The sequence below is a fragment of the Wolffia australiana genome, chromosome 10 (genome assembly GCF_029677425.1).
Source record: "Wolffia australiana isolate 7733 chromosome 10, ASM2967742v1".
NCBI classification, from domain to species: Eukaryota; Viridiplantae; Streptophyta; class Magnoliopsida; order Alismatales; family Araceae; genus Wolffia; species Wolffia australiana.
In genome coordinates this window covers 9,313,218-9,385,306 of record NC_135844.1, presented here as the reverse complement: position 1 = coordinate 9,385,306, position 72,089 = coordinate 9,313,218, and the positions used below count along the sequence as shown (strand labels likewise).

Genomic DNA, 72,089 nt, shown 5'->3' with positions numbered 1-72,089 from the left:
AGCCAGGAGGGTCACCCCGTTGAGTTCTTCAGCGAAAAGCTGAACGACGCGAGACTACCCTACTTGACGTATGACAAGGAGTTCTATGCCGTCGTTCAGGCACTACGTAACTGGCGACACTACCTCCTCTCGAAGGAGTTCGTGTTATTTTTGGATCACGAGGCGCTCAAATACCTACAGTCCCAGCAGAAGTTGAGCAAACGACACGCGCGATGGATCGAGTACCTGCAGGACTACTCCTTCGTCATCAAGGACAAGAAGGGCAAGGATAACATTGTCGCCGATGCACTTAGCCGACGAGCACACGTGCTCAACATCATGAGGGTGAAAGTCCTTGGCTTCGAGACCATCAGGGAGGGATACGACCGCTGCCCGACTTCGGGCCGATCATCGCATGAGTTCGACAAGGACCGGCCCACGATTACCAGGACTATGTCATCACGGACGACTACCTGTTCTTTCAAAATAGACTCTGCGTGCCCCGCACGTCACTGCGCGACTTTCTCACGTGGGAATGTCATGCCGGTGGTCTTAGCGGACACTTCGGACGCGACAAGACCATCTCCGTCGTAGAGTACCAATTCTACTGGCCGTCGCTGAAGCGCGACGTCGGCAACATCGTTGCCCAGTGCCGCGTATGCGCCTTGGCCAAACAGGTCAAGAAGAGCGCCGGTTTATACACCCCGCTACTGACGCCCCAGCGTCCGTGGGATGATGTTAGCATGGATTTTGTTCTAGGACTTCCCCAGACCGCACGACGACACGACTCTGTCATGGTCGTCGTTGACAGGTTTTCGAAGATGGCACACTTCATGCCCTGCGCGAAGACGTCCGACGCCACAAAGGTCGCACAATTATTCTTCCAAGAAATTGTGCGCCTCCATGGACTACCATCCTCGATCGTGTCCGATCGAGACATCCGCTTCACGAGCTATTTCGGGAAGACCTTGTGGAGTCTCCTCGGCACACGGCTCAAGTTCTCGACTGCCTACCATCCGCAGACCGACGGTCAGACGGAGGTCGTCAATCGTAGCTTGGGCAACCTACTACGTTCTTTAGTGGGCGAACACCTCGCGACATGGGATTTGATCATCCCTCGCGCCGAGTTCGCCTACAACTCCTCGGTGAATCGCACCACTGGGTTGAGCCCGTTCAAGATTGTCTATGGCCAGGCCCCTCGTCACCCTTTAGACTTAGCACCTATTGACCCGCATGTTAGGGTATCCGAAGACGGCATTGCATTCGCCCAGCATATTTCTGCATTGCATCAGCATATTCATGATAGGATCACGAGCCAAAATGCATTGTACAAGCAGTCTGCCGACTTGCACCGCCGACCCCGAGTCTTCGATGTGGGAGACCTAGTGATGGTTAGGCTTAGACCGGAGAGATACTCTCCCAGGACGGCTACGAAGCCACATGCCCGTAGTGCCGGCCCGTTCTCGATCCTCCGAAGGGTGGGCGAAAATGCCTACGTCGTCGAGATTCCTCCTACGTGGGGAATAAGCTCCATGTTCAACGTGGCGGATCTGGCTCCGTACCGAACCCCTTCTCACCCCGACACCCCGGCCTCTCTAGACCCATTAAGTGTGAGTGAGCTTGCCGCGACCACTCCCCCACTTGTTTCACCCGATTGGGACGAGGCAATCGACTATGTACTGCAGGAGATAATTGACTATGCAGGGAACGACGTCGCGAGGAGGTTCTTGGTACAATGGCTTGGACGCACTAGTGCAGACAACACGTGGATTTCAGAGGAGGAGCTCCACCGCCTTTGACCGGATCTACTCCAGCCGCTGGCCTTCGACGCGCCTAACTCATCGGAGTCGAGTTCTTCCGACCCCGGGAGGATTGATGGCGCAGCCCCGGACACGCCGTTAGAGTCGTCACCGTCATCCCTGACAGCACCTGCTCTAGCCCCGGATACGTCTTTGGAGACGTCACCACCGCCCTCGACAGCGCCGACTGTCCGCGTTCAGCCCGCTCAGCAAGCCAAGGCGATTGTACGCACGCTCGGATTCAAGTATTTCGAGTAACGTACACCTTATTGTCTCGTGTTTCATCTCGTTCGTCGTCTTTTTGTTTTGATCTTCGTCTTTCGTGTTTTCTTACGCATCGTCACCACATGTACGGAGGAGGATTAGACCCTATAAGAATCCCCCTCCCCTCCCTCATTTCATCTCAGTTTCTTTGTTTTACACTCATCACCATGCCCTTAGGTCCGAGGGTTATTTTGAGTTAAAAACTGGTCATTTTGGTCAAAGGGCCCTCACAACCCTTCTATATAAAGGGAGGTGGGGTGCCCTAAACACGGACGCCTTTGATGAATATGAAAATTTGAAGTGTTGTTTAAAAACCCCTGGCTCCCGCACGCGGAAGAAGTTAGGTCACCGCTGAAGAAGAAAAGCAGAGAAGGTACCAAGAAGAAGGAGAGCAAAAGGAGCTGAAGGAGTCGAGGAAGAAGGCCGCCCGCTCGGCTCTGCGCCCACGCAGCCGCTTCGCGCGCTCCTGCGCGGCACGCGGCACGCGGCAACCAACATGCGCGCCCGCGCGCGCGAGGATCTCCCTGCTGCGGCCGTTACCGCTGCCGCTGACGTTCGCCCGTTCCTTCCGTCGCCACCTGAATCGTGGTCGAGCGTCCCGCACAAGGATTCGGAGGCCGTGCACCTCGACCACCCGGCTGCCCGGTGGTCTGCCGGTATCCCGGGACATCCCTTGGCGTCTCTACTTGTCTACCCGAGCCATGGCCATCGCCTGATCATCCCATTCTCGTCGCAGCCGGTCCTCACGGTGGACTTCGTCCAACTCGGCGGCCACTGATCGTTACTCTCCGGGCGTTGTCTGCAAGTCCCTGCACGATACACCGATAGCCGGCGCAAGCTCGTGCCTGCTCGCGCCGCCCGTACCGGTGGCACCGTGCCCGTGGCAAGTTGCACGTCGTGGACACCCAACCGTCGTGGGGTTGCTCCTACGAGTCGCAGTCTTGAGTTCCTGGGCGAGCCGCTACTCGGCGCGCCTGCTCCGTGTCACGCACGTTCTGTTGCGCCACGCCCGGTATCTGCGCTGCCCCTTGCGCGCTCTCCGCGCGTGGCCCTGCACGCTGCACCCGCCACCCGCACATTGAGGCCGGCCGTCTCCACCGCGCCACCCGTCGCGCTGCCCAGCCATTAATCATTGACCCGCTGTGCCCTTCGAGTGTGTTGCTCCGTTGCAGCGGCCCTCCATCAGGATTATACTCGATTCAGCCGGTCGTCGCCAACTGCCCACACCAGACGACCGAGAGCATGCCGGATCCCCCTCAGATCGATTATTCGGTACGCCGGTCCCACTTTCGTCCTGTCTTTTATTTCTTGCAGTATGCTTTCATTGCCTCCTCCGCGCTCGGGTTAGACATAGGTGAGCGGGACAGGGGAGTGGAAACGTACGTCTTATTGAGAGTCTTTCCCGGTTCTGGTACGAGTCAGTTTGCCCGTCACGCGCGGGCAACCTCCGGCTTATTAAATTAGCTTCATGTAAATTAGAATCAAATCAAGTAGAAAATAATGTTTTATATTTTAATGAAAACCTCTTCCAGTAGTCCACGGGGTTGTCTAATAGATCCATTTTCTAACTGTAGGTGCTACATCTCCATTCATATAATATCATGCAAAGCTTTTGGAAAATATTCACACTTGTTCCTTAGATTAGGACAAAATTATTCATCTTATTTAATAAGCTACTAGAGGAACTCTTGAATCTCTACATTTTTCTTGAAGATTTCTTCATATAGATATAATATTTTAAGGTAATTTAATTTCTTCTGTTTTTTGACGAGGAGTGTGCACAATTTTTAAAATATTAGAATAAGAATGAATATGTTGTGTTGCAGTCAGTGAAAAGAATCTTAAAAAGTGACCTGCTTAAAAATATCAATATATGTTCATCATGGGATCCAATTTCATTTGAGAAGTTTTCTAGACCATTTAAAAAACAGCAGAAGGAATGTAATTATGTGGATATGAATCAGATATTGTTTCTCCTAAATTTAGTCATGGTTCCTTTGATATATATTTTCACGATCTGGTTCATAAACATCAGGTAAAATTTTACATTTTTTATATTGCAAACTGCATGCATTGTTTCATGATTATTTTCAGATTAGACACGAGTATCCCTACAATGCAAGTATCTAGGATTTACTTTGGGGTAGATTTGGGACTGGACCTGATTCATGGATGTGAAATTGATTTTCAACCAGTTTACCATCTTGGTTGAATCCCATCCTTGCATACTAGTTCTTTCTCCTTTTCTTCATCTCCTTCTCTAATTCTTTCAATATTCCTAGTGTTTTAGCTTTCTTGTTCCATATTATCCCATTTTCCGGCATTTTATTGTGAAAGTTATCATTAGAAAGGATGCCATTCTACTGAATTATTTTTGGGTGCAAGTAGAAGTTCCGCTGTTACTGATGTTGATGCAGGACGCGAACACAGCAGCGCGGCGGCGGCACCGCTTCAAGGGTGAAAGTGAAGCTTTCTCTATTCAAATTTCACCAACGTTCACGTAGTGGGAGGGGGCTTTTATAGCCTTCACCCTTGTGATGTTTGGAATTACAACAAAGACGCAAAATATTAAAAAATACAAATTTCAAAGAGAGTCTCATTAAGTTCTGTTAGTGAAAAATACACCGTTAGGGTTATTCCAATAAAATTATATCCGCATATTTTTATTGTTAGATCTATTCATACATTGGTTCATTCTCAGAACTAGAACAACAATGACAAACTTAAATCAAAGTAATACCCATATTGAAGTTGTAAAAAAGAATAAACCCAGGGACGTGGCCAGAAATGCCTACAAGATAGCTAGAAAGCCTATTCCCTTGCTTGTACAACGGTTTCACTTTCCTTTCTCGTACTTGTCCCGTTCTCGTCATCCATTATCTTAACAAATACACTAAAACACCACCGAATCACCTCACATATGGTGTAAACAAGAAGGTGTAAACAACAACAGACAAACATACACACAGACTCTTTCATTCAAGAATCCTTCCTCTATTCTGTCTTCTGCGCAATCTTCTTCGCGTTGAGATCATCAACGACGAACTCGGGGCTGCTTTCTTTGCTTGAATGGCCCATTAGTTTGCGAAGGATACGAGAGGGCAAGGAGCCTGGCGGCACCAACGGTCTTGGGCGGCTTTGGAGGAGGACAACGGCAACAGGAAGAGAAAGGAGGAGAGCGAGAGCGGCGAGACCCCAACCGTCCATGGCTACAGGAAGATGTTCTTCTCTCCAAGCTCAGACGGTATCCGGGTGCGAAATTATCTGAAGGGAAGAGCAACTTCTAGTAGCTTTATGTACACCAGTCAATACGGTGGGTGGTCCTTAACTAGGCATAGTTTTCTTTCTCTCTATCCCTCCATCTCTTAACTACGTCAAGAGGGTAGGTAGTGGTCGAATTAGGATTAGATCTCTTTCTTTCTTTATTTGTTTTTTTTTTTCTTCCTTCCTTCATTCCTTCTTTATTTCTTCTTCTCTCTCTCTCTTTCCGTTTTTGCCTCTCTTTCTTTCTTTTCGTCCTTCATTCCAACTTCCTTCTTTGCTTCTTTCTCACGCTCTATTTCTATTTTTGCCTCTCTTTATCTCTATCGAGAAGGCTAGCCGATTGATTTCGCTGTCATCTTTAAATATCATCCACCTGGATTTGATGTTATTCTTGCGTCAACAGGATGGGTGGGCAGTTGTTTATCTCTCTCTCTCTCTCTCTCTCTCTCTCTCTCTCTCTGTCTGTTTGTCCGTCTGTCTGTCTCACTCTCTCTCTATCCCTCTACATTTATATTTTTATCCATCTCTCTCTCTCTATCTATCTATCTATTTATCTACCTACCTATCTATCTATATGTATGTATATCTATCTATCTAATCTATGTTTCTAGCTTTCTTTCTATATCTCTTATTGCATCCCTGTTATCAGCTCCCTAAGTCGCCATCACCTTCGTTTGACTCTCCGTCGGTTGTCATTGTTGTCATGATCAGAGAGCTGAAAGGGATAGATGATGGTCGTTGTCATTTTACCTGCCTAGAACAGCTCAAGGTTATAGTCCGGTCAAAGTTGAATTAGATAATTTATCGGATAAACGGGGTTAGGTGTATGTTTAATACATCATTCAAATACACATAACCAAGCTTATTGTTCACTTTTTATATACATTGTTGAGAAATTGGTTGACCCAAGTTTAACAATTCAGGCATCCACAGTATTTTTTGATATTCCCGTTTTAGATGAGGCTTTATCATTTTTTTCGAGATCTATTCAGAATTTTAGAATATATACATGATTTAATTTGAGTTCTAAATAGATGCACAGAGGGGAGGATCCTCCTCAATTGAGAGTAAAACAATCGTATGGTCCAGGAAGGAGGAGTCTTGGGGCACATTCATGTTAAAGGGAATTACTCCAGTCAAAAGGGAATATAATTGATAATCTTCTCCCAGACAACTGCCATTTTTTGGACATGCCAGATGCCGTGATTGATTATATATGTATTTTTAATAAAGCTTCAAGACTTATTCTAATTGCATGATTTAGTTTACATGAATAACGGTGGCTTAAAAGTATTATCAATCATAAATAATGCCCTTAATATCAACCGACGTCAATAGTCTCTCGATTTGATATAAATCTTTGATTCAATTTGTGATGCTTTAAATGTGCAACAGAACTAGTCTTAGGATAAAGGACAGACAAGACACGTGATTATGTATTGTTTGAGAAAGATACTCTCAGAGCTCTAATGTAACTAAACCACAATAGATTAGGAGTTTCTTCTGATTATATAAGAATTATGAAACTTGGATATTAAATAATTTTAAAAAAAATTATGGAAATGGGAAATTATGAAACACTCAAAATTTTAATGGACATGCACGAAATGAAAGATATCAAAAGTTGACACATTTGATTTTTCTAATATTGCCAAAATTTGATATGAAGATCAAAGAAAAAAAGGAAAGTATCAAGGGAAATGTATATCAGAAGAAAAGTATCAAAGTCTCTTGAATTTTATCTGTGCCTTATCATGTAAAGGGAATTTTATTGGGAAAAAAAGAAGTCACCAGATTTGATGATGAATATTCTGTTGGAAAAATATTTTCAAGAATTCACACTTTTTGTTGCAAACATGGTTAGAGTCTCAATCCACGATGAAAAGGAAAAATAAAGATAACACCTGAGAATTTGATACTGGTGGTAGAGATTTTACTTGTATGGTAAATTGGAATGCGGTACATGTAAAAAATTTAGAATGAATACTCAGTCAAATGATCACATTCGATATACATATATTTTATAGGTTTCAATGCTTACTAGAAATCATAATAGATGCGACACTCGATCAGTGATAGGATATATGAATACTTACTGTGTAAGAATGGATTATACATAAAGTATCCACTCCATAGAATGAAGAGACCTTTATCTAGGAAGATTTCATAAATGGATAAAAAAGGTATATTTTGAAATATTTACAATTCATATCACATTAATTATTACAAATCTCTCAGGAAATTTGCATCCTTAAAATGATCCTATACACGTATTGTCAATGTTAAATCGGTCAATGGTATTTTATAACAATATTTAGAATTTTCATTTTTTCATTTTTATGGAATTTCCCAATAGGAATATAATTTATGAAAATATTCATATAATTTTTCTTAGGCATATTTCTATTTCCATGCATGTCACAGTCCCGTTAATTGCTATGATGCCAATCATTTGGAGAAGCCAATCTATTAGTGCAACCAATGATTGGCCATTTTAGTTGATGCTGAAAGTGTGTTATGGCATCCCATTGAGACTCCATAATTGGTTGATTATTTAAGAGTCAAGTATATATTTTTTTAATCTGGGTCACACATAAAAACTGTTTATGAAAAATAGGTTCATTGTTATTTGCAAAAAATGTAACAGCAAAGTTAGACATGTGTCAGCACTACAAAATCCATAGATTCAAATCACAAGAAATGCAATTAAAAATGAGGATATGTTTCAGCACAAAACATACAGAAGTTAAATTACAATAAATGCAAGTTCAAGATCCAGAAATGTGCTGCCAAGTGGCATGCGAGAATGGTGAATCGAGGAGAATTTGAAGAACATGACCATCAATGGCGGTGATTTTGGAGAATCCCAGAAAGTATCAAATGGATTTTTAAACTTGGATAAATGTGGCTGAATGTTTGGGAGACAGGATTCAATAGAAGGCTAATAATCTGACACATGGATCTATGATACAACTTTAGAACACAATATCAGATGATTTATGAGGAGTTTTTGGTTTAGGTTTTAAAAGACGCTTTAACTCTCTCTTCTACACACTTTGGACGTATAAAATTATTTATTGGCCGAAATCATTTATTTAACTTGGAGGACAAAAGAGAAGCTGAGGGCCTCTCCTATGTCCTTGATTATACCAGAATATGAAAATCTTCAGTGAGTTATTTCCATTTACATGTTTTTCCTTCTCAACATCCATCTATTAACATCTGTCCAACCATATCCATACATTTATATCAATACATCCAGATCCATTAATCCATTCTTATCCATAAAATCGTATCCATTCATCAAAATCCAATTTATCCATTATATTTCTACTATAAATATCCTTATCTTTTCAGATATCTCTAGAACCAAAATATATTTATCACCTTCTATATTTTTTATCACACAAAAATTATTTTATGAGTTATTAATCAACATGAAAAAGTCATTATTAGTTCCCTAACCACAGTTTTTTGTGGAAATAAAATTTTATCATCACTACCTAATCATTATTTTTAAACCATTGTATTAACTAAATTTTATTTATTTAACTCAATATCATAAGAAAATTTGAACACCATATGAAGGCAAATTGAACATGTATTTTATTGTTGCTTTTATTTAATTTTCCCAAACCAAATAAAATTTATAATTGTAGAAAAATCACTGAGGTTTGTATAATGTATTAGATGTAAGTTTAATGCTTAAGTTATATCACTGAGGGGACTGAGGTTTTCCCCTCAGGGAGTGGAATTTAAAGTTAAATTTCATACTTAAGTTAGGTCAATGGAGAATTTAGGATACTAATAAGAGCAATTAAATATATAAGTTGTAGGTTTAGTAAAGAGAAGTGCTGATAACACTAAAGATAATGAAAAGGTGAGGATTTGTAAGTAGAAGGTTGTAGATAGGGAAGTGGAGAAATTAGAACTATATGTAACAATAACTACTAATAAGTAATTAAAAAGAGAGTTGAGATCGTGATGGGATAAGATACCTATATCACCTCTTATGATTCGTATTTTTATTGATATTCAAAATAGTAAACAAGTAGAATGATGAATTTTATTACTAGTATTATAATGAAGGGATGAATCAACATAGGTACTGGACGAGTTCCATAAGATTAATAAATTAGAGAGAGTAATAATATATTAGTAGAAGATACAAAGATCATGTAGTTTAATTAAGATGTAGGTTATATATAACATTGGAGATAGATAAAGTAATGATGGGTATTAAAATTTAGTTAGATATTGAATTGGATTATTTTATTTTAGTAAGATGTAAGAAGAAGGAAGAATAAAGGAATAAGAATTATGATAAATAGGTGGAAGAAGGGATTATTTCTTGAGATATAGAATAATGGAGGCGATTAAGATATAGATATATATATATATATATACATTGCTATGAGTTTAAAAGTAACGGAGATAGTGAGAAAATATAATTAAATGGAGGTATAAAGGTTAAGACAAGATATATGGATGAAGAAGATTAATTAAGAATTAATTATACACATTAATATATACCTAGGCAATATCATTTAGTAGCATATTGCAGTCTATCTAGTTTATATACATTTAACAGGTATATTTTGTGTATTATTTAATAAGGTAACACTGATAAAATGCATGTGCAATAGCCAATGATCATAAGGTGTTTGTGAAAATGCCTCACACAGGGAACTTGGAAATGAGATAAAAACCGACTCAGATTTTGATTTGAACCAAATACAAGCTTGCACATGATGGTTCAACAAAACTTACCTGAATCATGCTGATTCAACAGGTCGGAGAATGCGGATGCTTGTCGCCCCTATCATCAGTGTTCGTGTCCTCCTGCCTTCTTCCATGCTGTCACCAATACAGGGATCTCTAGCACTCCTAAGGCACTATCCTTGGATTTCCCAGAAATGGGAGAGGAGTCACTCCTCTCCCTTGGCTGGTATCACTGTTAGAAGGGTCTCTCGCTCTTGTTTGAGTCTCAATTGAAAGATAGAGAATTAAGGGTTGTTGACCCCTTTTTAAATCTCTGAGATGAGGTCCAATGGCCCGAGGGTCCTCCCCATCCTCCCGACCGGTGGATCACTTATGGTGGTCCCCCTCGGTTGGAAACTACCTTCCAGTTGAAAGAGGATGATGGCCACGGACAGAGATAGATTCATATGCCCCTGGCCATTAGATCTGGCTTCAGGAGGGGTCAACTATGGTTATATTGCAGCTTATGTTTCACCCTTCCCTGCCATGTCGGCAACTGCATCAGCAGCCTGTTAGCTGCCATGTCAGCAACCGCCCTCCCCATTCACCACTTGTGTGGCCCAATGAAGCCTGTTCATTGGTTCTTTTCTCTTTTCTCAAGATCACGGCTCGTTAGTTTGCGATTCATCTCGCCACTTTTCAGCATGGCCCGGTGCGAATATGAAGGATGTGTTACTTTGGTAAACCCATATCAAAAAAATCTAAATAGCTTTTGCTTTATAAATGTTATTTAACATTTCCATTTGAATTAAAATAACATATTCCTCATGTTTGTGTCCACCACACTCTAGACTTTGTCCCCCTAATGATGGGTCGACCGTATGAGCCTATCATTCAACTTGTGCGCGCAACTTGTGGGCTCCTTGCAGCATTGGTGGGGCATGCGTTGCAAGCCGGTGCTTGCTGCCTGCAGGTAGGCTTGGGTGCCCTGTACTCACCCGCCTGCACCTGACTGGAGCGTTGCTGCACTTTGGCTCAACCCTAGCTATCTCACTTAAAAACAAGTTTTTTCATTCATACTTTCTTCCTCTATCTCTCTGTTTTTATTTCTTTCTCCAACATTGACTTGATCCCTAGAAAAATATAAACTATCATTCTATATGGACCATTAAACTCATTAAAATTAATAATGATTTAAAAACATTTTACTAAGAAATATTTTATTAAAAACTATTGTTTTCACCATGGTCTCTGTTTAATGGATGAAATAGAAATCCACATAAAAATGAATATAATACACAGAATATGATCCAAAAATGGACTTAAAATATGTATACTTGTTTCTCGCATTTAGGATCATCAACACCCAAAATTGAGGTCATCATAAGTCTGTCGACTAAGATCATCAAAACTTCTGGCATGGGAAACTATAGTAGAGGTATCATACAGCGTAGAAATGGAGTTCAGATATCAATAGAGCATCCCTGTAAGACTCCTAAATATAAGGTGATGACGGGAAATTTTTAAGAGTCATGGAAATGAAATCTATCATGTCAGAAATTCTATCAAGAAGACTCAGTGAGGAATTTTCTCTAAGTTTTAAGAGAGGAACATTCGAGAGCCATGAGATGGATCCATAAGCACGTTATAAGTACTAAGAATTTTTATATGATATATGGAATAGAAAAGGTAAAGCATTGTGGTTTCAGTTACTCAAGTTTTCAGTCAAACCTCATGAACAGTTGTACATTTGGATTCATTTTCTCAATAAAAGGATACATACTTTCTTGTAAGTTTTCCAGCCAGAGTATAACTTCAGACATAATGTTTCTTGAATTTCAGAACATATTACCTTATTGTGTGACAACAAAGATGCCATAGCACAAGCAAAAGAGCCAAGTTCTCATTAGGAGTTGATTCACATTGTAAGCCCTAAATTATGTAGATTGTTGTTATAGGAGATGGGAGTGTAAAGTTTTCCATGATTGCACACATTTTATTACGTTAATATGCCCATATTTACATGTTTACTTGCATTGAGTTGATTATTTGTGTGTGTTATCAAGCCAAGAATGCATAAATTTACTTTTAGACTGATAATTTGAGGTTTAGGAACTTATAAGTATTTAAAATAATTTTTCTGATCTCAAATTCTGAAAAAACATAACTTATTGAATCGAAATAAACTTTTTCCTAATTGTTTGGCGTTATATTCAAAGAGATATCATTTTTTAATTCAAAATGTATATTATTAACATTTTTATACATTGATATTTATTTTTTGGAATTATTTCATGGTTCTTTGACTTTTCATGAAATTGAATAAGAGATAAAATCAGAGGCGAGAACATCAGAGGTTTGAGAGTGGTCCAAATTCAAATCGCGATATCTCACAATCCAAAAAGGAGTGTTGGGCTGAAATTTGAGCAGAGCTGTATTTCTCTTGCCTTTCCATCCATATGGTTGGATTTATAAATAGAGCCTCAGATTTTTAAAAACATTATTGTTAAACTCACTTCCTCCTAGAAAATCTGATCGCAAGAAAGTGAGAATTTTGAAGGTAACACCATGTCGTTCTTGGTGTTTTGAGAGATTAGGGAAGACCACCAGAGAAGTGGAGAGGTAGATCTGCATTAGAAAAGCACCCTAATCCTGACACAACATAGGGATCTATCGTTAGTCTTTTGCCTTACATAGGTTTCTCTCCTTCACATCCCTTTACTTCGATCTACATCCTTATTTTCATCATCATCCCATTCTCACCACAATCTTCCATCATCTCACCTAACCACAGCCATATCCGATCTCAGTCTTCACCTTATTACTTTCATTTCATACAAAATTACTAAATCATCTAGTTCATCATCATATTCTCCATCTAACAACTACACATTCATTCTTCCATCACATTCATTAGTTAGATATTTATCATTTCTTCTTACACCTTTCTATATCACCATCATCCATTCACATCCACTACAACTATTCACCCATTTCATCATCATACTTTCTTATTCATCTTTTACATCCACCATCACTTCACATCTTCATCTATCTCACACTCTCATTTACATTTGATCTTTCCAGATCCTCTTACCCATTCCTCATATTATTATTCATATCATCCTTGTTAAATAGTTATTACCACCCTCTCCATACCTCATATTCATCATAACACAACCTCCTATTTTATACGTATCCCCTCTCATCCCTCTTGAATCATCATTTAAAGAGTATTTAAACCCTAATGTATGTTCCTGTGGAGACGATGCTTCCTCATCATGAACTAGTAAAATTATTTTATGAGTAAAGGTTTATAAATATTATTGATTCAACTCAATATCACAATGACGCAACTTTAACCTAATTTTGAGTTAATCATTCCACCGATTAACAACATACAAGGTCCAATAACAAAACCCCTATCACATGAATGTTTGGAGCTAGGATCCTAGTGTAGTCATACTAGTATTTAAACGTGTTCTAAATTTCCTATCCAGTTAATAATCGAGGTGGAGATTGAAATGTCCATATGGAATAACATTGTCTAATCCTAATCATTTGATAAGTATGACTAATATTGTAGTCATGGGTATAAAGGCACCAAGCATAGAATATATTTTCCTGATTCTTCCTCTTGCATTATAATGGAGGAAAATGTTGTGATGATTGAGTAATGCAACCTCATGAATCATGAGGGCATAATAACACCTTCTCACAAATCATCATTACTACGAATCATTGACCATAGACAATGATTTCTCAAATAAAAAAGAAAACAACTTTGATAATTAGTGTGGCAGAATAAATTATAACAAACATCGTTTAAACGCATAAAGTATTAACATAAATCCACAAAAAATATAATGGCTTATATGTTTTATTTCTTCACTCCTTGAAAGAGTGGGACTCCCTCTCGTGCAGTTAGGATCATTTTCTCACAGTTGGCAGCCTCTTATTTTTAAATGCCACCCTAACTTTATTTTTATCTGATCAGAGTAATTGGTATTGGTTATTGCATATGTAAAATACATTGCAAATAAGTGGTTGCAACATAGATTGACATTTGTTGACCTATAGAGTACATGCTAAAGATAATGATGAACAGATCGTTAGAGAAAAAAATAATGATAATGAGTATTTAACACCTGCTATAAAGCCAAGAAATCCGTTGATAGTGTGTTTCTTTTTTATGTGATGAACAGAAAATGGAAGATTCTTATTATAAAACGAGAAATTTTAGATCAAACATAATCATGTTGATACAACTCCTATGCTTGTAAAAAAAGAGCTAAAATATATAGAGAAATTCTAGACAAAAAAACACTAAGAGTGGCATAATATTAACATGCATTTCTACTGCCTTATATGATTATATTTACATAGTTTTTGCATTAAATTACACATATTTGCATGTTATCAAGCTTAAAGTGATTAAATCTATTTTTAGAACAAATTTCTGAATTTTCTACATTTTTTTGGGATTTTCTTAACAATATATTCTAAAAGAATATATTTTTTAAGACAGAATATGATTTTTCTGGAGTTGTTGGACATTAAATTTGGAAAGATATCATTTTTCTCAGTCGAAATATATAATTATATGTAATTTTTGGGCTTTAATTTTAATTAATATGAATTATTAAATATGTATATTTATTTTAAGCAATTTTATTCTGCACCGTCACGTGTCGTCGTTCGATTCGTCGTACGGCAACGAATTAGAATCGATTCTAATGATTGGCGACAACCAATAATTAACTGAGTTAATGATTGGCGTCAGCCAATCATTTAATCACGCAATCATTGCTTCGTGATTCGTGAAGCCATGATTGCCATTATGACTAACGAAAAGCATCATTTGTTTTTTCTCTACGCAGGATGACATGGCCTAATAGAAAAAAAAATTAACTTTTTTTTGTAATAAATGCTGCAGATACTGAGGCAAATAGGACAAAATATACTTTTCTCTCTCTCTTTTGATTCAGACGGCGTTGATGTGGCACACGCAGGTCCACCAAAATACAAGAGAAAAATTTGTCATGCCCTCTGATCCGCCGCCACGTTAGCGCGAATCCTCTTTTTTATTTATTTATTTATTTATTTCCCTTTTCTTCCATTTTTGTCTTTTTGTCTTCTTTCTAGGTGCACGTGGTGCAGAAAACGATACATGCACGTGGAAGACAATGCAACACAGAATCTGAAGCGATTCAAATCTTTAACGGAAATGGAAAATGATGAAGATGATGAGAGATAAAATATCAATGGGTAGGATTGCTCCAACTTCAAACGGCCATAACTTTTGATCTACAACTCCGATTGAGCTGAAATTTCAGTGTTGCTTCATCTTCCCCTCCTCTTTCTATCCATACCCTCTCATCTATAAATAGAGGCCTAGATCATTGTGAAATTCATCTTGAACTTGCTTCCTACTTGTGTGGGCTGATTGAAAGATAGTGAGTTTTGAGATCCATCAAGTGTGGTCTTGGTGTCTTGGATGTGTGGGAAGAAGCATAAGAGAACAAGACGAGCTTACCGTCACTCGCAAATTGCTGTGATCCTGGCGGAATGTAAGGATCTAAGGTAAGTGTCTTCTTCGCCTTATGTTGTTTGTCTCTCAACACCATCATTATCATCATTATAGTTTTTTATCAACTTTTCATTTATCATTTCACTTACTTACGTCCCCATCATCTCATCTCTCGATCCTCCCCATTGTACCACTCTAAATCCAACCACTACCCTCTTGCATACCATTGACCATCCACGTGTCCGTCACATTCGCTTACTCTTTTCTTTAAGTAAAATTAACTTATAAGTTACGTATTTTTTATCGATATCACTAGCTCACGTCCTCGATTCCTGTTTTCATCAATCTTCTCGTCGATCATCACTAGTATAAGAAAGTAATTCCTTAATCGTCATTATCTGTGGAGACGATTTGTACTCATCACTAACTAAGTATTTTTAAGTACGGTTAAATATATTTTTATTGAATAATCTCAATGACCAACGATGAATTTTAACCCAAAAATTGAGATTATTAGATAATAAATAAAATATATCGTGAAATGCTAGCATCACAAAGGGTAAAACTTTAAAAAACTGGGAAATATAGCATACAATTATTTAGGGATAATATGGTTTACTAGTGGAATAAGAAACATGGTGCTGAAATTGTGAAAGGTAGTCAAGGTAACAGGGGTGGATAGGATATATATATAGGGTTCAAAGATAATTTTTTGGTGGGTTGGATAAGGGTGATTGTGTGTGTTAGGATTTAAAGATAGGCTTACCCATACCTTAGAATAATATTCACCTCATGGGAGCCAGAACCCATATAAATAGGGTCAAATCATAAAAGGTGGTCATAATATGGGGATTCACACAAGTCACTCATCTCTCCATCTGATTATAGTTCTTCATCCATTTAGTTTTCATGTCCATTCCATCGCTCTTCCAGATATCCCAACCATTTCAGAATCAACCACACATTTTCTCAAATCATAGTTTTTACCATCTAGAGCATGTTCTTGATCTGCTCTACGAATCTAACTATTGTACACATGCTGCTCTGCTCAACAGTACATAGACACAGATGTTATAATATTACTTAGGAATAATGTGGGAAATTTAAATTATTTAGGTTAATGATTTTTTTTACCCCAAAACTTATTTTAATGCATGAACTTTCAAAAATGTAATAAGTACACAACTATTTTATTCGTGCACGTAAATGCATAAGAAATAGTTGAATTGAAAATGAAATAATTTCCAACCAAAGAAGTAGTAATTATTTTCCATGCATTATTATCTCATTGTGACTATTGCATCATCTTCCCAGTGATCAACCCATACAGGAACGGCTAAGAAAAAAGGAATGAAACAATAAATAATGCTTATAGGAACAAATAGTCAACCCTCTCATGCTATCATTAGAACATTCCTCCTGTTTACTTCAGATGGGTTGATGGTGGGATAGGCTTACATATATGGGTTTATGGTAAATTGGGAACTAGGGATCAAGATTATTGATATTGAGTATCACTAACCAACGTCCAGTGAGGAGCTCCCTTGATTAATCAATGCATTTATACTCCTCACTTATAGGGCAGTGAGGATTGAACCATTCAGAGGAATTAAAACAAATCTGAGAGGATTCAACCTAAAGAAAGGTGAGTATTAATTTTAGAAATCATATTCAGTTTTATTTTGATTAAATGGATTGTAAATGACAATAAATTAAGAATTTCACCATTTAAATGATTTTTAACTTGTGTGAAAAAATTTAGTAAGTTCAGGACAAATTTAGTGATTTTTAGGTATTTTCTAGATCTTTTGTCCTATTTAATTTGTCGCAATTGAATTTGGAAAATATTCAAAATAAAATTACATAGAATTCCCAATTTGATCATGATCGATTGTGGCTGTTGGGCCCGATCATGATAGAATTCTGCAGTCCATCACTGGGCCAACATGGTGCCCCGTGCTTGGATGGAGGGAGAGAGAGAGAATCAGAATCCGGTAACTGCCGAGTCGACTCGGCCTCGATTCTGATTCCGGGACTTAGAGTTTGAATTTGATCAGATCGCAATTGAAAACTGATTGTGACAGATTTATTCTATTTTATTTCTGATCTATTCCCAATTGACCCGACTGAGATATGAGCAAATACTCTTAACTAAACAAATCTTGGTTGAAATGTAATTTCGACCAAGATTTGCAAGATGGGCTGTTTCACCTCACACTTGTGGAATCTGCCATGTATTGTGAGTGGATGGGGTGTGTTCTTGGACCAATAACACCAAATTCCCACAGGGCAGGTGGTCTAGAGAGAGAATGGAACCCTAATCTCGATTTATATCAGAAGAAATCAAGATTAGTCAAGGAGGAGAAGGGTAGAGAAATAAATAGTTGGCTTACCCTTTTTGGTAGGCCTTTCCTTCCACTTCGACAAACCCTGGATGCTTCCCACTTCTTGGAACCTCTGGAAGCTATAATGTAGAGAGAGAGAGAGAGGAGGAAACCCTTAGGACAGGGAGTAGAGAGAGAAGGACTTCTCTCTCCCACCTAGGCCTTGTCAGCTCACCTTCCACTTGGCCCTCTATAACTCTCAGAACTCTAGAGAAAGATAGAGAGAGAGAGAGAGCAAGAAAAGAATCCTCTCACCCTCTGACTAAATTCACAAATGAAAATTCAGGATGAGTTCTACAAAGGAGTCCAATGCATTTATAGATTCAGCCCACTTGGCCGATTGGGCCAAGTGTGTCATATTAAGTACAAAAACTATACTTTTATAATATTAAAAAGCTGAATATATGTGAATAATTCTAACATGCGATTTCACTAAATGCACAAGCTCCAGGTTAGGATTTAATATGAAATGTGAATCAAATGTGCCTCAGTGAACTCTTTTTTAATACCTTTATATTTGAGTTATCGAATACCACCCCCCCCCCCAGCTTAAAATGTTTCTAGTTCCTTAGCAATTTGGAAGAGTGAAAGGTCTTGCTTTGAATGATTAACCCGTTGGGCTGCTCAAACAGAAATCACTTTTAGAATATGTGTTCCCCATCAGCACTCCAACTAGAGTTGGGGTGAATGGATTGATGTACCCTTCATTAGGAGACTACTTGGTTGTCCTCATTGCCATGATCAGAAGAAAACAGATATTTGGAAACAATTTCCCCACCTCAGATCCATGGTGAGTCTATTAAATATTTTAAAATATTTTAAATTATCTTTAGGAAAATGAGAAACACCGTTACTAATGATTACCCTAGGACAACCTACTATGGTAAAATTTTATTTCTCAATAATATTTATATCTGATTTACCATTATTGCTTGTAGTGTCAAGAAACTTAACTACAAAATCAGAAAAATAGCTTTTTTCACATTTTTAAAGTGTTGACTGAGAATTATATAGTTTGAGGGGCCTTTATCTAAATCCATATATTTCTATTAGACACGTAACATTAGTTTTATCATGATCATTAATAAAGCAAACATCAGTATGCGTACAAAGTTCTTATAACCTGAATAATCATTCAGAAAACACATGATTATGCGTGTTTTTTTTCTGAACATGTAGCGAATAATTATATCCACATATTAAAGATATTACTATATTGAGATTCTTATAATCTCCACATATTTCCCAACTATAGTCAATCTATTTTGAACTTGCTTTTTTCATGTTTCCTTTTTGGTTACTATATGAACTAGATATGAACTATCTGAAATGATAGTGATCACCTGAAGATTTAAAAATTATCACTTATTATGATTCAACCTCTTTTGACTCTTTCTCAATGGATTATATCCATATTCAACAAAACTAGTGTGTTCACACATGTGAGAGGGTACTCCTCTAATATCATCAAACGTCCATCCTACATCTAACTTGTGCATTTTCAAAACATGATCATGATCTTTTCCAGGATATAAATCTGGGCAAATAATTATATAAAACTTGTTTAGAGCCAAGCAATAAATATTATAAATACAAATTATTTTTGCTCATTATTGTCCTTATTAATAAAAAAATATATATTCACATCCATCATTCTATCAAACTAGATTGCATATGTGAACCTTGTCATGATTCACATGGGGATAGTTCATGAGTTTGGGTATGCTGACCTCTGTTTTTTATCTGATATTGTTAATATCATAATTTATTTATCGTGACATGTAGTTACTTCATCTTTGGCAAGAAAAATTTGACGCAGCCTTAGTGCATAAACAATAAAGGAACATGACTTGAATCCATAAGCCTTGCTCTACTTGAAGCAGCAAAGTCCTCAATCCACAGAACTAGCTTCTCCAACCCTTGAGTCCACAAGGGTTTGTGCTTCGATCCACAAAAACTAAAGCACTTTCTAGCAAAGAAGACACTTGGAGGGGAGAGACAAGAGTTTCAACACAACAAAACACTTCAATAATCATCTTCAAGGGTACATGGGGGGAGAATATATAGGCCACGACAAGTGCAGGGTTGTCCATAATGATAGTATACATAAAAGGACAACTCAAAACATTAAGAATAAGAACTCTGACAAGTTAAAACAGAGGATAAGAAGCCTGACAGGCCTGAGCATAGATATTCTGCAGATTCTTGGAGTTGTGGAAGCTGTCAGGAGATATTTGCATGGTTTGAGAAGATTCTATCAAAAAATCTTGTCAGAGAAAATCCTCCAAGCGAAAATATGTCAAAGGATTTTGTGGGGCTCTAGGTACTTTTCTACAGATCCTATCAACTCTTGAAGAATCTCCTTCTTAAGCCACCAGTTGCTAATGGGCCTTAAAAAATCGGCTTTTGGGCTACATCAAAGTTCCACCCAATATTTATGAAAGGATAGCTCAAATTTTGGCTCAAATATCTGCCACAATAAAGTCCACAAGAAATCTACGATTTTCAGCTTTAAGAATAATAAGAGGTATTTTTTTAGCACATAGTCCAAATAGGTCCATCAGATAATATCAGGTCTAAAAATATATGTTTTCAAACTCCGTGTTTAATATTATCATAAAGACATTTGGAGCTCATATCTACACTATGCCTTGATCCAATAAGGATCAATAGAACTATCATGCCCCACTTTCACATTTAATAGAAGGAACTCCCGGATCTTTACTCTTTTAACAGATCTGATCCTGGATCTTGACTATGATGAAATTTATAAGGGAAATGTCCAATGAGAGTTAATGACTATGATTCAGTGAAGACTGATACCTATTAAGTCATAATTTATTCAATTATGTGGCTCAAAAATATATAAGAATGAATTATAATAATAAGTCCAATAACTCAATGACATATGCTCCCTAAAAATTGTGGCCATTAATATAAATGGGGTAAAATATGAGTTCTCAAGTTTCTCATTCATGCATAAAAAAAAATCCCTAATTTCTTACTTGTAAAACCAGATAAAGCTTTCAAACGCTGAAATTTCATTTTACTTTTAATATTTTTATCCTACATAAAAATATTTCAAAATCTCAATAATTATAAAGAAAATTTTTCCTCTTCAAACCTATATTAAATTAGCTTTTAATTATTTCTTAGGGCTTTATAGGAATTTTAATATAAAATATAATTTAACTACCTTATCTGGCAAGAGGCAGACAAAAAGATTGCAAATACAAGCCAATGCAACCGAAAGGCAATAAGTTTTACATCCTTATTTACTCTAAATTTATAAAATCTACAAGTTACAAACCTTTAAAATTATTATCTCTATTTCAGAAATTAGATTTTAATTTTCAAGCATTTTATGGAGTAATCAGATATCATATTTGCAAGGAACATGATTGATAAAATTGGAATATTTAATTTTTTTAGAATTTTCAAAGTTTATGTGTATATTTAATTTGTAAATAGAATTACTCTGTAAGACAAATAAATTTATTGAAATCAATTTCAAATAAAATAGATGTTATGGAAATATTTTAGGTCTCTAAAAATGGCATACTATGCTAGCAAGGTGACAGATGGATAAAACAGGAGATAGAAATTTTGAGGTGTAATAATAATTAACATCCAATTATGATATCTAACAATAGAAAAGCAACTTTAAGCTGAAATTCTAAATTAGATTTCCTCTCGCTACCCTTTACCCATCCATATACTCTGTTACAGTAATTGAGCCCTCCATCATTGTAAAAGCATCTTGCACTTTCCTACTTTAGAAGGTCAACTTCAAGAAACTGATATTGAGATATATCAAGTTCTCTTTGTGCCCAATGAGTATTGAAGTTGTAAGGAGAATTAGAACTGGAGGGGCTCTCCCACTGTCTAAAATTTCATTGATCATTCAAGATTATAAGGATTTAATTATAACTCTTCTTGGACTTAGTTCTCTTTTATCACCATCATGAATCTGTTTTTATTCATTGATTCAAATGAACTATTCATCGTCCATTTATCCACATCCATCTCATCCATAAAATCAATACAAGCCTACCTATCTGTATCAATATCATACATAACATCCATCCATAACTACCCATCCCTATCCATACACATCATCCATCCATAACTAATTTATGTCCCAACCTCATTGATAGCAATAACTTCTTCATAGTCAAAATATATATGGCCAGCAAACCAATAACACATTACATATCTCATGAAACACCCACTAATAGAATATATTAATTATAATACAAATGTGACGAAAATCATGAAAACATGATACAACTTAGTGAATTATGATGAGATCATAATACAAAGATCACTAGTCATTAAACATATTCCAAATAATCATATTCAGATAATTCTAGAGAAGGATAAATATCTGGATAGAATAGCACTATTAATTCTCACTCATATATAGAGTATCACATTTCCCATAGCAATTAGAATGTAGACAACAATGACATATAGTAGGTGTTCTTTAGTAAAAAGAGCTCACTGAATCGATTTGTATGAATCCTTGAATGGTATTGTAATCAATTGCCAATCAGGTGGATTCATGACATGGTTCTATAAGTGAAACTTAAACCTGAGACACCAATGAAGTCTACCAGATAGATAAATGTACTTTCATTATGACCCACAAGATCCGACCTTTGAAATTCAAAATCTTCTTAGCTCACGTGCAGCACGAACTTCACGAAGATGACTGGATGATCAAGATAGGATCTTCAAATCGTATAAGACAATACAGATCAAAGAAGTTGATATAATGAAGTCCTTGAGAATGTAGTGGAATATTGAAGATGAGTTATGTGATGATTTTTGAGTTCAAGAGTACTAACTCTAATGACCAATCAAGGTTTGATAGTTTACCATACCCTAAGTCATCATAGGCCCATCAAGCAGGAGGAAAGAAAAAGGCTATATGAGTCAATCAACATAGTGTGGTGTATCTTCTAGAACACAAGGTGTAGTTTGCACCCCATGGGAAGGAAAATCAACCTATCCATTGGGTAAAATAAATACATCATTAAATTTGATCTACACTAAAAACCAGATAATTAATTTCAAATGCCAATAAAGATTATTGGCCTAGAAGGCCACACGCAAAAGATATTTTAGATGTCAGGAGATATAATTAAATGTTCACATTTTTTCTGAAAAATTCCATGTTACATAATGGGGAAGACTCTATAAAAAACATTCACCCAGCTTAGAATTTTTCAAGGACTACACTTCTTCTCCCTTCTGGCCTCTGCCTCTTTTTCTGCGCCTTGACTTTGAAGGGATCTCATGTCCTCTCAGGACATTTAGCTTGGCTCTCCATTTCAGATATAATCATGATGCGATAACAATGATGGTGGATTGGTTAAAGAATATATCAAAATGAAGAAGGAGACTAGATATGTTGGGGATTGCATAAATAATATATTAGGCTTGTAACATGAAAATATTCAATCATCTCACTAGAGGAGCTGAGAAATCCTAGATACGATCAGTCCATTGATTTGATCATTATCTTGAAAGTGCCGCTATGATTCCAATTCATAGGTTTCCACTGCATGAATTGATTCAGATTCAGCTCTATTAAATTCTTATAAACCAACAATTCCATCCATTTATGTACTTTAATTATTCCATATATCTCTATTTTATAATCTTTCTCATCTCATGGTATTCAAATTAATAAAAACATATTTTATCATCTCTTAACCACCACATGAAATGGTAATAAGACTACAATATATATTCCATGTGGAGAGGATGTGCGCTCTGAATAAGCTAGATGACTTCTTTAATGGGTCAATGTTTGAAATTTGTATTCAGTTACTCAAAAAAGAATCATAATTTTTATCCGAAATTAAAATTCATCACCTACTAAACCCGAGGAATTTGGTTATCTTTCAAAAAGAAAACCTAGAAAAAATAAAAATGAAATCAGACTAAAAATAAAGAATATCAAACAATATCTATGTCATGTCTTCTCAAATCGTAATGTCATGGATTGATAGCATGTTACAGAACAAAAAAACTGCATAAACATTTTTATTTTTTCATATATATACATCTGTATATAGATTTTCGTACAAAGCATAGATTTGGTAAGGGTTAAATTTATACAGATAAATTATAACACAAATTATTTTTAAGTCAAAACTATTGGCAAGCTTTTATATGCATTATCCCTAATATGACAAAGTAGAAATTTTAGCTTTAACCAGAGTCAAAATAGTGTTAAATAAAACTTTCAAAACAGCTTCCAATCCATCTATCTTACTTTTTGTTTTTTTCCACCAAATGATGTGGTCTGGGTTCAATTGTAAAAATAATTTTAGATCCTATAAATTTCAATACTTGCATAAACTTCATCCTCGTGGACCCAAATTTTTATGATCGCCTAATTTATGGCATGCATTCAGGCGTGGTTTTCTTCATTACTATTGATGGAGATCTCTACATTCTGATCATCAATTTCTTCAACATTTTCTTGAACTGTGTCTTTGATTTTTGATACTGAAATTTAAATTTAAACATCTGAATTCTTTTACCTGGTGGGAACCATAAATTTTGTGCAAAATTAGTAAAATACAATACTGAAGATTCATTTTTAGATAAAGGGTCTTTTAAAAGTTGTCCAGCTTTTGAATTTTACTCCAAGAAGAATTTTTTTGGTGTTGTTTGTTGGCATTATAAATTAAGTGCTCAAAACTTTACACTTGCACAAAACTAGGAAAAATAATGAACTAATCTGAGTGGAGAAGGGAAATGCCTCATGAATCCGTGTGGAGGTAGTCCCATGATGAAATTTGGTATTTTTCTTCCATATCTCCTTCTCTTTGATTCAGACCACTTTGGCTTTTCCTCTAGGTTACTGAAAAATGGTCCCAAATGAGATTAGAAAGAAGTCTTTCACTCTTCAAACTCTAATTGGGGACAAAATCAATGGGGAAAGAGCAAGTTTAAATAAGAAAATTCAAAGAATCTTTGCAGTTGATAAATTCAGGGTTTTGAGAGGCTAAGATTCTCAAACTCCTTGGAAATATCAAATAAATCTCTATTCAAAATTCATAGTGTTATGGATATTATTTGCATGCCTAACGTGGTATAATTCATAAAATCTTTAAATCTAGCCTTTCTTAGGATAATGTGACTTATCCCTCCTAATTTTATAAGATATGGCGGTCAAGAGCAGTGAAGCTTACTTCTCTTAGGATGTTACATGGTATTCCAGATTTCATCCCACACCTATCCCTATTTAGCTCACTCTTCTCACAGTTTGCTGCCACGTAATGTTTGAAAATCTGACTTTCCTTAGACATGAAATTAAAGACTAGGACTTATTCTCTTCTGTTTTAAGCACATCATACCAAATGTATATCAATGAAACTGGTAATCATTTGGCTCTTATTTTATCTAAGGGTGAAAAAATTATACAATGAATGGATCAGTGAAAGGGCGTTGAGGTCAATATAAGAAAATTCTTGTACATGTAGTACTACTTCTGATTCACAATTTACAAGATAAGTTTCTCAACAACATTCTCATACAAAAAAAACATAAATAAGGTAAAAAAATATAATAAAAAAAATCAAAGGAACTAGATACAAACTCCATAGATTATTCTAATTTTATTTATTATTTTTATCTTTTTTATTTTATTTTTTTCTAGAATGGGTAAAAAAATGTGACTCACAATTCTTACACAAAACTAAAGATGGAATGCTTCAATATTTCTCAAAAATATCTTAGAGATAAGGAGTATTTGTTTTTGGAAAATAAACTGTCACTAGACCTATGGGAATGATACTTTAAATGGTTTAAATCCACATGAATCCAATGTTACATTTAATGATAATATGGAAAGTAGGCTTTGACATTTTGGATCGGGGACCAGTTGGACCGGACCGAACCGGGACCTAACAAGACCGAACCGGACCGGACCCTATCCCACGCACTACCTATCCCCCTCGCCGTCGCCCTTCCCATCACCCGCCCCAAGCGCTCATCACCGCTGCTTCGCGTGCACAATGCCTCCACCACCCCCCATACCAGACCGGACCGGGACCGAACAGGACCGGACCGGAACCGGACCAATCTTCAGGTACGGTTTAGGTCCATGCCAGAAAACCGAACCGGACCGGAACCGTCAAACCCTAATGGCAAGCAATCAAACAAATTGAATAGATAAATTAGATTATAAAATGATTAGTGCTATAAGAAAGTTAATTGGAAAGAAATACAAATCTCTAAGCCATCACAAATGGAGAGATATACAGACTTGGGAAACACTCATGTCATGAGCAATACTGGAAAAGGTATAGAAGTATTCCTAGAATGTATAAATGCTTCAAGTGAAGTTGCAAGGAAGAATGAATAAAACATTTTAAGATGGTATCATTGAGAAAATTGTGTCAATGGGTGGTTGTATTTTACTCATAATCTCTGAGTCCCTCATGATACAATTCCAAATATTTGTTGCTAAAATTAAGTAAAAAGTCTGAAAAAATGATTATGTGGTCAATATGGAATCATGCACCCTAAGAATTCAAAAGAGACAAACTTAAGAAAAAAGACAATATCAAATCATTGATGAAGTAAAAATATATTTGACAATTTGCTTTAGTTGGGAATACAGTATTTCTGTAGTCCTTGTATAGGGAATTACAAAAGAAAAATTTTCAGAAAATAGGTGAATATTCATACAAATTAAAATGGATTCGCTATTTTTGTCCTATCTACTATGACGTGACTCAGATTAGACAGTGAACCATACGCCAAGATATAGCAGTACACATGTAACTTATCATTATAGTTTCTGTGGAATATGTTACATAATTACCAAAAGCTTTCACTGAGTAAACAGCTGTGATGTCTAATAAGCTGACTTTTACTCTAATTAATTAGGATAATTACCGTCATTGTTTGTAACCAACTTATGTAATAATATTTATAATGAACCCTCCATCTTAATATGTACATAATGAGTAAAGGGGTCGTCCACAGGGAGGCAGAGTTCAAGGATTTAATTCAAGCTGATTAGAATGTAGTTTTAGTATGTTTAACCTTGATTCGATATGATCTTCAGTGAATATCATATTTCCATGGTTAAATGGGGATGATCTCTTTTAATTTCAAGTCTAAATAAAGGGTAGATCCTAAGAGATCATAAGGGAAGAACATTGAGAAGAGGGAAGTAGGAGAGATGACAGAATATTAACAGAATATAGGTCCTCACTACATATACCCTGATCCTCAAAAAAAGTTCCAGAATCAGAAGTGTAATGAGATGAGAGTACTTCATATAGGTTTTTAAACAATAATAGTTGGTAAAGAATGCAAGGATTCAGAGTAAATTAAGAACTAGATAATCCATCTAATTTTTAGAGTATTCTTCTATCCCTTAATACAATTTTATCATTAGCTAACTTCCTTCTTGAATCAAGATAAGAGCAAGTACATTTTTCCCTAGCCAAGGCAATTTACAAGAACACAAATAAAGATCAACTAAAACTAAATAAAACACCATGAAAAAATTTTATCCAAGGAGAGTTCCCCATTCACTACAAACTGTGGTCCACCATCCAAGAATGAAAAGGAGAGACAAAATTAGGAATTTATACCTAGGCTAAGGGAGTGGGACAATTTCTCTTTTGCCCTTAGGTTTTCCTTAATGTTCTTTATTTTTCAGACTCTTCTCGTCAACCCATCCATATAAATCAAAAAGAGGATACAATGAAGAGCTAGCCCTCAAAATTTGAGCATAATTCGACAGTTGGATCTTCAGATATTAAGGTTTGAATCTAAAGCAATCTAAGGTCTTTGATACTTTTGACCTTCTATCTCCATAAGATTTTCATAAAACTCCTCTGCTTTTGCCAAATTTTATTTGGACGCCGATCCAAGAAATATGTTGATATATTCTCCTTTGCTCCTATTTCACCTAAAATTTTGCAAAGAGCCCTCCATTCTTCCAAAACAAGTTAAATACCAAAAACTTTGATAAAATTAGAGATTTACGCCTGCAAAAACTACGAAGAGCAGTTTTAGGGCCCTTTTATTCATGTTCTCTGCTAAATAAACTCAAAAAAAATCAATAAAAATAAGAAAATTCATGAAAATATACTAAAGACAAATTTCATTAATTTTTAGTATGATCACATGCAAATAAAATACTTTAAATGCAAATAAAAATGTAATATATATGAAAATAATCCTGTAAATTACATGTTATCAATTTCTATATGTGCATACCACTCTTACTCTCCCTTGCATCTTGACTGCCATGCCTTCTTGGTGTGACTTGAATTGTGAAAAGATTCTCTCGGATGTTTGGTGGCAGTAATCTGGAAGAATAACCTAAGATAAATGTACCAAGGATTGCATCAGTAAATTATTCTTCTAGAAAACTTAAAATATTTAGAGTCAAGTGAGAAACCAAATGATAGTGGATTTAATTCTCTGCTAAGTGATCTAGTCATCGGATGTTTTGTTTTAAAAATGTATGTACTGAATCAGTTTGTGTTCAACAAAAATCTTGTTTTGGATTGTAGATCGTGGAAACTATTCCAAATAGGCACTAGCTTCCCCCTCTCATAAAAAATGAGTTGTCCATTTCTTCTGCATTCTTGGCAGGCGCTTCCCCCCACGGCCCGAGGATGCCATCGCCTCGACCATCTTGGCATGCCCTTCCTCCGCACACGACGCCTCCTCGCGGAGCCAGGCCCGTGGGATTGGAGGATTGCGTGGAGTGGTGGCATTCGACGCGTGGATAGCACCCGCCTCACCTACAGCATCACCGGGCCCTACCTCGAACACACTTGACGACGGAGAGGACACACCCCGACTAGAGCGTCACCAGGCACTACATCGACATCGCGGAGCAGCTCCGGAGGGACGAAGGCGAACACACTTCCCCCAGCGTCTGCAAGGTATCACTCATGTACCCTTTTCTTTTCCCTAAATATGGGCGTGGACGAGTGGGATCCGAGTGTAATTGGGATATATATACTCGTTCCACGCCTATAAACATTGAAAAACACTACACTTTATAAATAAAAACCCCCTGGGTGGTGTCTAGGGCACGGATGGATCGGACTACGAGCACAACCCTAGGGTTGGCCGTACCCGGCACCGTGTTCTTTGCCAAAAAAAAAATTGTTCTTATTAAGTTTGAATTCCCCAATATCATAGGTCATTATCTGGATATAAAAATCAACAAAGGTGTAGTCTTTTGGTATCCAAATTAAATCAATATTAGTATTTTATATTAATGGTCTCATTTCTTAAAAAAAGCAAAAATTATCAAATGCACATTATTTTTTTATTCATATTATCTCCTTGGGATTTTTCAGTGCCTCATCCAATCCTCCAAAAATGTTCCCTTGAGTGCGTATGGTCAAATCTCACGATTAAGACCAAAAGGTCAAAGTTAAGATATTGGCATTCATCAATAAGCTGTCCTTTATTTCTAGGTTATAGGTCTACTTACACAGCCATTACATGAATTAACCTAGTTGACATCTCAGTATAAAACCATACATTAAATATTAGTATCTACAAGGTCTCCACACAAATGGTTGTGGGATCGGCGATCATCATCATATGACAAGTTGTAGAGAATGATATTTTACCTAAATATTTTGATATCCTTCTTAAATGAGTATATACCAACATATGGATTGGTGTTAGTAATAAAATCCTAAATCCATTTATTTTAATGGATTTTAAGTAGATAATAATGTGTTATTAAACTTCACACCATATAATTCCACAACATAGTATGGCCAAATACACATTTTTTAACACATTTTAAATTTTCTTGTTCATAAAAGGTAATTAAAAAGCATCTAATGTCAACATGTAATAATAAAGTTGTTTGCACCTAATTATGTGATAGGGATGGTGGATTTTGTAATCATTTCTGTGAACTTGTTGCTGGATAATGGATGATCCTAAGAAGAAGCCTTCACTAACCAATTTCTATTAATCTGAAGAGTTTAGTTTGCATTAATGTGAATCAGGTTGATTCATATCACATATATGTATGGGATACTAAGACTTGAGATACCAAATATAACTTGTGGTTAGACTATTGTGTTTTGCCTTTAAGACTCACAGTTGGGGCCCATTCTGATATTGTTCTCTATTGAGTATGTAAACAAAATAATACAATCTACATTAAGTTCATGACGCATTCAAGCTCAAAGGTCCAAGCCTATTGAAATGGTCCAAATATTTCCAAATGATAATGCTTGATTGGACGAAGTTAAAGCACCTAACTCAATAACCAATACATCCATCATGCTTCCTATATGAGGGTTCGTATGACGCCCCACACCTTGCTCAAAGCATGATTAATCGAGTCAGAAAAACCGTAAACTAGCTAACATTTTCAACTGTGCTTGTAATTTAAGAATTTAAAAGAGACAACTTATTTGACACATTATATACATAATGAAAAGGTGTCTGTCTCATTCGTGGTTCACAAAATTAATCACTACAGCTTAAGAAACTATGAAAAATATTGGAATATCAGGTTCTCAAATTGATTTATGTACTTAACTCTCACTTTTACTCTTAAAAAAAATTATCAAGAAAGAAAGGACTCGCACCGTTGAAGAAGCTATCTGCTTGGCCATTTGAGTAAATATCCATAGCTAAAGCCCAAATTTTTAATCTCTCCCCAGATACCGCTCCATTCAGGATGAAGAAAATTCATACGACCCTGCCTATTAGAGAATTCGGTAATCTCTTACTAACACCAATCCTAAGGTGAATCTATGGTACAGTCACAACAGAAAATCCTGACATCTTAAGGGTACTAGTTATAAATCCGTGTTAATCCTCGATTTCGCAGATTGCAGCTTGTTCATTACACACCTGATGAAGTGCCATGGAGATTCCCTCATAAGAATGCTCTGATGGGCAGTACACAATGCTCCTCAATCAGAGAGGCTCCTAGTTTCTCCACTTCCGCAAATGCAACATCTGCTAAACCTTAGGGACATGCTGCCACATGAGCATGAAAGAAGGTGACAAATGATAATGACACTATCAATTTCACCTTCCAATGCACCTAATGGCATATCATCTTATAAGTATATAATAGGAATCCGACAGCATGTTCTGAACAACATAAGTCTATGATATGTGGTCTTATATTTTGAGGCCAAAGATTCCATATTTTAGAAAATTATACTCATTATTTTTAAAACAAAATTTTTTTACTACAAATTGATTCCTTCTACCTATATCTGGGTTTTGTCCTGTCAATATTCTCTGCACGGAATTTCTCTAAATAACTCATCATGTCCCATATCTTTAAGCCAACTTGTTTTCTCTAAGAATACATAAAAGTCTATGGTACATGATTTCGTGATTACTAAAGGTGAATGTGTCCCTATGTCTTACACTACCAAGCAAAGGATTAAGCTAGCTGAGGAACCCCAAGGCTTAAATCTAGGAAACATATATAGCCTAAAAGAAAATCACACAATCAACATCTCATTCAATATTGATTAATAAAATATACATTATTTACAATGCATGTGCCATGCTTATGAGGGAAGTGTGTGACAACATTCAATGACTAAGTGAATTATGATGAGATAACAATACGGTGCACACTAATGTTTAAATTCTTTATTAATATTCCTATTTGAAGGATACTCAAGAATTAAATTGTGATCTCCCAACAGAATAGCACAGTTTAGTCCCACACATTTCATGACTATAGTTGATCCCAAAGACATTAGCATGGAGACATTAAAGGCCAACACTGGCTTCTCTTGCGGAAATATTTTACTAAATATATTTGCTAGAATTCTTAATATAAATATACCTATCATCAATCAGGGTGCTTCATATCATGGTTTTGTAAGTGGTCCTTAGACTTGAGATACCGAATAAGCTTTATGAGTGGACGGTTGTCTTTTTACAATGACCTATGAGTCTCTAATTAGGGGATTCCAAACTGTCCCAGCTCTGATGTAGTGATGAAGTGATTTTATTATTAAAAGTATAAAATATTAGAATCATTATATGCATCATTCTATTAATCTTATCTGTATTTTACTATATATTCCCATTCCATGCATTAACTCTTGAGAAGCTTAAACATGACAATTTATTCTCACTAAAATTCTCTCTAGTGCTTGAAGGCCAATTTTTTAAAATCATTTATAAAATATTTTAGAACAATTATTTCTATTGGAAGTAAGCTTAAGGTGCACTAAATAAAAAAAGGAAAATAAAAATAATAACAACAAACAAAAAAAATAGTTTACTGACCAGCTGAAGGAGCAGACACAACAGCACTCAAGTCCTCCACCATCCAGTGAGTGCACAGTGCTCAAGCTAGCCAAAAGCTGGTGCGCACTGCTGCACAAGGAGCCTCTGACCACCGGCACACAAAAGGCCACACAAAGGCCTTCCAAAGCCCCATAGAGAGGTTTGCCCACGCATGTGAGAGGTATTTAGTAATTTTAAAGAATAAAGAAAAAATGTCACTATATGCTCATGTTTATTTTTTATCTCTTTTATATGGGATTGGATTTGTCTTTTTAACTTTGAGCTCCCTAACAAGTCGGGCCAAGAAGCAATCAAGCTCTTGCAGCCCAACGGGCCACTATCCTAAGAAATGAAAAAGAAATTATGACTCTGCTTCGAGCCAATTGGTCCTGAAGCCCGTGTCATATCTAGTTCCTTTAAGTAAAGGGACATGAACTCGCCGTCCAATCTTCTTAAGGAATATTGGATGGTGAAATTTGTCTCATAATATCTAATCTTTTCTTTATTTTTAAGGCTCTGTGATAGGCTGAAGACTGACAAGGGAGCTGACAAAGCGCTGGCAGGGCGAAGACATGGGTACACCGTAAGAATGGGTCCATGGGTATGATTTTATCGTGGCTGTTGAACCCATTCAAATAGAGATCAGATGGATGGGGGGTAATCACATCCTTCTTCATCCCCCATCAGGTCACCATCCTCATCGGCCGACAAGCAGAGGGTGTTGACAAGGGGACCACAGATCGATCCAACGGCCCTATGGAAGCTTTTGGATCAGATCTGACCCTTTGGAGATGGAGAGAATCCCTCTTGACCCTTAAACCAAATTTCGTAGACTCAAAATGCATCTCTTGCCGTAGGAAGAAATCATTATGATAGGTGCATCCCCCATTCCTCGATTCAGGGCGGATCTGGTAAGTTCTTCAGCTCAACATGAAAAATAATATTTCAGTTAGCAAAATAAATTACTCAAATTCAATTTGATTCAGAGAAGGTTCTTTATTGATCATGTTCTTGTCTTTTGGCCTTAATGAGGCATTATGTTAAACACCTATAATGTAACGGCAGAAACATCCATATTTCCTTAGATTTATGTCTATTAAGAAAATACAAAAAATATATTTCTTACATATATTTCCTATATATACTATCTTACTATCATCCTAGGATAATTATAAATATAAAATTTTAAAAACACATTAATATCCCACGTCTCTTTGCACTTAATCTTAACCCCTTAACTCTCTTCTGAATTAGACAACCCCTCTCATTTCTCTCTCCTCTTATACCTAAGTTCTTCTAAAATCAAACAAGAATTTAATCTCTCCATTTATTTAGTTAACTCAAATACCTCAGATATTCTTCTTCTTTATTTACTTAATTATCTCACTAATCAAATAATCCCTATACTTCTGCTTATCTCTCTTATTCTTAAATTTTAAGCATACATATATATCTTCTCATCTACTCCAATCCATGACTCAACTTATATTAATCACTTTCCCTATCTTTATAACACAGCTTGTCTCTCTTTCATTCTTCTTCCTACCTCTTACTAAACTAAATCTCTATAAACTAACTACTTACATCTCACTACTATAACCTCTTATTCTCTATCTAACTAAAATCCTAATATCATTATCCTTATATCCAGTTTCTGTTTTCCATATAGCTTACTACTAATTAAATAAGTAGTGTCCTAGCCCCTATTAACAGTATTTCACCACTCTATCTATCATATTAATCTTCTTTGCTTCCTCCACAACCTATATTTAATTTTTATTGGCAAAACACAGTCTTGGGTACAGCTCACCAAAGGATTGTGCTTATAGACCGATTTAGCCATGCCCTGGATGACACCCAAGGGGTTTATATATTATGAGAAGTGTTTATAAACATTTGTAAGTTTAGAGTGAGCATAAATGTCCCAATTACACTCAGACCCTTCCCATGCCCATGATGCAAAAGGAAAAAGATACAAGAGTGATACTAGTGCAGCTCCCAGAGAAGGCCGTGGGCGCCTACAGCATGCTTTTGTCACTCGGAGGTGATGATGCATGGAGTATGAGCTGTCCTCGTGCCATCAGATATCATTGTTGAGGTGCACAAAGGGTACAGCAGTTAGGCGAGAGGTTTTGCACTCCCCCCTCTTGTGCTTTATGCAATACGCCACTTGCAAGGGTCAACATTTGGCACAATGCCACACATGTAGACAGCATGCAAGCTGAGGCTCTAAAGACTATGGTAGTTGCAAGCTGCCCGAGGAAGGTCCTGTCAAGTGATATATATGGAAGGGGTGTTAGAGCGTTACCGCATAATTGGCAAGGGCATATGTTGTCTGGTTCCCCCTGCACAACTAATGACGAATGCTGGTCAAGCGTGGGTGATTTTGCATGATGTATTGCCACACTCTATAGAGACGCCGTTAGAGCATTAGCCTGCATGGAGCAGGTTGACCAATAATTAGGGGTTCAATTTTAGGATGATATTTTGAAGGATTAACTCCTAGCTGAGGAGCAAGCCATCATGTATCGTCATAGCTTCGGTTGTTCTATTAGTTTGTACTATATAGAAAGATGAGAAAGAAAAAATGATATTCCATGTGTGGTCTCGTAGAATACCACCTCCATGTGATGGGCCCGGGTTTCATTTGGCCACACTATCCACATTGAGCTTTAGAAAGTCTATTGGACATGGGTACCAATGGATAGCCAAGTGGTGATAGAAATCAAATCTACCGGGTGACAGTATATCGCATGTAAGAGGGGACTGTCAGGCAATAAGCAGTACAAGATGGTGTGTTCTCCATAGCCATTGCTTTTTGTGTTGCATGATGTTCCATGCTCTCATGGTATACCCTGCAAAACAAGAAGAATTTTGCAATTTTACATAGTTCCTATAGCAACTATGCTAAGGTGATGTGTAGATAAAGGCTAGGTTTGGAGTATATTGATGAGATAAAGATCTTGTCAAAACATTCTATCATTGTTAGCGTTGTATGGGTGCGTAAGAGTGGATGCCAATGGTGAGTAAATTGGCGCCAGCAGTCTATAGCAATATCACAATGGAAGGAAAGGTGCTCCATATTCTCAACCTAAGGAGAGATTGGGCAACAATGGCAGTGGAAAAAAAGTGAGTGACCAATACGGGATACCCGATCATCAGTAGGGAGGCCACAGTGCATGAATCTCCAAAAGAAGAATGAGATGCAACTCACGAGGCATTGACAAGGTATTGTTGGATGATATATGAGCACTTTATAGGGGTGATTGGTCTGACCATAAAGCTACTCTTTGAGGCGTTGACAAGCTGGTTGGACGTTTGCTTGTACGCAATGAGTACACTCATAAGTCCCTTAATGGAATTTTTAGATCCATTGAGAAAAAAAATAACATCATCTATGAATAGAGAAAGCATGATGCTGGGCTATTTCTTGTCAAAAGATATCGTTGGATGAACCCTCACGTGGTCACTTGTGTGAGTGCTCGGCTAAAGATCTCCTCCATCAATATGAAAAGGGTGGGTGAGATATGGTCACCTTGCCGTAGACCTCACGTGGCAGTGAAGAAACTAGTGGAGTTTCTGTCCACCAAGAGAGAGAAATGATTCTCTCTAATATAAGCATCAACTAGATCAATGAAACTATTAGTGAAAACAAAGCGTCATAACACTCTGGTAAGGAAACTCCACTCAACTATATCAAAGGCCTTCTCTATATCGAGTTTGATGATGACATTCCACCCATAATATGAGTGTCCACTGACTATGCTAACTCGTGAACTGTTGACCACTGTCCACTGATTATAAAGTCCACTGTCGTGGATCTTTTGACCCATGACAAAACCACACTTCTCAGGAGATATGAGTCTATCAAGGAAAGACCCAAGTCAGTTTGTAATGATTTCGCATGTAACTTTGTAGCATACATTACAAAGACTAATAGGTGGAAACTCTAAAAAAAAAACTAGGTTATCCACTTTAGGGATAAGCACAAGAAAAGTGGACTTTCAAATTCTAGGGAAAACTTTATGTGTAAAGATCTCATTGATAGCTTGCACTAAATCTCTGCCTATTATCTCCCAACAAGCAATGTATAATTCTGCTAAAAACCCATCCGGCCCAGAGGCCTTGTTCTTACTAAAGGAGAAGACCACCTCCTTGATCTCTACTTGCGTAGGAGGGGCTGTAAGTATGGAGTTTTCCTTGTCAGCCACCAAGTGTGCGATGGAGGTTAGTAGATCCTCGGTCACCTCAATCGATTGTGATAGTGTCATTGCATTGATATCAGAAAAGGTTACATTGCAGTTGATCATTATATGGGGGAAGACAGGGATGATACTGAAGAAATGAGATGAGGCACCTTGCGCCAGGGTAGTGTCGCTCTTGCGCCTCAAGGTCTGCCTCTCCGTGCGCGCGTGCCTACTAGCCCTACGACTACTCATTTGCCCCCGAGTCAAATGTCGCGTGCCCGTGGGCATGGCGATCACACACATCACCCCTGCCTTGACAATCACACACACCACCAGCACATGCGCTGACAACTATCACGCACAAACTGTGCAACGCCGTCGCATTCGGTGCCTAAAGCTAGGTGCAGTGCACCCAGCACTACCCGTGGGGGTGCCACACCCCCAGGCTGCCTCAGCGCACAATGTGCGTCATTGCCTTAGTCTCCTAGCAAGATGTCTCCCGCCCCCGCCCTCCCGCACACGCGATGCACGCGAGGCTTGTGCGGCCGCTGTGCGACTCCCCACACAATTCCGCGCGCTACCCTGCAGCACTACTGCCCGACCTGCACGTCCTGCGCCCGCACAGGCGCTTGGTGCTGGTGCGCTCGCGTCCTTGTCAGCCCACGCACCCAGCATGCGCAGACCTGGCCTGATCCATCTTGCCTAAGCGCGAACGGGCACGTGCACATCCCAAAGTATATCATCACTGTGGGGGCGATGGCCTGAAAGATCAAGTTGGGCGTGACCACCCTTAGTGCTCCGTCGCACACTAAATAGGACTCAGTCATTACAGATCATGAGTCTAATGTGAACAGCCCCTAATAAGCACGTAGGCCTCTAGGCAAGGAATGCCGCCTAGTTAGGGGCCTAACAGCCCCTAATAGGGTCGTATAATTAGGTCCAACTCTATGACGAATGGAGACATGAAAGAAATGTGTATTTCTATCAGCTACTCAAAGCCATTGGATGTGCAATTTCTAGAGATAATAAATCTTTTGTCGTCGCATGGAATCCTCAAGTTGTTTGCTAATCCGAATGTTGTGCTCCCCAACTACATCAGTCCAAGTTCCCTAAAGTCATTTCTCAATTGTTACAAGCTCTGCCTTGAGTGCCTCAACTTGTGTGTACGTCCTCCAATACATGCCTATTCCAACCGTTCAGATGGATTTTGAGATTTCTCAGTCGATAACTAAAGTTATCTCCGTCCTATTGGTGTTGCACAAATCTATTAAAAGCTTCATGCTCGAGCCACATGGCTTGCAAATGAAAAGGAGGCTAACAGACTCTAGCAGTCATGTCAAGGAGAAGGATCAGTGAGTGATCCAAATAATATCGCAGTAAAAGTGTGATGATGATAGAACAATGCATCACGACAATGATATTTGTGAAACATCGATCAAGCCGCTCGTACATATGCGCGGCTGCCTGGCGCTCATTGCATCATGTCCAAATCTCACCTATATAGTAAGTGGCTCTACGAGCGATGCCTGGTGAATAAAGTCCTTGAACACTTACATAGAACTCTCCTATGGGGTCATCCACCAAGACATTCACTAACTGCACGTTTGTTGTTAAAACCCCAGCTGTAAACCAAGGGAAATCAACAAGCCGAGAGTAGTCTTGAACATGGTGTGTGAGTTTCCCCACAGGGCCCCTCACACTAGGTGTTGATGTGATCCATAGACGAATGTGATCATGTAATGCTTCGAAAAATACAGTACTACGAAGGTAAATTACTGAGCCCCGTCGGCAAGAAATTCCAACGAATAATCTATTGTCCAAAATAATCAGAACTTGTTCGAGGAGTGACAGTAGACATTATCCATTCTGAGTTATCTCATGATGGACTGGGTATTATCCGATATAGTCATCACCTTAATAAGCCCAACTATTCCTAGTTTGTGCTTATTGATGAGTGAAAGAAGATGGGACTGAGTGAGAGGGTTGACAATCCCTCTGTAATCCCGCATGTCACACCCGCGATCAGGTGATAGTGGATGGATGGGGAAGGGGCAGGGCGTAAGGTGGCAAGGAAGGGGTGTCAGGAGGCTAGGGAATGTGACGGTGTGTGAATGGGGTAGGAGCGTTGGGTGACGAGGAAGGGGCATCAGTTAACTAGGGGTTGTGATGGTGGAAGGATGAAGAAGGGGCGTCGGGTGGCTAGGGGATGGGACAATGGATGAATAAGGGAGGTGGCTAGTGTTAGGGATGGTGAGGGGGGCTAGGGGTACAGAGAGGAAGAGATCTAGGGGATGACTGGCTAACAACAGGAGATGGTAAGGTAAAAGGAGATGAAGGGCGAGAAGGGTGAAGGGGAGAATGACTCAAAGCGTGGCTAATGGCGATAGGTGTGTGACTAGGTTGACTTTCCCCTACCTTGATGCAGTCTCTAGAATCAAGCGCCATAAACACATTCAAGGTTGGTGCTGGGACTGTCATCCCACCTTACATCTTACTGTCATCCCACTTACACAAATTGATCGACTCTCACTACCTTCTCTACCTCACTCATCCTTATAATCATGATTGTATCATTGTCTCTTATCTAAGATTATTTATATTAATCCTCTTAATCTTTTCAACTCCTCCACTTGCATTTTCCAAGTCTCTCTATCCCGCATTTTTATGTATCTTCCCTCATCTCATTAATCCCTATTTAAATAATATGAAAGCCTTCACTATAAATCATTCTAGACACTATGTGTACTCATCATTATCTGGATTTATTTTTATGAATGTAAATTTTATTGTTATTAATTAATCTTGAAAGCACAAATAATGAATTAAAATTATAATTTCAATTTTATCAGTGATAGAGAATCACCCAGAAATTACAGCCAATCATAAAAGGGATCTTTGTAAATTAAAAACAAATAAACTCTGATCTAATGCAGTAGTGTCCCTCATGAGGAGAAATAAAAAATAAACCAATAAACCAGGTTTCAAAATTTACAAAATTTTGATATCTAAAGATCTATAAGGTTGAGCTAGCTGCAACTTTGAATGCATCTTTGTCATATACCCTGTATCCATTAATTCTTGGTTCTTTTACTTAAATCAAAATTTCAAAATAAACTGAGCAGTGGAATACTAACTTGAAAATGGATCTTTAAAAAAAGAAAACATAAATGATCATACCAACAAGTGCAGAACAACTTCTGTAATCACTTCGTTCTTCTCATAAAATTCTTCAAGCCATTCAGATGTACCACATTTAGAAGTATCAATATGATATTTAGAGCATTAGGTATCCTCTTCACTTCCTAGAACTGACTGCTAAAAGCGGTACAAAAGAAGAAGAAGCACGATAAGAAAGGTGCAAGCAGTCAGCAATGACTTGGATTGGTACCAAATGAGGGTGCAGTCTTTATTTATATTTTTCAAGGGAACTTTCATAAAAGTTTCTAGGAAAATTTTCAAAATAAACATTTCTCTCAAAAAAATTATAAAAATCCTCAAACATAAATTACATCCACCAACAGCCAAAAAATTATTGCATTTGACCCTCTAGGTGTGTGCACCAGTCTAGTTTATCACTCAAATGACCCAATAATCTTTCTTAATTAGCTATATCATAAATACATTCATTAATACGGGATCAATTTAACCCAGTGGATGGGTTAAGTTTTTGACCCCTAGGGTTCCAAGATACACCTTATTTTGGGCCTTCATCGCAACATCTTATTTGAGCTAACTCTTCCTATACCGAGCGGTAATGAGCTCATTTTGATCACTCAATCATCTTCATGAACTTTTTTTGGCACCCTAACCTACACAGTTTGGAATTCTATGAATAGGAACTCATAGGTCATAGTAAAATTACAACCTTCGATCCACAAAATATCATTTTTGTGTCAGGTGTATGGAGAACTTGTATATCATGAGATGAATCAACATGATTGACAGATTGGTATAATACCATTCAGGGATTCATACAGATCAATTCAATGAACTCTTTCCCTCAAAAGCACTCACTTTCTATCTTTAGTATCTCCATAATAATGGCTTGAGGATTGACCATACTCCTTATATGAGTGGGATTAAATCTATCTGGATATTTTGATGTCCATCTCGAGTAGTCTTCTAATAGAAATATTAATAGTACATGTTTAAAGACTAGTGATCTCTATATCAGTATCTCGTCATAATTCACTTGGTTAATGCATGTATTCAAGGACTCCAATATAAAGATCAAATGAGAGTAATGATGAATAAATTTTAATTCAATGAACATAAATGAGACATGGTATTGTGATTGGCTTGTAAGCCTCACAATATCCATCAATAATGGACTTCAGCCAATCATTCCAACATTTATAGGGCTAGCGATATAGAATGATTTGGAGATCCATCAAGGTGCTCCTTATGTTCTTCTCAGATTGAAGAGAAGCAATAGCGAAGAGGAGAACCTTACATGCATACACAAATCACCAATGTCCTGGTGTAACATAAGGATCTAAGGCTTTTTCCTCACATTATATTGTTTCCTTCCTCATCACCACCCATCTAGCTTAGATCCATCCATTTTCTTTGTTCAAATCACATAAAAAAATGTTATCCCCTTCTTATGCATTTCCAAATCCCATTATCGCATCTTTCCAATGTTCCTAAACTTAGATGCCTATAACTAAATATATCTTGTTTTAGTTATTACTAAATATAATATTTGTATAACTAATTATATATTGATTTAAATACTTTTACCAAAATATATTTTAAGAACTTGTCTCTTTCCCATCATGATTACTACACTCTATCCCTCTTATCTTTGTTTCTCCTAGTCTCTCAACATCACTACCCTCTCCCTTCCACATTTCATATAAATAATTCATATTCTATATAAATATTATTTATTTCCTCAACTTTCTCACCTCAGCATTTCCCCCATTTCTCAATCGTTTACCTTATAATACCGCCTCTCCCTGCCTTAATCACCACTTAATATTAAGTTCCTACTCACCATTGTCTTTGCTAAATATCCTTGTCTATCGTAACTAACCTTATGTTAGTGACTGAAGGTTTGTAAATATTATTGATTGAACTCAAATGCCAACGACATAAATCACACCAAATTTTAAATTTATTAGGTATATTTTGGCCCATCTTAACTGAGCATGGGATGAAATTCCACTTGGCACCATAAAATAAGCCATAATCCAAATGGGTCCAATGCAATGTGTGCCAGTCAATCCCATCATGCCACAATGGGGATCACCTTGACTCTCTGAAATGACTTCCCTAGAAATAATAGCTAACATAACCCATCACACTACCTATATGAGGCACAGATATATATTCCGGTGCCACAGTGGTTGGATCAACATTTCAAATTCCCGACAGTTGTCTCTCTATGAAAGGGAACCCCACGTACATCTTAGACCCTCATAAATGTTGTCTAGGCACTCTAGATCAAACCTAGAGTTTTATTTTTTGTTGAATGATAGGAAAACTAGATCCTGTAAAATTTCAGCAATGATCCATGTCAGAATTTGAGAATTCAGAATTAAAGTAAAATTCAAGTCTTATGGAACTCTGAAGACAAGAAAATTAGGAAAAACTTGACTATTATATCACTTTGCGAGGAATTAAATTTCCTACCATTTAGTGATTGAATTGAGTTTTTTGAAGTCATGTAGATTCATGGCTTCTATAATTATCAATGTGATCCTCAACAATTTAGATATCCTCTTCTTCTTAAATCATATTGCCAGATATCATTGTAGATCTTCTCGCCAAAAGGGGAGACACCAAAAAAAGATACAGAGGATAAGGGGATGCACCTAGAGAAAAAATAATTGTGTCCAAGAGGGCCCTTCTATTAAGGGATTTTCTATAAAATCTCCCAACTTATTCATATGTACTATCTCCTTATAATTTTATGATGTGGCTTTTTAGGTCGAAATACACATCCAGTTAATGACTTGAAAGGATTATTGACTCTTTATTGTTCAACCCAATAAACGAGATTTGGTTCCAAATGAGTCAATCAATGACTAATCAGTTTCCCCAATTGATAGGTTAGCCACTCACACATTAGATGCCATGGTACGTTGCTTGTCCCAGAAGGTAATCAGTTTGGCTACTTGAATGGAATTTGTCTGTGAATATACAGATAACCTCTTATCTACATGAGAATTTCTAGATGACTTAGGGCATGGCCAACTGTCAAACTAACACTGGCCATTTAAAGAAAAAATTAGTTTGATCATAAATAAAAATAAAAACTCATTTTTTTGGATAATGTGTATGCCTTGGGAGAGGACATATAAGCATCATTTATTATAATACGTCTTATCTTAGTATCAAATGTGGATAATCCTATCTTGAGAGTCAATTTAAATTATATTTGTTCAATAACAGTTGTGGCCCATGATCAAAAAGCAACCAAAAAACCCAAATGTTTTATTTCTTGAAAAGATATATACTTGTACAAGGCTATCTAGGATCCACTACCAGATGGATGGTGGATCCATACGTCATGAGTTTTACTATTTAAATGGGGGGATGATGCAAACACAAATAAACAAGTTTTAGGGTAAAATATAAAAAAGGCTTCCCGACCAACAGTATTGAGTCTAAAACATATTATAAAGGATTTTAAAACTTGGGGTTAAAAGGATTTGGGTTCTATATTAATGGTAGAATGCTTAGATTTTAACCCCAGATATAATATTTTGCGCATTTGGGCTGAACTATAAATATTCCCGGCTTAGTTGACCTCTTAAAATGAATGTTTCTCGGAGAGAAGAAAATGATTTAAAATTTAAAGTGACTCTCTGACCAAGACAACTCAGGGATGAAATTTTATGACTAGAACTCTAGGAATATAAAAGAGAGGAGCTTAAGTTTATAATTTGGACAGTTTATTGGTCTAATCTAGTTACATTTTTAAAATGTATAAGCCTGAATGTATTGAGCAATTCACTATTTTTCCAAATCAACATTTTACATATTATTTGGGAAGAGTGGACAAGAGTGACAAGATGAAAGATAATATTAACAAAAATAACTAATGAAACAAATATAGGAACGTTGAGCTGTTAAAAAATACAATATCCTTTCATCACAAAAATATAATAAAAATTAAGATTGAGGAAATTCAGTCTCTTGTAGGAACCTATATTTTCCCTCAGTCAAAGAAGCTTCAGCGATCACAGGTTATTAGAGAAAAAATGAAAAAGAACCATTCATCTCAGACAATTGTTTGGATATTTTCTAACTTTTACCTCATCCTTGGTATTATAACAAAAAATTTTAAGATCACAAAGAGATTGCATCATTTGAAACAGATATTGGCCATTATATGTCTAGGTTACCTACCACTGACTAAATTAGTTATATAATATCTTTTGAACAGTACACATGCCGACGTAAAAAAAAAAAGAGTAGTCTCTCTAAGAAATTTAATACTTTGATGTTATATTTTAGAATAATATTATTCTACCTTTTGAGTGAAACATACTGTGACATACTATTATTCCAAAGATATAACCCATGTTTATTGGATATCAATGAAACTTAATGAAGTATGATACATAAAATTTAAATTTTTCTGCCTCAGAAGTCAAAAAGAAAATAAATCCAGCGGCACATTCTCACTACTGCTTAGTTTCACCCTCTGAGAGTTTATCTAAGCAGGAGTAAATAATTTAATGTAAAAATTAAAATATATGAAACAATTAGCATCTTGAATGTCAACAAATAATCTAATTATTTCGACAAAGTGCTTCCCTCCCTACGATGAAAAATAGGAACAGTATCAGAAGAATCCATCCCAGGACTGGACCCACAGCTGGACAAGTCTTGCAAACTCATGGAAGCTAGACAAGCCCCTAACTCTAAAACAACATCACTCATGGTAGGTCTTTCCATTGAGCAGGAATCTACGCACTTCACGGCAATATCAATCGCTTTAATAATAGATGTATGATTGTAATTTCCTCCCAGTCTTTGATCCACAATTGCAACTATATCCCCTTGATCAACTCTTGACTTCACCCATGATACCACACTCATAGTTTCTAATTCTTCTTGGATGGGAAATTTACCTGTTATGAGCTCCAACAGAATTATTCCAAAACTATAGACATCACTTTTTTCGTTAAATACTGCTGTTTTCAAGTACCTGGGATGAAAATTCAAAATGGATTTAGTATTTAGAGGAAATTTCTCGTATGATAATATTGATAATAGTATGCGAATTAAACCATACTCTGGATCGATGTAGCTGGGAGTGCCTGAAATTTCGGCTGGGATGTGTGGAGAGTCATCATCCTTGAAAAGCCTTGACAACCCGAAATCAGAAAGCTTTGCTTCAAATTTTTGATTTAGTAAAATGTTGGCAGTTTTCACATCTCCATGAACTATAGGTGGCTTGCAAAAACTGTGCAAATACTCAAGTCCTGCAGAAAAAAATTCCATAAATATGTGAGATAATTGAAGTACCAAATTTGTCGTAAATTTATCAGATTTCAAACACCATACTGTAAATATCTCACATTGAACATCACACCTTAATTTATCATATTTTAACACCATACATTTTATTGCATTTTAGCCCCGTAATGCATATTTATCAGAATTAAACACCATAACTTAAACACCATACCTTAAATTCATCCTAATATAACACCTTAAGTTAAACTCATCATATTATAACATCATACCATTAATTTACACTTTTCTGACACCATTCCAACAATTTATCATAACTAAACACTATAACCTAAATTCATCATATTTTTAACATCTCACCTTTGATGTATCAAGTTTTAACACAGCTCCCTAAAAATAGACATATTTCGACACCATGCCTAAAATTTATCATGTTTTAACACCATACTTTTTGACATATTTTGACAGCATACATTTTAGAAGAAATTTTACACCAGACCCTAAATTTACCATATTTTGACACTGTGCCTTAAAATTTATCATATGTTAACACCAAAACTGAAAATTATCATAATTTAAAGACCATACCTTGAGCAACTTCAAGAGCTATGCTGAGTCGAATTCCCCAACTTAAATTGCTGGACATTTCATCTAAATCCGTGAGAGTAGAAAAGATATGAGAATTAACTCCAAAGGAAGAAAAAATAGGTGAAATGAAAGGAGGGCAGAGACCTGATAAGAGCGCGGCAAGAGATCCGCATGCCATGAATTCATTGATTAAAGTAAGATTTTCTTGGTCCCCACAATATCCCAATAAAGAAACCAAGTTCTTGTGATGAACCCTAGACAATATTTCAGCCTGCAATAGGGTACCGGTAAGTAAAGCGAAAAATATATATCAGAACTATGTAAAGTAATAAATTCGCCATATGATATCACCTCATCTAGAAACGCTTGGGGTAATTGCGTTGATTTCTGCAAAACCATCTTCACCGCAACCTCTCTTCCGGTTGACAACTGGCCGTAATAAACAATTCCTAAGCTTCCTTTGCCAATTTGTTTTTGAAAGTTCTTTGTGATGTGCACTATTTCTTCAAAGGTGAAGAAACGACCCTTCTCTGAACGAAAATCTTGCGGTAAGTTTGCTGGGTGTTCTAAACTTTCGCGTGTAATTTCTGGTACTGTAAAAGGGTGACCAGAAAACGCGTATGTAATTTTCAGTATTGAGATTAATATAAATAGTCAACCATGCCGTACCTTCAGGAAAGTTTTGTTTTCTTCTTTTGCTAATCCAGATAAATATGCAGATCATAAGGATAATAATAAATACAGGCACAACAATTGCGACAAAAAGAACAGCCTTGTTTTTCTTTTCCTTCGATTCACAAGAGTTGGCGGAAGTGCAGGGAATTTCATTTCCATCTATTCTGAAAATTCCAGAACAAGGATAAGTATTTCGAAATGTGAAGAATGCAGAGAATTCTGCCTTTGGGAACAGATAGGACAAATGAGGCCTTTTTGAGACAAATGAGAAATATGCAGAAGAAGTTTATTGAGATTTTTGATACAGAGAAAAGGGGAAAAAACTCACACATAAACAGGTTGGGAAAGACTTTCCTTTATAGGCTAAGTCCTTTCTCAAGATAGCTGTTGGGGGCAACGGTCATATAGCCGTTGCCCCAACGGCTATTTTAAGGGGCAAAAAGGTCATTCTTTGGGGAGCGATAGAAAAAGAAAGAAAAAGAAGGAAAAGAGAAAGGAAAAAGGAAGAGAAAGTAGGAGAGAGATAGGTGGGCCATTTATAACTCATGGCCCACCTTTTTACATGTGTGTCAAAATAGAAAAGGATGAAATTTGATGTTTAACACTCCCCCTCAAGTTGGGCATAGATGTTAATCATGCCCAACTTGGACGCCAAATCTTGAAACTGTCTTCCTGGTAGTCCTTTGGTCAGAATGTCAGCCACCTGTTGCGGTGATGGTATGTATTCTGGACTGATGAGTCCAGAATTAATCTTCTCTTTGATGTAGTGTCTGTCAATTCTTGCATGCTTAAATGCGATCATGATGCACGGGTTCTTGGCCATAGCAATAGCTGATTGACTGTCAGAATATAAGATGATTGGCTTTGGAGGAATGAGTTTTAAATCAGTTAGAATATCGTTAAGCCACATTCCTTCATAAACACCTTTCTTTAAAGCCCTGAGTTCTGCTTCAGCACTCGATATTGAGACTTCCCGCTGCTTGCTACGCCAGGTGATTAAATTTCTTCCCAAAAACTGCAGTATCCAGATGTAGATCGACTATCATCCAGAGAGCTTGCATAATCTGAATCGGTGAAGATTTTAACCGTAGGGTCTCCCCCTGCCTGAAATAGAAGACCCTTCCCAATTGTCCCTTTCAAATAGGAGAGAATACGGTCAGCTGCTGTCTGATGAGACTGTCGTGGATCTGACATATACTGACTTAAAGAGTTCACAGCAAAGGATATATCTGGTCTTGTGTGGTTTAGATAGAGTAATCTGCCAATCAATCTCTGAAATGATGTCTTATCGATGGGGTCGTCCTTGTCGCTCTGCTTGGCTTGAAGTTTGACATTTGTATCCACTGGAGTGCTTACTGGCTTACAATCCAATTTACCTGTATCCTTGAGTAGATCCAGGACGTACTTGTGTTGAGATAGGACAATGCCGATCCTGGAATAAGCTACTTCAATACCAAGAAAATAAGTGAGTTGACCTAAAGATTTAATATCAAAGTTGCTGGTCAGATGACGTTTTAGATTTCCAATTTCCTTGATATCGTTGCCAGTAACGATAATATCATCAACATAGACGATTAAAATAGCCAGTTTGGAATCTTGGCCATGTTTGAAGAATAGGGTATGATCACCCTCACTTTGTGAGTATCCAACTGATATGAGAGTAGATGAAAATTTCTCAAACCATGCTCTTGGGGATTGCTTTAATCCATACAGAGATTTCTTTGCGACACACATATGATGAGTTTTCATGCAATAGATAACCGGGGGGAGGAGCCATATATACCTCTTCTTGCAGTTCTCCATGTAGGAATGCATTTTTAACATCAAATTGCGAAAGATCCCACTGATGCATGGCTGCAAGTGCAATTACTAATCTTACTGTATTCAGCTTGGCGACTGGAGCGAATGTCTCATGATAGTCTATTCCATAAGACTGGGTATATCCTCTGGCCACCAGTCGAGCTTTATACCTTGCAATAGAGCCATCTGAATTATATTTAATCGTATATACCCATCTGCTACCAACCAATTTCTTTCCTTCTGGGATGGGGCCCATATCCCATGTACCATTCTTCCTTAATGCCAACATTTCGTCATCCATAGCAGTTTTCCATTCGGCTTGAGACATAGCTTCTTGAACATTTCTTGGAATGACAGTGGTCAGTAGTACCTGAACAATCTTTCTGTAACCTGAGGACAGACGATCATAAGACACATAATTGCATATGGGATATAATTTCTTACTGCGGCATTCGAGTACCCTTGCTGATGGCAATAGACCAACCTTGATTAGCTGGTGCCGAAAGGTCTTCATGAGTATCTTCCTCGTTCTCCATCTGAGTAAACTCTTGTTCTCCATCTAACTCTGGATTGTCCTCAGCCGTTTCCGCTCGATCCATAGCTGGAGAGGAATTTTCAGATGGATTAAATCCCAGATTTTCCGTATCTAAATCTGTTCCTGTTTCATTTACTTCCAAATAACAGTCAGATCGATGTCCCTCATTGTAGAACATGCTGTATTCATCAAACTTCACGTCTGCGGTAACAAATGTTTTCTTAGTAAGAGGATGGTAACACACATAACCTTTCTGAGTAGATGAATACCCCACAAAAATGCACTTGAAAGCTCTGGAGTCCAATTTTCCTGCAAAGTGGGAATAAACATATGCTACACACCCAAATACTTTAGCAACCAAATTTGTATGAAGAGATAATTCTGGGTGACTTGAGGCTAATAGATCAATCGGTGACAGTAATGACAGGGTTCTAGATGGCGTTCGGTTGATAAGATGTACAGCAGTAGCCACAGCATCACTCCAATAAGTCTTGGGGCAGTTTCCTTGAAATAATAGAGATCTGGCTGAAGACATAATGTGCCCAATCTTTCTTTCAGCAAGTCCATTTTGCTGAGGAGTGTTCACACATGAGGATTCATGGATAATTCCATGATCATTCATGTATTGATTAACTTCAGAACTGAAATACTCCCTTGCATTATCAGATCAAGTATTCTAACCCTTTTCCCAAACTGGTTATTGATCAACTCGATGAATCGGATGATCACGGTTGGGACTTCTGATTTGTGTTTAAGCAGGTAGATCCAGGAATATCTTGAGTAATCATCCACAAAGATTATAAACCATCGGTGCTGCGATCTTCCTGTAGTAGAACAAGGACCCCAAACGTCACTATGAACCATATCGAATGGAAATTTCTTACTATGATCAGTTCTTGAAAAATGAGATCTTCTATGCTTGGCAAATTGACAAGACTCACAAACCAATCTTTGGATATCAATGTTTTTAAACAAATCAGGGTACACTTGTTTCAGAAGATGAAAGGAAGGGTGTCCAAGTCTCCTGTGCAGTAAGAAAATACTGTTTCTTGACTGAGTGTTGAGAACCATCTTCAGAGTCCTCTGTCCTTCTAGTCCGTCCACTAGCAGGAGTCCCCTTGCCTTCTAGCAGATAAAGTCTTCTGGCCGGTTTCCTTTTCACACAAAAACAGTTAGATGAGTCAAATATAAACCTCCAACCTGTGTTGTCCACTAGTCGTTGTAGTGACAACAAGTTGGCTTTAAGTCCTGGTACATGAAGAGCACTTTGTAGTAATACATCTTTAATCTTTATTTTCCCAATTCCTGCCACTTTTAGAATCCCACCATTGGCAGTAAAGACAACATGATTATCATCTATTACTTTATATTCCTCAAAGCATGATTTATCAGGTGACATGTGATCTGTGGCTCCAGAATCTACTATCCATCCATGAGATTGAAGATTTTCATATGTAGTAAATGCAATACTTTTATATTCACCTGATTGGGCGAGAGACGTGGAGCTGAATTTCTTGAATACTTTCTCGACTTCTTCAGCTATGAGCTTTTGAATATCTCCTTCTTCTTTCTTTGGTGCTTCTCCCACTTGACTGCTGGAGGATGCAACATAGGCTTTATTCTTTGCTCCTGGGTTCCATAACCCTTTCTTTTGAGGTCTTCCTTCCATGCCAGCTTCGGCACTCCTTAATATGATGTCCTGGCTTGGTGCAGTAGGCGCAGACTACGGGTTCTGTGCCGGTTGCTTCCTTAGACACGTGCTTAGACGATTTTTCTCTTGACTCTTCTTTTTTAGCGGCATGTGCTACTGAGACAGAGGGCTCAGTCGATAATTGTTGCTTTTGGCCTTCTGGCGGCTTGATCTTCTTTCTACAATCGGCACTTGTTGCCTCCGAGATCGCTTCTTCCAATGTAGGGAATTTCTCGATGGATTAGCTGGGATCGGAGACTTTCATATTCAGAATTTAAGCCCATGAGGAAGGTAAGTGTTCTTACTTTAATCTCCCTTTGCCAGTACTTGAGATTCTGAATTGAGACTGGCCATAGCTGATCAATTTCCCTCCATATTGCCTTGAGTTGGGACATATGAAGCTACTGATAATTCCTTCTGCGGATGAACTTTACTTGAAGAAGGAGGTCATACACCTCCAATCGTTTTGCATTTCTGCACAGGATTTACGGATTTCCCTCCATATATCTGCAACAACATCCATTAGATAATACTGATTTCTTTGTTCTACCTCCATATTTCTCACCATCCAGTTGGTGATGTATGCTTCTTCTGCGCGCCAAAGCTTCAATCTGAGCCTATCGGTAGGTGGTGAATCATCAGTAAGATGGTCACCCATGAAGGCGGCGACCAGTGACCTTTCGGTCAATTTCATCCAACTATATCCGTTTGTACCATCATACTTAAGATCCAGATCTGGTATGACCAGTCTGTTCTTAGTATAATCATATATATGAAGCACTTCGTCTGCAGAGGATTCTTCTTCCGAGCTGTATGCAGAAGCTTTGGCCTGCTTGGAAACTTTCCTGGAAGCAGCCTTTTTTCCCATATGATGATAGAACTTGCTTGCAGACTTGCAGACTATGGAGCTCCTTTCGTCAGGGAAGGTTGAATGAATCAACCTTGCTCTGATACCATGTGAAGAATGCAGAGAATTCTGCCTTTGGGAACAGATAGGACAAATGAGGCCTTTTTGAGACAAATGAGAAATATGCAGAAGAAGTTTATTGAGATTTTTGATACAGAGAAAAGGGGAAAAAACTCACACATAAACAGGTTGGGAAAGACTTTCCTTTATAGGCTAAGTCCTTTCTCAAGATAGCCGTTGGGGGCAACGGTCATATAGCCGTTGCCCCAACGGCTATTTTAAGGGGCAAAAAGGTCATTCTTTGGGGAGCGATAGAAAAAGAAAGAAAAAGAAGGAAAAGAGAAAGGAAAAAGGAAGAGAAAGTAGGAGAGAGATAGGTGGGCCATTTATAACTCATGGCCCACCTTTTTACATGTGTGTCAAAATAGAAAAGGATGAAATTTGATGTTTAACACGAAATAAATCTAAACTAAAACTAAAATAAAATGAAACAAAATGTATTGTCTTAAAATAATAAATAAATAAATTCAGAGGCCCGCGTGAATTTTCCTTAGATTTGCATGAATTGGTCGAAGAGTGTAGAAATGTATTTCTATATTATTTTCAGAATAAACATAGTATCACAAATAACGACAGACAGGGGAACCATGATTTTTCCTAAGACGAGTGGAGACTATTTTTGTCAATAAAAAAATTAAACTCTGAGTCTAGTAAATATTTTTTTAACGGTGTCCGAATAACAGCATCTGTTTTTTTTGGTTTCTACAAATATTATCTTCAATAAAGTAAACTAATACCATAATCAAATATTCTTATGATAGGTAAAATTGTAATTTTTTTTCAAATTCTTCTTTCCACAAGCATCAGGAACTGTTTTCACAACAAATAACAAAATTTCAACATAACAGTGAACATAAATAAATACATAAAACAAGAACATATTGTGGCACTTATTTCATGGCACTATTTTTCTTTGTTGCCTACTTACATTGAAATTGAAAAAAATTATGATTAATTACTGTACATGGAAGACAAACCTTAATAAGAGTGTCTGATTTCTCGACTTTTCTTGAAGAATAAGTGGAAGCGGTCCGCTTAGATCGTTATCAGCCAGGTTCCTAGAAAAAAAATCCAGCATAAAAAACTACGCTGCATGCTTAAAATAATTAAAATATTTATAACTACTTACAAGAATTTAAGTTCTGGTAGCAGTCCTAGGTTTAGCGGAATCGGACCTGTTAAATTGTTACTCGACAAATCCCTGAAATTCAAATCATGACATCAGGCCTTAGACACTACATATTTTCATCAAATATCCAGGGACATTTTGTTATACCCAAATGTCCTGGAAAATAGCATTGTGATTAAAACTACTCTTTCCCGCATTATTACAGGGCAAAATCATAAATATGATATAGGCTAATCTAAAATATTCGGGGACTTTATGGATTCCAATGAATTTAATACAATTCCAACGCATTTTTTCCTCTTCACTAAACAAAAATTTTACTCTGAATACTTCTTTAAAGGATGTAAATAAAATTGGTGGCAAACCATCTCGACCATTATTTCTACTCCTAAAGAGAGCTAGTGACTTACACTGAGACAAGAGCTGTTAAATTGCCTATCTCCGGAGAAATTCCGCCATTAATTCCAGTGTGTGACAAGTTTCTGCAAGAGTTGATTCACAAAGTAGCTAAGCTCGGACGAACAACTGAAGACAAGCTTTACCTCGATCTTGAAATCTCAGAGAACTTACAAGGCCACGATTCTAGGGTTGAGAGAGCCATCATAACTACAATTCAGGCCTTCCCACATTAGATCCTTGGGGACACATGGATCACCTTGCCACTTATCTCGAAAATCGTAAGCCGCTCTTATGCTGGAGATGGCCTTTACTGCCATCGAAGAAAATACTATATTATTTACTGCGCAAAGAATACTGGGGAAAAAAAGCAGGCTGAAATATTTCTATTGTTTATACGCGGCATAATTTTCGGGTTCCCTGTTCCAGGATGATGATGAAGATGACTAAGTCATGCTGGTCATCATCACACATCAGAGGCTAAGCTGATGATGGAAAAGTCATTATCAAAAACTTGTATGATAATGCTGAAAACATCATGATATCGTCTTCATCATTTTAGCAGCGGATGATGACAAGGACAATGAGGGATGAATACCCTCCGCCAATTTGACCTTCCAGTCCTTGTTCAAGATGACAAGATGATAATGATGATGATGATGAAGAACCGTCGGCTTCCTCATCATTTATCTGAATCAGGATGGTGATGGCGAGATTATCATCATCGCTCATCCGAGAGCTAGGATGAAATCCTGGCTCTCCCGTCATTGCCTCTCAAGTTTATGACGATGTCAATGACGATTTCTGGATGATTAATATGACTTCTTTCCGGCACAGATAACACTATCTTGTTGAAGTTTCCTATATGGTTCTGTCTTACAATGTTGCAGAGAACTTTACAAGTATGCATTTCGCCGTCGAAATCGACCCAAAAGTAAATAAAGACACTTGATTATTGAATACGCAAATAATTATACAATCCACGTCTAAGCCTATTCTTCCGCTAGATTAATTGTTAAAATACATATGATTTCTTCACTGAAATCGAGCCAAAGTGAAAGAAATTAAAACTCCGAAAACATAGAGAAGGGGGAGGCAAGCACCGTCATTTTCCAGGGTGGGCAATCCGCTAAGCTGCAACAATGTATGAACCTCCAAGGCATTGATAAGGGGCGGCAGAGTGGAGTTCCTGGTAGGCCTTATACTGTAAGTTATCCTCCCTTCTGCTTCAGAACTTCTATTATATAGAGATTCCACCGACAAATATCTCGGGCGATACCCCCCAATCAAGCGTGAACTGCCCTCAAAGATATCAAACTCTCTTCTTGAGTTGTTCTGCAATCTCTGAATCTCAGCAAAATGCATGAAAACATATGTATTATTCCTCTGGATTCTTGTCAGGTTAAAGCTCAAGCTCTCAGACACAGCCTGGGTAGTAACAGCCGTTCTAAGAACACCCTCCGGAACGCCGAACTCGCTGCCATTAATATTAATCGTCTGATTTGTTCTGATCGTCAGCCAATTCTGTCTTCTCTCAGATCCGAACCAGATCCGATCAAATGGGTCCATCGGGTACCTGCCAATCAAATGCATCAACAGTTAAAGTCAGCAATGAATGCTTAAACATGCACTATTTGAAATGAAATCTCTGGAGGAAACAAAGATAAAAGATGAACTAAGAGAGATATCAAGAGATCAAGAATGCCCGAGTTGTATTAAAATTATTATGGGAGATTGAGAGTTTTACCTTCTACTCCCCTGACTACCGAAATCTATTCGATCGCCATTCAGAACAAGAGCCTGTGAGCCATTCACTAGTGGGTACGTTGTATTAAGAAGAGGTCTGAGCTCAAGCACTGTGATGTACGGGGTACCCCGGCCTTTATTGACAAGGCAGACTTGAACAAACTCCCTCGAAGAAACGAAGATTATCTCATGCCGTGAGAAATTAACCCTCGGAATCGTCCTCCAGAAGTGGATATCAATGTAGATATCGAAAACCGGGGGCGAATTCAATCCGTCGAAGTTTCCGTACTTGAATTCAGCTCTGGCGAGGTATTTCTGGCCTTTGATCACTGGGCCGAGCGTGTAGCAATTCCGCCGACCGTTGGGGAAGCTCCTTAGGGTTCCGTAGAAATCAAAGCGGCCTGTGATATTAATCTCCGGCGAGATCTTCATGTTTACGCCAACGTCAGTGTAATCGGCGTCAGAAGTGTAGACGATGTTCGTTTTCTGTTCCGTGTAATCGGACGCCTCGTCGTAACCGCAGTCTATGCTGATGAAACCTACAACGATGGACAAGGATTCAACTCAGATTTCGGTAGCATCGATAAGAAATCGGAGAAAAAAATCGACCACAAACCTGCTGTAGATTGGCTCGACGCGGCGATCGGCAAAGCTAGAAAGAACATCAACAGCAATCTCAATTCCATCGCCAAACCTGAAAAATCAGCTTCCGCCGCGAGATCCGAGCTGATTCAAACGCGATCGATCGATCGATCGAACGAGGGAGATGATCTTCACGAGATCGTTCTCGAGCGCTCGAGTTGAAGAAGAAGAAGAAAAAAAAAGAAAAGGAAATGAAAAGAAGCTAACCACGAATAGTCATATTTGTAACAGGAAGTCAATGCCACGACAGATTTCCGCGTTGATTAGATCTCGGTCAAACTAAGCTGACTTGAAAAAACTGCCTCCATTTCAAAACCGACCGGCGTAGGTAGGATTGGATGGGGGATGACGGATAATGAATCGTCATCCGTTGTCGTCTAACCTCTGGACGGATGATTGGACGAAGACATTTCCGTCACTAGACATCAGTCATCTTTCCGAGATGACGAAAAAAATTATGACGATCTGCTCCGTAACAGTCCGTCGTCCCTGGTCATCCTCGTCAGTGGACGGATGACAGGACGAAGACATTTATGTCATTAGAAATCAGTCGTCCTTTCGAGATGACGAAAAAAATTATGACGATCTGCTTCGTAACAGTCCGTCGTCCCTCGTCATCCTCCTCGGTGGACGGATGACTGGACAAGGAAATTTCTATCATTAGACATCAGTCATCCTTCCGAGATGACAAAAAAATTATGACCATTTGCTCCGTTACAGTCCGTCGTCCCTGGTCATCCTCGTCAATGGACGGATGACTGGACGAGGACATTTCGGTCATTAGACATCAGTCATCCTTCCGAGATGACGAAAAAAAATTATGACGATCCGCTCCGTAACAGTCCGTCGTCCCTCGTCATCCACGTCTGCGTACGAATGACTGGACGAGGACATTTTGGTCATTAGACATCAGTCATCCTTCCGAGATGAAGAAAAAATTATGACCATTTGCTCCGTTACAATCCGTCGTCCCTCGTCATCCTCCTCGGTCTATGGATGACTGGACGAGGACATTTCCATCATTAGACATCAGTCATCCTTCCGAGATGACGAAAAAATTATGATGATCTTCTCCGTAACAGTCCGTCGTCCCTCGTCATCCACGTCGGCGGACGGATGACTGGACGAGGACATTTCGGTCATTAGACATCAGTCATCCTTCCGAGATGACGAAAAAAAATGATGATCCGCTCCATAACAGTCTGTCGTCCCTCGACATCCACGTCGGTGGACGAATGACTAGACGAGGACATTTCCATCATTAGACATCAGTAATCCTTCTGAGATGACAAAAAATTATGACAATCTGCTCCGTAACGGTCCATCGTCCCTCGTCATCCAAGTCGGTGGACGGATGACTGGACGAGGACATTTCCGTCATTAGACATCAGTCATTCTTCCGAGATGACAAAAAAATTAGGGTTAATAGCACGAAATATCCTAAACTATTTCAAAAATCTGAGATATATCCTAAAAATTTTTTTTGGCGAGGTATATCCCAAACTCTCTAAGTCGACGACGACATATCCCAGTGATGACGTGGAATCCCTCGTGGCTGCCAGGTGGATTTCCGGCCAGATTTTGACCTGGCGTAATCCACCTGGCAGCCACGATGGATCCCACGTCATAACGGGGATTCCACCTGCCAAGTGTTTTCCGATAAGAGAGAGAGGCATTCTAGAGAGAGAAGGAGAGAGAGAGACGTGCTAGAGAGAGAGAGAAGGAGAGAGAGAGGTGTGGTAGAGAGAGAGAGAAGGAGAAAGAGAGAGGTTCTAGAGAGAGAGAGAGAAAGAGAGAGAGAGAGAGACGTTCTAGAGAGACCCGACCGAATTGAATCGCGCGGGAGAGTGAGGCGTTCTTGAACAGAGACATAGACAGAGAGAGAGGGGAAGGTTATCGGCGATCGTTGTAGATATTGGAGAGAGAGAAAGAGAGTAAGAGGGGGGTTCTGCCAAGAGCTCGCGGGGCCTCGGCGGCCGGCGGAAGAGGTGGTTTCACCTCCCTCGTCGTGGGCCAAAGGAGAAAGGCTCTGACCGCCCCTTGCGCTGACGACGACGATACTTCCCTTGTGCTCGAGGACGACGTCAAGGTGTGGCCCTCCCCGACGAAGTTCGTGAAGCACTCGCTGGCGCTGATTGCCCTGGTTCCCAAGGATGCCACCCTCTTCATGGCCGCCGTTGCCGCCGGCACCGCTTGCTTGACGTTGACAGCGCCGCTTGATCGCATCAAGCTCCTCATGCAGGTGAGCTTCACCCACCTTCCAGCACCCCCCTTCTGTTTATCATGCCTATTCGTCCTTGTCCTCTCGATGGATTTTTTAACACCCTTTATCTTGTTTTGGGTTCTTACTACTTTGCAGAATCACAGCGCCCGGAATTTTGGTCAAAACACCGCAAAGGATATTAACTTCTTTGAGGTGTCCCTCGCCTCTTTTAATTAACTATCTTGCAAGTTTATCGTCTGGTTCATTTTTCATCCGTTGCTGCCTTGAATGCGTAGCAGGCTTTCTCTTTAATCGGTAGGGAGGAAGGTGTCAAGGGTTACGGGAAGGGTAATCTTCCGCAGGTAGCTTCCTTCGGGAATTACCCACAATTTTTTACTTTATAAATTTTCCCATGATGTCTCTCTTTCGTCCAGATGATCTGTATTATTCTTTACAATGCGGTGCAGCTGTTTTCTTATGAAATTTACGAGGTCAGCGCTCTTTTGCTGTTTTCTTACAGCGCGGTGCAGACAATGCCCACGCTTTTTTACTTTTTCAGTAATTTAGCGTTCATTTATGTGTTGTGTTTGTTTGCGGAGATTAAATCTTCAATTCCCTGTCGTTTACCCCTGCTCTTCATTGGGTTCTTCAGAAACTCTTCAAGGGAGCAGATGGGGAGCTTTCAATTCTTGGAAGACTAGCTGCAGGCGCATGCGCCGAGATGACTTCCACTCTAGTAAGGCCTCTAGGCATCAATTAAATACGTATTCTTTTGAATTAATCTCACATTTTTGGCAGATTTCTCACAAGCATATCATCTTACAGAATTTGGATGTTCTGAGGTTGCGCCTAGCTTTATAGCCTGGAGGTAGAACAATGTCTCAAGCAACTGCCATGATTAAAAAAAAGATTATATTCTGATTTTTCGGCGGATTTACTCAGTTATGAGATTGAACTGTGCTTTCAGGTGGCATTATGCATGCTGAGAGAAGAGGGACTAGCTTCCTTCTACTCTGGGCTTGGTGCCTCCCTTGTGGGCATGCCCTACATTGCAGTGAATTTCTGCTTGTTTGACCTGTACGTTCCCACTCTCGGCGTTCTCAGGCACAGTCATGATTTGGCCGCCACCGCTTTTCAAATAGGGTCAAGAACTCTCTTCCGGATAGACATGGTCCAAACCGTGCGAGCGGATCCCGCTCGTGCGGTTGGGCGCATGTGCGGGGCGTTTGTGCGAATTATCGCACACGATTTTCGCACATCGCACCGCCCACCGCACAGGGGTCGGTGCGGTGCGAAAATCCGACGTCGTGCGAATCTTCCCCCCCTCCCCGTCGGCCGGTCGTCCCCTCCCCTCCCCTGGCCCGCCGCGCCGCCCCCCTCTCCCCCCTGCCCCGCCGCGCCCCCCCCTCCCTCGTCGGCCCCTCCAGTCGTCCCCGCCCACTGCCAGCTTCCCCCTCTAGCCCGCGCCCCCATCGCCCGGCCCCCCTCTAGCATGCGCCCCCTCCGGCCGCCTCCCCCGCCGGCTTCCCCCTCTAGCCCACTCTGGTCGTCCCCGCCCCCCTCCCCTGCCCTACTGCGCCACCCCCTCTCCCCTGCCCGCGCCGCGCCCCTCTCCCCTGCCCGCCGCGCACCACCCCCCCTCCCTGCCCGCCGCACGGCCTCCCCTGCCCCGCCGCCCCCCTCTTCCCCCCTGCCCCGCCACGCCACCCCCTCCCCTGCCGCACTGACCCCTCCCCACCCCTGCCCCGCCGCCCTCTCTCCAGCCCTCCTCTGCCTGCGTCCCCCCCCCCTCCGCCGCCTCCTTCACCTCCCGTCCTCCTCCCCCGGCCGCCGCTCTCTCTCCGCCCTCCACCCCCTGGCCACCGCCCCACACCACCACCACCCCCCCCCATACCCCCCAGCCCCCCTGCCTTCTCTCCACCCTCCACTGCCTACGGCCCCCCACCCCATCCACCCCCCGCCGCCTTCGCCGGCACCGTCTTCTCCGGCGACGCGGCAGCGCCGCCCTGGGCCGTCGTCTGACGGCGCAGCGTCATATTATTTTTAATTATTAATTATATTAATAATTAAACATAGTAATTATACCACTTATATTAAGAATTAAATATAGTTATTTTATTTTCCAAATAGCATTTACAATTTTTTTTAAAATCCTTCTAAATGTGTGAATTTAGTGCGTTGTGCGGTGCGCTTTTCCGCACAAAAGCGCACCGCACACCGCACAGGGCATTTTGTGCGTGCGAAAATTCGCACACTCAGTGCAAATTTTTGCATCGCACCGCACGACCATCTGTACTTCCGGAGACGTATCGACAGAGGCCAGAAACCTCTCTAGTCATAGCCCTCGCTTCCGCAACGCTTGCCACACTCATGTGCTTCCCTCTGGACATCGTAAGGAGACAGATACAGATGAAAGGCTCGAAGTATGACAGCATTCACGCGGCCTTCACAGGTAAAATAATTCTGCATAATTCTGCATTACTTGGTCTCGCCTTTGGAACACTATTGAATTGCCTCTGTTTATCGCTCAGAATCCACTTCACAGAGCTGAGGATAGTTGTTTCTTTGTTTGTTTGTTTGTTTATGCCTATGTAGGGATTGTGGAGTGTGGTGGTGTGTTCGGATTGAACAGTGGGTTTGTGCCCAACGCACTCAAAAGTTTGACAAACAGCAGGTACGCCGGTGCTCATGCGATAAGGAATGTGTTTATCCTCATTAAACTAGCGGATATGAATCTTGGAGTCAGAAAGTAATATTTTGATGTTTTTTTCTGTTGGGTGGTATCTTGCAGTAAGCTGACCGCCTTCGACACAGTAAAAGGGCTGATAGCAATGAGTCAGAAGAAGCTCCAGAGAATCACAGACGAGAATCGAGCCAAAATGCTTAGTTGAGAAAGTGTCGCAACTTGAGGGCCTTATGTGATAAGTAGCCGTCCATTTTGCCAACGTGTGTTGCAAGATTTTTCATTTTTAGAGCCGGGCTTATGCCCAAGTGTGTAAACGTTTGATTCCTTCTTTTTGGTGGTGCTCCAAGTTGGATGAGAATATTGAAATTCCCAAAGATCATGGGAGGCAAAGAGCCAGATGGAGAGGGAGAGGGGAAGCCTGGGGACCCAAGCATTGATGTCATCAGTTGGGGGCCTACTCTTGCTATTATAGATGCATTCCAAAAATAAGAGATTTAAAAGGGACAGTGTCAACTTGAACTCCTCCAATGTGAGGCCCTTCTACTTGTCCAGAGGGGGCGCAGTGTCCACATCTTCTTGATCGAGGAAAACAAAATTTGAAGAGATCTGGATTGAATTTATCTCTCTTTACTGGTTTTGACCAATTTCTTAATCAAGCTCATGAGAAGTTTCTGTTCAACCTCTGGAGAAGCGCCATCATTCTTGACGCTGACTCCCACTGCATTTTCAATTTGGAGAAGAAGATTGGAATTCAGCTGGATGAGGCTAGCTTGGAGGATCTGCTGTCTCTCGCTCTCTTTGTCTCTATCGATATCCCTCTCTATCATCTTTCATCTCTAACTATTTCTCTGTCTTCTTTATCTTATCTCTCTCTTAATGTTTTTGTAACTCTTCTTTCTCTCTGTATCTTTCGCTTTCTTCTTTACGTTTGTCACTATCTCCACCTATATGAAGATATAACTATATGTGAGGAATCGATATGAAGAGAGAAAAGAGAAAGAGATGCCTCCACTTTTGGACTAGAAGAAGGTTAAGGGCATAAATTTACATTTCGTGTTGGATAGTCAAGATCACCACATTTGAAAAACTAAGACCAAGTTTCGCTTGTGCCTTCTCAAAAATTTGATTATACATATCAATCATTGGTTGATTTGCGCCATCTACTTCAACACGTGGAGGTTCTGTACCTCCTTGTGATCCCTGCATGATTGATCAATACATGTTAATTCTTTTACGTTCAATAAACTTCAAAGCCTGTAAACAAAGTTCAACAAAAAATTCAATCCGTACTGGGCCTGTAGCTCGTGTCCTTGTTTGGGTGCATGTCTTCCGATTATGGCCATGCATGTCTTCCAATTATGGCCAACTTAGTGGCAAAGAGAGCACCTCATCTGCACGCCTTTCTTGGATAATCTTTGACCATTAAGTTCTTTCTCACTGAAGTCAATTCTTCTCTTTTGCTTGGGCCTTCCAGGTTGTTTCTTCACGAGAGGAGGGAATACATAGTTCCCTTCAACTTCGGACCACAAGTTTCTTCCATTCATTGGTGGGATACCATGCCTATAAGCTAGCTGATATACATTTTTCTTCAACCAGTCAGTGACAAAACTGACACGGTCCTACTTGATCCAATGAATGCAAGTAATAGCATGGGAGCATGGAATGCCCCTTATATCCCAATATCTCTAACTACAGGCTCTGGTACGTAAATCAATCACAAATCTGTTTCCCAAGTTTGTAACTTTGAATTGATATTGGCCTGCATGTCTAAGGGTGCATGTGCTAGACTTCAACTTGTTATCTTCCAGCAACTCTCTTATCTGAGGGCATAATGGATCAGTTCTATTAGAAAATAACTCCCTTTTCTTAACTATCCTCTACATGACAGCACTTCTAATATCTTCTAGCATGTCTATGATAGTTTTTGACCTAGACTGTATGATATAATTATTGAAGAACTCACAAACATTGTTATCAATCACCTCACATTTTGGCGACTCATTGATGTAAGCCCTGCAAAACTTCTTTATGCCTATATTGATCCTCTGGAAATTTTGATGAGTCTTACACTTAGCTTTCCAAAATAAGTTCTTCAGTGTCTCAGTGGAATGTCCCTTCTTCTTCCAATTTGCATAAATATGTCTAGCGCAATTCCTATGCTCCACATGTGGTGACAGATATGCCACTGCATTTTCTAGCCCCTGCACAGTGTAAGAGACCATCAAGCTATTAGTGTAATAAATTAGTTCCACATTAAGCAATAAGACTTCAAAGAATTATAATATTATGAACGAGTTAGTTAAGTACCTTCTGTTGATCGCTTATAATCGTCCAACCATGACCATCAGAAATTCCTAAATCTTCCATTAGCAGTTGAATAAACCAAGTCCAAGAAGCTTGATTTTCCCCTTCAACCACTGCCCAGCCAATAGGGAACATTTGATTATTCCCATCCTTGCCCACAGCACTCAACAATTGACCTCTCATTTCGGTCTTCAAAAAACATCCATCCAAACCAATGACTCTTTTGCAACCTTCAAGAAAACCTCTTGCTAGTGAATCAAAGCATATTTAGAGTCTCTTAAACCTAACCAAAGAATCAGGAGTGTCTCTATCAAGCACCAACTCGAAAGTACTACTCCTATAAACCTTCTTTAACTCAGCAAGATAAGAAGGAAGCAAGTGATAATGGTCATTCAAAGATCCTTCAAGCTTCTTGCACACCGCAGATCTAGCTCTATAACAAGTATGCTTTGAAACTGTGATTCCAAACTGTTCGTTTATTTCTCGCATCATATCTACCACCTTCCAATTCATATTCATTCGAATTTTCTCTAAGAAGTGGTTTGCAATCCAATGATAATCGGCTTGTCTATTCTTCGGAGTCCTACTGCACCTATCAATATCATTTAGTGTCTTCACAACAAAAGCCTCCTTCATACCATCCCAACTAGCATATATCCTCCACGGACAATCTTTCTTGCAAACAACTTCAACTTTTTGCTCACCAGACTTTAAAAACCTGATGTTGAACCCATTACATATAGCATGGTTCTTCACAGCTGTCCTAAATTGAGAAGGTGATTCAAATTTCATGCCTACTTGAAATTTGATCTTCTCAATGCGGCATCTAGGATCATACGTTATGCCCCTGTGTACATTCCTTCTATTTTCACCCTCATCATCAGTATCATTGGGAGTTAATATCTTATCATCCGAATCAGCATACTCACTAAGATATCCATCAACAAATATTTGTTGCTGAACTTGTTCTTTTCTATTTCTCTGGCCGTCAGCAAATTCATCATTCCATTCTTCACTTGAGTATCCATCGAGATCACTTGCATACACATCACTTTCCTCATATTCTTCACATGGATTATATTCAGAATCAGCATCACTATCATAAACAGAACCAAACATTCTTCTCTCATCATCAGCCCTATTTAAGAAACAAATGGAAAATAGTAACTGATGATGCGTGTAATATATTTAAATTATCAAGGGAAAACTTACATTCTATTAGACTTTGACTTGTGAGACAATCTAAGAGAAGCACGGTCGGGGAGAGCACCACTGCACGATGAAGAACCAGACCTTAAATTCGGTCAGACGTTAAATTCGGCCCGGGAAGATGATTTGGAATGTGAAGTTGAAAAACTATAAATAAACATAAAAAATAAGTAAAAAGAAATAAAAATGAACTACATTTTAAAGAATTAGGACAAAAAAGCAATAGAATAAAACAAAATCAAGAAGTAGAATAAATTTAAAAATAAGTAAAAAGAAATAAAAATGAAGAAATTTAGTTTTTCAGATAGAGGGGTAAATTTAAGAGAGAGAGAGAGAGTTTTGAAGAGATGAATAAATTTTAGAGAGAGAAATATTAATCTGATTATTATGATTGTTGATTGATCTGTTATCATGAACAATGCCAAATTAACGAATATCAAATATCCGAAGAGGACAATGCCAACATCGATCACAATTCACAAGATATGGAGAACTAATAGCAATTTCGAATATTTTCATTTCACAAGATGAAAAGCTGTAAAAACATAAAAATAAGTAAATTTCACAATCTAAGTTTCAATTAGAAGGTAAATAAGAAAAAAAGAATTACATTTTAAAGAATTAAAACAAAATGAAATAGAATTAAAGAAAATCGAGATGCAGAATAAGATGATTTAGAGGGAAAGAGAGAAAGATAGTGGGGGAGAGGAAAAGAGAAATTTTCAAAGAGAGAGAGAGTTTTCAGACAGTCTTCCTCTCCATACATTTGATATCTCACATTCACATCAAATATCAACAGCTGGGTATCGATTACTGACATAATGATATCAAATAGTGACAATGAAGAAGAAGAAGAAGAAATGATGACAACTTCTTGGTTCTCAACAACCGATATCTTAGATGTTGATATCAACAACTGGAACATCAAAAAATCTCCAGTGAGCTAGGAAAAAGACTAAGGGGTAAGAAAAAAAATCAGATTTCTAGAGTCAACGGCTGCTTTCCCTAGCAATTGACACAATTTCTCATTGCTCCATCGTTGTCCTCTAATCCATGAATGCAATCTCATGTTCCTTTCCATTTTGAATAAAAAATTCTTAAGCCAGTGAAGCCGAAAATCAACTGGCCAGAAGATAAAATAATAAAAAATTCAACATCGGGGTACCTAGGAGAGTCCACGACAAAATCGTAAGTCTGGCAGAAAAGGACTGAGAGATGACTAGTTTTTATCAACCAAATGGAGGAGCTTCTCTTCGCAAAGAGGGAAAAATTGAATTACATTTCTCAGATAAGTTTTGGAAGAAACTGACATAATTTACATTCACTCTACGTCAGGCGAGATAAGAAGAAAAGTATTAACGAAAGGTGAAAAAGAACCGAATTTCGACTTGAAAATGATTCATGGATGTGATGAGGACGAATTCCACGGAGATACAAACGTCTTGTCAATTGCGCATACATATCACACATAATACTTTGACATAAACAACACCCTGCAATTGTCAAAATCGACTGCAGAATTCCACCCGCACATAAACAGAAGATGGGATTATCACATCTCAATTGGCGACAGATAAGCCAAAAAGCACAAACACAAACGCAAACGCAAAAAAAATGAATCAATGTTCGGCCTAATTAGAAATTTCAACAAAACAAGATTACCTTCAATACGTTAAGCTTCGCTAATCAAAGAAAGCGTTCTGCATCTCGAACGAAAGTAAAACTTTCGGAATAAATAATTAATGACCACGGATAAGCAGGAATGCACAAACGCGATTGGGAAAAAAAGCTGAACAAATGCTCTTCACAGATGATGGAATACAAGGGTCGATTGACTTAACCAGGTTACCGCCGCCGGCAAGCAATCAGAAAATTGGCTTGTGAAGATTGAACCACGGTCGACCGTTATTCAGGGAAGAAAGACGACGCTGCTCCAAATAGTATTAATTGTCTGCGGAACTCCCAATCAAAAGAAAATGGAGTAAAACGATCTTCGTGAGAGAAGGATGGCCTGTAGGATCGAACAGTGTTGTTCAAAGCAGGGTAGAGTGAAGGATAATCTCCATCGTAACCCTACAGGAAGCACAGAAATTCTCAATCCGGGAGGGACTTCTGTCGTAACCGTATCTCAGTGGAAGAAAGAGAAATACAATCTGAGAGGGAAAATGAAAGATGATGATCTTCACCGTGACCGTCAGAGAAAGTTCACATTGAATCAATGTTGGCTGCCGAGTGAAGAGAAAGTTCACATTGATTCATATTCCTCTGCAATGCAAGCACATCGCAATGCTTCTGAACGATTGGGAGCTTGACGTCCCTCGCATGATCTGCCGACGAATCTAGAATATGTTCTAATTGAACCCTTGAAAACCCCCCGAGCAGAAAATCTCTCCCTCCCCTCTCCCCTCCCTCTCTCTCTCTCTCTTGAACCCTTGATAAATCTCACTCTCTTTCTCTCTCTCCCCCCTCTCACTCTCTTTCTCTCTCTCCAATATCTACGACAATCGCCGATAACCTTCCCCTCTCTCTCTGTCTATGTCTCTGTTCAAGAACGCCTCACTCTCCCGCGCGATTCGATTCGGTCGGGTCTCTCTAGAACGCCTCTCTCTCCTTTTCTCTCTCTATAGAGTGCCTCTCTCTCTCTAGAATGCCTCTCTTTCTCTCTCTATAACCTCTCTATCTCTTCTATCTCTCTCTAGCATGCCTCTCTCTCTCCTTCTCTCTCTCTAGAATTCCTCTCTTTCTCTTATCGGAAAACACTTGGCAGGTGGAATCCCCGTTATGATGTGGGATCCATCGTGGCTGCCAGGTGGATTACGCCAGGTCAAAATCTGGACGGAAATCCACCTGGCAGCCACGAGGTATTCCACGTCATCACCTTGATATGTCATCGTCGACTTAGAGAGTTTGGGATATACCGTGCCAAAAAAAAAGTTTAGGATATATCTCAGATTTTTGAAATAGTTTAGGATGTTTCGTGCTATAACCCAAAAAATTATGACGATCTGCTCCGTAACAGTCCGTTGTCCCCTGTCATCCATGTCGGCAGACGGATGACTGAACGAGGACATTTCCGTCCTTCGACTTCAGTCATCCTTCCGAGATGACGAAAAAAATTATGACGATCCGCTCAATAACAGTCCATCGTACCTCGTCATCCACGTCGGCGAACAGATGACTGGACGAGGACATTTCCATCATTAGACATCAGTCATCCTTCCGAGATGACGGAAAATGACGAACAGAATGTCTATGAGTGGTCATCTGTTCAGGAGATCGAGAGAGAGACAGGACGAGAGAGAAGTGGTCAGGCAATCAGGAATGATGGTGATGACAAATTACGGAAGGATTACATAACTGTTATTCGTCATCCATCGTCCGTCCCTTGGCATTAGTATATAATTTTCATTTCCGCACCCATAAAAAAACCAAACTTACGACTTCCAAAATAATTAAATGATAAAAAAACTTTATTTCATTTATTTGAAACCTCATGATCAGCAGGTACACGTGGACCAATCAAATAGCCAATCTCAGAGCCTCAGCTTGCTTCGCGGTATGAATCAGACCCATTATCCAAGGGAAGCGAGCTTCTTTTCAAGAGATTTGGCCAGTCTCAATGCCTCCAAGGCCTCGGCCTGCTTCCCTGCCCGCTTAAGCCCCACAGCCCTTCGCTTCTCAGCATTGACCTGGGCTTCAAGCTGGACTCTTTCATCATGGTTGACCATTTTGACCTTTGACTGAGACACGGCGTTGACTTTCTTATCCGGCGAAGATGTTGGCTCTATCTTTCCGTAGATTTCGGACTCCCCCCATCCGATGGATTTGAGGGCAGAGAGCAGCTGAGGATCGAGAAGATCCGCACCATCCGTTGTGTTGACATCTACGCTGCCCGAGCTTGAGACCTTGCTGTTATCCATCTCCTCTAACTGGGCCTCCAGAGACTTGGCCAGCTCAGACTCTGCAGTGGATTCTTCAATTCTCCCTTCTCTCTTCAGCTTAAGAGCGAGGCGCTTGTGGGAGAGGACCTCTTGCTGCAATTTGAAGCGATCCCGGGCCGACACGTGTCGAACGACGGGGGCACTGGACGAGGCTGACGTCGAGGTGGTGGGGCCCTCTTGGCTGTCTTCTAGGCTCTTTTCCAAGAGCTTGGCCTGTCTCAATTCCTCTCGGGCTTCTGCTAACTTCCCCTCCCTCTTCAAAGCCAAGGCCTTTCTTTTCCGGTCAAGAATCTGATCACCCAGAGACTCAATTTTAAGAGGTGGGCTCTGTTCTCTCTCTAGAATCTCCTCACTAATGGCCGGGCTCTTCCCAGAACACGAAGAAGAAGCTGAACCCGGGTCACCTCTTTGATTATCCGGTGAGCCCACATATGGTGCAGCCGCTGTAGGCTTAGTCTTTAGTGGTGGACTTGTTTCTCTCTCTAGAGCCTCCTCGCTAACAGCAGGGCTCCTCCCAGAACGAGAAGAAGAAGCTGAACCCTGATTGTCTCTTTGATAACCAGGTGAGCCCACATTTGCTGCTGCAGCTGTTGGCTTAGTTTTCAGTGGTGTGCTTATTTCTCTCTCTAGAACCTCCTCGCTAATGACAGGGCTCTTTCCCAAACGAGAAGAAGAAGAAGAAGCCAAACTCAGATCATCTCTTTGATTATACAGTGAGCCTGCATCCGCTGCAGTTGCTGTTGACTTAGTTTTCAGGGGTGTGCTTGTTTCCCTCTCTAGAATCTCTTCGTCCATGGCTTTGATCTGCTCTTCAAGAGGCTTTGCCTTCTCCAGCTCTTCATTTGCTTCCTTTGTCTTTCCTTCCCGCCTCAGAGCAAGAGCCTTTCTCTTTATAGCCAACAGCTCTCTCTGGATTTCGCCCTTCGACTTGAAAATCTTTACAACAGTTTCAACAGGGGGAGTTTCATCTTCATCTGCCCATCCCACATTCTTGAGAGCAGAAAGAAGAGCTGGGTCGTCCATATCCTTCTCTGTCACTTCCAAATTGCTTTCTACATCATCACTTTCTTCAGCCAAGAATGAATTCTCTGGGATCTTTTGAATAGTATTTGCCTTTGTGGAATCCATTTCTTCAAGTTGGCGTTCCAGGTCTTTCCCTTTACTCAGTTCTTCCTCTGCTTCATCAAACCTCCCCTCGCTCCTCAAAGCCCGAGCCTTCTTCTTCACTGCCAGAAGCTCTCTCTGGATAGAGAGCCTGCTCTTGGGCTTGTGAACTGTTTGAGTACTAGAGAGAGGAGCTGACGTGGCGGGCTGTTCATACTGTTTTGCTTTCCTGAGTAACTCCATGGCCTCGGCCTTGTTGCCAGCGCGCTTCTGCTTCAGAGCCTCTCTCTTTAGCCGCAATATTTCATCTTGATGATTTTCCCTGCTGACAGGCAGTACCACCTCGTCATCGTCCTCGCTCCAGCCAAAGGATTTCAGGGCAGCTGCCATCTCCGGGTCATTCATATCGTCTTCGTTTATGTTTAAGTTGTCATCAAATGGAAGGTCGTCAGGAAGAGAGAGAAAATCCAGATTCATGGGAAGACTATGATCATCATCTACCAACACGTCATCTTTCTTTTGATCATCCAAACTGCGAACAATGGCAGCGAGCTCGTCATCCGACTCGTCAAGAGGTGGACCAAGTAGTGCCTGCTCCTCCAACTCTCTTTCTAAAGCTTTGGCCTTTCTGAGTTCTTCCTTTGCATCGGCAAGATTGCCTTCACGTTTAAGCATGAGAGCCTTCTTCTTGAGGGCAAGAACCTGGCTGTTATCTAGAGGGAGAACCTCTCTCATCATCCCTGATAACTCTCCTTCTAAACTCTGATTCCCTTTCTTTTCATGATGATCATGCAAGTCTCCGTCGGCCCATCCGAGACTTCTCAATTCAGACAGAAGACCATCCTCAGCTGTCCGATCTCCAAGATTTGGTTTTGTAGAGCTGTTAGATGATGATGATGCTGTGGCTTTTTTGTGGGTTTTTCTTGAAGCAATATCCAGCGCTTGAGCTTGCCTTTCTAGTTCTTTGCCTCGTTTGAAAGCCCGCAGAGCTTCTTCGTTCTTTCCTTCTGCTTTTAGAATCTTGTACTTGTTCTTCTCTTCCATGGCCTTTTTACGGAGCTCTTCTGAGCTTGTGGGAACCACCACTTCATCCAACATGCCCGCTATGGAAAGTTCACTTGTTTCTTTTGAGCTTGAGCCTGATTCTGGTTGGGAAGTTTGGTTTGATGGTTTTTCCTCAGCCATCGAATCAAGTTTTAAGCTTCCTGAGAGAAATTAAACATAAAATGGTGATGTTTACGTTTGATGAACTTGGTCAGAAGGCATTCAATTTGCAGAAATTTAATTACATGCCACAACCGTTAACTTAATAGCGGAATAATGACAACAGAAAGAATAATGATGCATCAAATAACAATGCACAGAGGCAATAAAAATGTTAAATAAAAATTTGAACCAACCCGGAGGTGCTAGCATTTTTGAACTCCGAATTTATAGGATATGGAATTGTCAAAGTAGAAAAGAAAAGTTCCTTTGGGTATAGTTGACCACTAATATGAAAAGACTTACTAGGGTATTTTGTGAATTATTCACAAAAACTCAGATTACATCATTGATCTGTTTCTTGAATGGAAAAAGGCCTGAAATTCAGATTACTTCATTGCGTCACGACAGGCTCGATACCCTAAATATGCGCCTTTTTGCAGGGAAAACTGCCGATCTGGCTTCATGAATAGCATTTGTAATCAATTGTAAAATGTACTTCATTCAATCATAGTGACAGGATATGTGACAGTTTCTTCCTATTTCATTTTGTCCATTCTCTAGATTTTCTCCACTCCTGCTCAATCCTCAACACATTACTAAACTTGTTGAAGAGATGAAATAGAACCAAGGTCTATCTTTTTTATCAGAGGTTGAATCGACCATCAGAAGAAGAATTAGGCCAAAAATGAGAATGCATTCTGGTAAAATGAAACTTCCATTGAAGAGAAGCAAATGAAACACTTTCATAAAAATTTTCGTCGAATTGAGAATGAAAACTTCTCTGCAAAGAGCTAATTGTCAAGAAAAAGATTACCTTTTGCTGCTCGATTTCTGTGGCCATGGCGCAATTCAAAGCGCACTGCGTCTTCAAGCTTCTTGCAAGGGTCACAAATCCGGACAGGGGCATCTCCTTGGCCACGCAGTATCATCCTCTGCTGTGTACAGCCATTGCAGAATATTCCACCACATCTGCGGCAGTGATGCTGAAGAAAAAAAAAGGTTAGAATCCAATACTTGAATGTATTTATTCAAATCAAAAAACTGCCGATTAAGTAATTCGGGAATGGACAGTTTTGATTGGTTATTTATAAAAAGAACAACTTAAAAAATGACTCATGTGAGTGATCCGTCAAAAGGTTTAGCCTGTGCATCGAGGTCGGAAGTTCAAAACCTGTTCAAACCGTATTTTTAGGCATTAAATGTATTGAATTTCTCGGTTATCCCGACCATCCCAATTATTTGATTTAATCACCTTTGTGGAGAAAATTTCAAAAACAGCATAGCTTCTACTTAACTTCAAACCGTTTAATTTACATCTTTCTCATTAAATTCTTCACAAAACAGGGAATATTCAATCTTTTCGAAAAAGGGGGTGGAGGGATCGATTAGAGGAAGTAGGGATCTACCCTGGACGAGCCGCAGAGAGAATTGGAGAATCTGTCCAGTCAAAGTAATACACAGTTCAACAGATAACAAAAGTTAAAAAACAAAACGCAATCGGAATGAGCTTGAAGAGTTAATTTCATCAGTTCATCGTCGAATCGCCCCGTAAGCATTAAGCTCAACTGGGTTGTCGATCACGAAACAGGAAAGTGGTTAGAATAGAAAAAAATTGAAAGAAGTTAGGAGAAAAATGCAAAACAGTCGGAAGAAATCGATCCCCCAATTTATTAATGTAGATTCCGGGAGAGATCAACCAAATTGAATTCGAAATTGGGGGGGATTTTCGTAAATCGATAGACATGAAGGGAGGAAATTTTAGACGAGAATCCCGGACCTTGCGATTGAAGAATGAGAACTGCGATGAACATCCTTGGCAGTGGGACGCATCGACAACCCAATTGCTTCCTCGCATCGAGGGCTTCGCCGGCAATCCGATCTTCTCCAGCATCTTGAAACGATCCCTGAGGAAATTTCCTCCCCCTCTTATATAAATAGTGGTCGCTTCATCATATAGTACTCCGGGATTATAATAATCGCTACTTTTTGGCATCGAAGTGAATAAATTCTATCACGGATGAACTGGGAATCAGTTTTTTTATGTTTACAGAATCATCAACTGCAAATTGTTGGGATTATAAGAATCACTACTTCAGGCTTATAAGTGAATAAATTCTATCAAGGATGAACTGGGAAGCAGCTCTTTTTGATATTTATACAATCATCATCATCAAGTTGTTGGTTTTATAAAAATCAATTATTTTGGCACAAAAGGGAATAGATTATATCAAAGATGAACCGGGAAGCAGCTCTTTTTGCTGTTTACATAATCATCATCATCAAGTTGTTGGGATTTGTAAAAATCACTTATTTTGGCACAAAAGTGAATAAATTATATCAAGGATGAACTGGGAAGCAGCTCTTTTTGATGTTTACATAATCAAGTTGTAACAATCACTTATTTTTGGCATAAAAGTGAGTCAATTATA

At 39.0% G+C, this 72,089-nt stretch overlaps 2 protein-coding genes and 1 pseudogene across 4 annotated transcripts; 1 reads left to right on the top strand and 2 right to left on the bottom strand.

Annotated features, from left to right (window-relative positions):
* Window positions 1-44,086: 44,086 nt before the first annotated feature.
* Window positions 44,087-55,193, bottom strand: LOC144708210 (putative LRR receptor-like serine/threonine-protein kinase At4g29180). 2 transcript variants are annotated; one of them, XM_078581426.1, is made up of 13 exons: window positions 54,982-55,193; window positions 54,367-54,904; window positions 53,723-54,195; window positions 52,794-52,932; window positions 52,634-52,705; window positions 52,224-52,295; window positions 52,072-52,152; window positions 46,097-46,266; window positions 45,779-46,020; window positions 45,572-45,698; window positions 45,428-45,490; window positions 44,658-44,847; window positions 44,087-44,570 (listed from the first exon to the last, which is right to left on the bottom strand). In XM_078581426.1, the coding sequence occupies exons 1-13, from the start codon at window positions 55,049-55,051 to the stop codon at window positions 44,156-44,158; spliced, it is 2,652 nt and encodes an 883-aa protein (XP_078437552.1). In that variant the 5' UTR covers window positions 55,052-55,193; the 3' UTR covers window positions 44,087-44,155. The 2 variants fall into 2 exon arrangements, with proteins under 2 accessions (XP_078437552.1, XP_078437553.1); XM_078581427.1 differs by having other exon boundaries at window positions 45,779-45,957.
* A 1,683-nt stretch (window positions 55,194-56,876) lies between these two features.
* On the top strand, window positions 56,877-60,270 carry LOC144708587 (thylakoid ADP,ATP carrier protein, chloroplastic-like; annotated as a pseudogene). The gene is made up of 11 exons (XR_013582816.1): window positions 56,877-57,249; window positions 57,367-57,423; window positions 57,510-57,572; window positions 57,645-57,701; window positions 57,863-57,946; window positions 58,009-58,095; window positions 58,178-58,287; window positions 59,309-59,322; window positions 59,507-59,662; window positions 59,806-59,884; window positions 60,002-60,270. The product of XR_013582816.1 is annotated as a thylakoid ADP,ATP carrier protein, chloroplastic-like (transcript).
* Window positions 60,271-66,866: 6,596 nt separating this feature from the next.
* Window positions 66,867-71,596, bottom strand: LOC144708422 (phosphoinositide binding protein). The gene is made up of 3 exons (XM_078581734.1): window positions 71,438-71,596; window positions 70,475-70,643; window positions 66,867-69,659 (listed from the first exon to the last, which is right to left on the bottom strand). Exons 1-3 carry the CDS (start codon window positions 71,549-71,551, stop codon window positions 66,982-66,984), a joined length of 2,961 nt encoding a protein of 986 aa, XP_078437860.1. The 5' UTR covers window positions 71,552-71,596; the 3' UTR covers window positions 66,867-66,981.
* Window positions 71,597-72,089: the final 493 nt, after the last annotated feature.

Coding starts and splice junctions, on each gene's coding strand:
- LOC144708210 (XM_078581426.1), bottom strand. CDS start 55,051: ATGGAATTGAGATTGCTGTTGATGTTCTTTCTAGCTTTGCCGATCGCC. Junction 46,267..52,071: donor AATCAGACACTCTTATTAAG/GTTTGTCTTCCA, acceptor TGGAATTTTCAG/AATAGATGGAAATGAAATTC. Junction 46,021..46,096: donor AAAACAAAACTTTCCTGAAG/GTACGGCATGGT, acceptor ACCCTTTTACAG/TACCAGAAATTACACGCGAA.
- LOC144708422 (XM_078581734.1), bottom strand. CDS start 71,551: ATGCTGGAGAAGATCGGATTGCCGGCGAAGCCCTCGATGCGAGGAAGC. Junction 70,644..71,437: donor TCTCATTCTTCAATCGCAAG/GTCCGGGATTCT, acceptor TTTTTTCTTCAG/CATCACTGCCGCAGATGTGG. Junction 69,660..70,474: donor CAGAAATCGAGCAGCAAAAG/GTAATCTTTTTC, acceptor AATTTCTCTCAG/GAAGCTTAAAACTTGATTCG.